The sequence below is a fragment of the Alosa alosa genome, chromosome 2, assembly GCF_017589495.1.
Source record: "Alosa alosa isolate M-15738 ecotype Scorff River chromosome 2, AALO_Geno_1.1, whole genome shotgun sequence".
NCBI lineage: Eukaryota > Metazoa > Chordata > Actinopteri > Clupeiformes > Clupeidae > Alosa > Alosa alosa.
Window position 1 is genome coordinate 32708112 of NC_063190.1, and position 55000 is coordinate 32763111.

Sequence of the window (55000 nt, forward strand, 5' to 3'; positions counted from 1 at the left end):
GTAGTCACTATAGGTTGTCTAGGCTATAAGTAATCACCATATGTTGTCTATAGGCTATAAGTAATCACGATAGGTTGTCTAGGCTATAAGTAATCACTATAGGTTGTCTATAAGTTGTCTATAGGCTATAAGTAATCACTATAGGTTGTCGGCTATAAGTAATCACTATAGGTCGTCTATAGGTTATCTAGGCTATAAGTAATCCCTACAGGTTGTCTAGGCTATAAGTAATTACTATAGGTTGTCTAGGCTATAAGTAATCACTATAGGTTGTGTATAGGCTATAAGGTTCAGGATCACAATCAGGTTCAGGTTCATTTGTACCTATGGCTGTTATATAACCGGGAAATCTATGCAACAAAGGGTGGAATTTTCAGCAACACACACACACACACACACACACACACACACACACACATAGTGTAAGGTTGGACGTACACATGTTGAGTTGTCTCACAAAGCTGGTCATGTTGCTGTGCTTGAAGTAGAGAGGCAGAACCTCCTTACTGAAGCGCGGCTCATCCAGCACCAGGAAACTACAGCCATCCTGTGCAACAAGACAAGGGCTCGGGTCAAACACACAATCATGTAACACACACACACACCTGCATCATGTGGCTAGCCTTGGAATCACATTAACCGGATTATGGGCGGGTTCTAAATATAACTCAACATGCCATAGGACAGGAGTCCTCCAATAGCAGACCATTTAAACGTGAATGAGTGTGTGTGTGTGTGTGTGTGTGTGAGAGAGAGAGAGAGAGAGAGAGAGAGAGAGAGAGAGAGTGAGTGATGCACATGTGTGTTTGAACTGGCCAGAGGCTGTTCATTCAGAGTGCTCTTCATATTAACACTTTGGGAGACAAAGACAAGTCTCAATATTAACTTGCAAACGTTAATATTAGATGAGAATAGCAGGTGGTGATTTATTTAAGGGAGGACTAGAACAAAGTCCATTTTCCAGTCCATTAGCTTCTTGTGCTGCACTCTAAAAATTAAAGGTGCTTTATAATGCTACTTTTCATCACTATATGGTTTTATAAAGAACAATACCTTTTTGTTGAACCTTTAGCCTATATGAAGTGAAATGTTCTAGAAAGTCTATTTTCATACCTTGTCTTAAATTAAAGGAACTGTATGTAAGATTGTGGTCAAAACTGGTACTACAATCACTTTCAAATTACTGTAGAGTGGTCCCCCTCCCCCCTGACTGGCAGAGCTGGCAACCCAAATGCCGAAACACTACTGACTTTGTGATTAGTAGATAGGTGGAGGGTGCATCAGGCCAAAACACAACATGACAACATCAACAGTTGAGGGCTGCAACTTCACTTTTTATAGTTTGTATATAAAATGAACATGATTTCTTAATGTATAGTGACATATCAGGGCCATTTTATGATTAATTGAAATACATTTCTTACATACGGTTCCTTTAAAGTACGTTTACTGTTTCTTCAAAGAACTATTGCCTTGAGGGTTTTTTGAAGCACTACAAAAGGTTCTACTATGACATTCTGAAGAACCGATTGGCCAATCTAACATGTTGATGCGTTTATAGCTGTGTCAGCAGCCTTGTAAATTCTAATTCTCCAACTAAATGGAGCTGATATATGGTTGAGCCAAGTGAACTCTTCAGAAAACTCATGCGTAACCTGATGCTCCGGTCAGTGGGTTATAGATAGCTTCCCGCATCTCTAGCCGTTCATGACATGACTTAATTTCCCCTCACGTTTTCAAACACAGAAGCATGTGCTTCTTCTAACACCCAGAGAAAGAGCTGTTCGTCTAAACCTGGACTTTTACTGTCTAACGGACTCTCTCCTAGGCCTACTCACTTGACTCCAGCGGATTAAGTCATTCGTTGACTGTTCCTCGAGGAGTGTCCACAGTTTGCTGAGAAACGCTGGGACAGGGCTGTTCTGCTTCATTTGAAAACCACACAATGACAGAAAGAAACAATATATGTCAAAAACTCCACTTTCCTCCGACAATCACGAGTTAGAGGCTATTCTCGAATATTATCGCTCTATCGAGAAAGCTGGATCAGTCTCTTAAAACGCATTCGCTTCGGTCTTGTTTACGTGTGGCCACGCAGTCTCGATTAGACAGCAGTGAAAGGCTTCAGTCCGCATGTGGTCATGCTCGCAGCCTCGCACGTGGAGGCATTCAGTGTTGCACCCTCAACATCTCTCTCTCCTCCAATCACGCGCTGACAGTTACGTGCACGTCCAAGTGTGTTTTCCCTATTGGTCAGTGGACAGCTATGTTGGTTATGCAATGAGATGAAATCGTGTTAATAGGCCACATCGTTAATGTTCTATTATTCTATCAGGGGTTCCCAAACTTTTCCACAACAAGGCCCCCTACAGGTTCTGGCCAAGGACCCCCTTGATGTGTTATTAAACCCATCGACAATACTACGGCAAATGTAAAAATACATTAAGCTAATCCTAATAATTATTTTGTCCACAAGCACTTCAAGATGGAGCATACAGTGTGTAAAAATTGCATTTGGGGCTTTCTGCTATTCTGCAGTCATTATAATGGAAAATATAATGTTCAGATACATAATGGCATTGTATAACAATCCTCATAGTAATAGGTATATTTTACATTTTTCAAATGTATTTATTTGTTGCATTTATTTTTCCTTCCAACTTGCTGAGGCCCCCCTGGCACCCTCTCACGGCCCCCGGCCCTCACTTTGAAAACCACTGTTCTAAATAACTAATCATCTCCGGGATTCTCTCTCACCAGCAACAGCAGATAGGAGAGGTATGCTGTGGGTAATCTGAGTGCAGTGCAAGTGAGCGACGACAGTAGGCAATAGAACACTGTATAGCCTACTGTCTCTATGTACAAACCTTTACACAATTGCGCATGGTGTGGCCTTCTCTGCAACCTCGGCACCATTGCAAATGTGTTTTCGCAGGCTTCAGCAAATAATTTATCAAATGTCTGGAAATTATAAAGGCCAACACTCACACTGAGCCCTAATTTAAATGCTGCAAAGTGCACAGTCTAAAGTCTACAGACAGCTTGCTTATTAACTATGCAAAGTCTATTGTTAATTTAATACTATGAATCCTAGTGGCAACCGGGTGATAAGCGGGATACTTGACCTTGGTGTCAGTTATCACGGAATTAATGGACTCGGGCGGAGGCAACGGAGGTTTTTTGCCCCTCGCCCTCATCCATTAATTCCGTATAACAGGACACCTCGGCGGCCATTATCCCTTACTTACAACACGCTATGATATACATGCTATGTATTATAATAGCATTGCAACTTGCATTAAGGAAAGTGCTAAATGCATTTTCTAACTAGGCGTAATTATTATTTCCTTACAGAGTGTGGTTATTGTAAATGATTCTGTTAAATTCTATGTTGGTATTCTTTTTACTATTGGTTATATATTATATATATATAATAGTATTTGTTTTACTATTGGTTGTCATTTGTAGTGTTAATGTAGCCTATAATGTTTAATATAGGCTTTTTCATCAATGTTTATTGATGTTTTCCAATGACTATGCCAATTGGACAACTTCAATTGTGAGTGGCTATGGACAAAAGCGTCTGCCAAATAGCATTAACATAGGCCTAAACATAAGTCTTACTATTATTATGCCTATACAAACTTTGGTGAACCATATCATTTTGCCACCTTACAGAATCTGGGCAGACCCAATCGCGCATGGAGCGGTAGCGTATAAATCATCACCATGATCAACAACAACAAAAACTTTATTGCCAGACTTAGACTTAGAGTCCATACAGAAGACACAGGCATTACATACACCATACATAAAAGAGACAAAAAATAATGAGAGGGGTATTTCACAAAACCTAGATAAGGGATTAAGCTGGGATTTTTATGTTATCCTGGATGAATTTAGCCTTGACTTGGTTTCACAAAAGAGATGGCACATAAGTTACCATGGGGATTTACTCTCTGCACCTAGCCTGGTCCCGACCAGGCTAACAGCCAAGCTAAGTTAATTCTAATGGTAATCATGTGGTCTTATTGGTTCAGCTAGCTGTCATTCACATCAGACCTCCGTGCTAATTTTAAGGAGCTTTATTCCATTTATAAACTATTTGCTAAATGTATTTGCTCGCAAAACAAAACAGATTGTCTGCCTACTACCATATGGATATTATTTTAATTGTGATCACCTTATAATTATTAACATAGGCCTAGGTACTCATTGTTTGCTTATTTTATTGATAGACGTTTGATGAATAGCCTACTGTAGTTGATTGGAAGTGGAGGGGCAAGTTTTCGAAGGTATTTTCAACTATAATATTAAGGTATCACATAGTATATCATACTATGTGCATTCTTTGCAGTGGCAAGCGCTTTCTTAATGATGTTACGTGCCGAGACAAGGAAGCACTCACGTGGGTGCATACGTAAATTTGCATTCAGCTGGTCTACCACGCCTACTTCTGTTGTTTTACAGAAATAGCCATGATTCCCCATTCCAAAAAGGATAACTTTACTTCATTGTTAGTCTATATCAAAAGCGGTTGTTCACTTTGTGTGAATGACGCTATTTTCCGCATCTTTTTTATTCCAACCGTGGGCACTTTGGAGCAGAAACGAGAACGCGCACACATCCTGAATTACATACACCTGGCTTGACATAGTCGCTCCTACTCATCCTGGATTGGCATTAGTGAAACGAGTTGAGCTAGGATGACCAGACAACGCTATGTCAAACCTCGCTTTATCACTTATCTTGGATGTCTTAATTCTGCCTTTGTGAAATACCCCTCTGGTATCGTATTGCACTAATAGGATTTGCCAGCAGCCTGACACTGTTCTGGGAGACGTTCAGGCGACAAATTAAGTTTTAGGCCTACAGACTTATCAATAATGACTGGAAGGTGCTGACCCCTGCATTACAAAGCAGGTAATTTGCACTAGACTAGAGCGACGTCTGGGAAATATTAAAACTGTTAAATTGTTTGTAGCGACTCGCGCAACTCTTATTTTCTATCAGGCGCATATATAGACAGCTCCGGATCTGGGGCTGATGGAGACGCAGGCGCCTTGCGCGCAGCTGACAAGCAGACCGCAGCTAACAGAGTGACTGAATGGAAACATGCGGTGGTTAATGTTTACTACTCTGAGTACGAGGCACCTGTGGCCAAATCTTCTCTCGAAATCGGTCGACAGAACGCCGCTGCAGCGCATATTTTCTGCTAAAATGGTAAGAATGTTTTTTGCAAAGACGATATCTCTTCCAGGGCTAAATAAAGTTTGCTAACTTAACCTCCTGCAGCCAGAACCGAACGTCTAAACGAGTGGCCGACTAGTCTCGTCAGGTTATCTGACAGTCTGACTACCAAATGCATGGATCGACATTCAGCTGGAAACGGCAGCCCTGTCCTTTTAGCTTACGTTTGACGTCCACGATTGCGATTATCAACATCAAAACTCGTCTACAAATGAGAACGTTAAGCCCTTAGCCTGGGTAGACTGGTATAAACTTAGCGACACATTTGGATGACTAAACTAACACTAGCTCTCTCATTCTGTTCTCCATACGCTTGTCTACTGTGCAGTCACGTGAATGACAGAACGTTCATCCGAAATCGAGTAAAATGAAGGGGTGGTGCTTTTGCGTTAGTTTAGTGCCATCTAGTGGAGTCTTTGTGTATGTGGGTTATATTTATCTTCCTCGTTATTGTGTGTGTGTGTGTGTGTGTGTGTGTGTGTGTGTGTGTGTGTGTGAGACCATGGACACCCACTGGCTGACCCCAGCAGAGCGAGAGCAGCAGCTGCTGGAGCTAAAGGCCACAGGTTGGGTGGAGATGGAGGAGAGAGACGCCATCTACAAGGAGCTCACCTTCAAGACCTTTAACCAGGTCACACGCGCGCACACACACACACACACAGTGCACTCACCTTCAAGACCTTTAACCAGGTCAGACACACACACACACACACACACACACACACACACAGTGCGCTCACCTTTAACATGTTTTATCAGGTCAGACACACACAAACACACACCTAGAGTGCAGTCACCTCCAAGACCTTTAACCAGGTCAGACACACACACACACACACACACACACACACACACACCTACACCTACACCTAGAGTGCAGACCTTCAAAACTTTTAACCAAGTCACAAGCACACTTCCCACTTCCCAAGGAATATGGGGAGTACATGGTCTGGCATGTTTATTATGAGCACATCACATCTCTTAAAACAGCCTAACCCTAGTGTCGTCAATAGTCTCTTGCAGCATGCCAGAACCGGCATGTTTGCAGGGTTGCAGTGGCACTGGCTTACGAGTCTCTACGCTCTGGACGTATAGCCTATTGAATAAACTGAGCATTTCTCATAGAGTCACACAAAATTAATTTCTATTAATTAAACCTTGCTACTATTTTCTTATCAGTGCAAAATTATTGATGGGTAGCCTCATTTATTGTGATGTCCAAGTCGTTACTGTTTCTTTCACGCAATGAGTGATTTGTATGAGTCAGACAACAGGTAGCTTGCCTATCTTCAGCTTAAAGTTAAAGAAGCACTATGCAGGTCTGGTTATTCCTTCGCTGTTTCTGGGTTTTCGCCGGAATTGGGCTCACATTTTTCACTACACAGCTCCCCCTGCAGCTTCGGTAGCAAGTGACTGCTATGCTAAACCAAAGTCCTTTTAGGCAAGTCCCTCCACTCGGCGGCCATTTGACAACGCTTTTTGGGCACTCGTCGGGCATCCATTTCGGCAGAAATCTTGGCGTCGCATAAGGCTTCCACGACACAAATCTTGCTCCAGAGGTGAGATCACAACACATGATTGGCACAATGTCTTCACAACACACCATATGATTGGCTCAATTTATTCACATGTCGACGTTTTGCCGAGGAAGGGGTGGGATATGTGTAGACAACGGCCATATTGGCGTGACAAACTAGCCCCATGCATTTCTATGGAGTATTTTTTGAGTGCTGTGTCTCCACATTAGAAAGTCTCTGGATAAACCCCCACTAGCTAGTGAGCTAGCCATCAAGAAACCAAGCCAAACACATACAGGGCTCACAATAAAACGGTCGAGCAAACACATTGTTCAAGAGACTATCAAACCACATTACAAAGACGAAGTTCACCCAAAGGGTAGGCTACTTACAATTTCAACAGCAACAAAGCCAAGTCGGTGTCCGTTTTGCAGTCTTCTTCGAAACCACAATCTGACTACATTTTCGAGGCGCGATTGGATACTTCCACTGAGTCGCACCTGGATTTCCCCAGGCCAGGTCCAGAAAGTTGAATATTCGTTTTTTCCGCGGAGATGCGATAGGGGGAGACGAAGCACCCACCAAACGACCCAGAAAGTGTAGAACCATCAGAACGACTCTCAACCTGCATCATTAAGGTCATTTTTGCTAAAATGGTTGCATAGTGCCTCTTTAAATGAATACCATTAAAATTCTAATCAGTAAAAGCCTATTTTTACCGGACATTTGTTCATCCAGTGTTTGCTACCTCAACTCAACAAGCTAACAGCCTAACTTGTAATCCGTTTAGCTGTATCTGATGTCTGCCTTGCTGGGTTTTAAAAAATGTGCTTGCCATCTTCCACTACCACACCTCGTTCACACCTCATTTACCTCTCGTTCTTTCAGGGCCGCACAAAAAGGCAGGTACCTACCCCTGTAGGCAGGTGCGGTAATGGAAACCGTCAGGCGTAACCACCACACAAATCAGGCTCTAGCCTCCTACTGAATCCCAGGCTTTGTACTGTGTTGCTGACAAATGCAATAACACATTTGCACAATTATATGTTTAATGAAAATGATTCTTATAAGACTATCAAGGCCTGTATCCCTACATCTGCCAATAGTTCACACACACACACACACACACACACACACTCTCTCTCTCTCACTGTTGTGGAAACTGGAATGGGACTATAGTCTACCAAACTCAGACGTAACCACCACTCACCTGCTTTGCCATCACAGTGTACCAAGCTCATAGACATAACCACCACACACCTGTTATACCATCACAGTCTACCAAGCTCATAGACATAACCACCACACACCTGTTATACCATCACAGTGTACCAAGCTCATAGACATAACCACCACACACCTGTTATACCATCACAGTCTACCAAGCTCATAGACCTAACCACCACACACCTGTTATACCATCACAGTCTACCAAGCTCATAGACATAACCACCACACACCTGTTATACCATCACAGTCTACCAAGCTCATAGACATAACCATCACAGTGGCTCTACTCCAACTGAATAGTCATGGTCATAGCCACCATACCATATTGTATCACTATACCATCAGTATACCATCACTGTACTTCCACGTCAGATGTCACCACCACAATAAGCATTTGTAACATGTTCAGCCGTTCCTCACCCATATGCACTGTCTATCCCATTAAACACTGAAACAATCAGATTTTTAACCTCAACACATGCAGCCAATCAGCATTCTGTCCTTAACCCTTCAGCTCTCTGTCATCAGCATCAGTAGTTTTATGATTTTCATTCATGCTAGATTTGTAATCTCTCCTGTTGGCTTTGTGAGGTTCTGTAGATTTTTAATCTCTCCTGTTGGCTGTGTGAGGTTCTGTAGATGTTTAATCCCTCTTGTTGGCTGTGGTCCTTGATCCTTTAAAGTAGACTCTTCGCCTGTGATCTTAAAAACTCCTGAAGACCCAGCTCTTCAGAGAATATCTCCTCTCATAGCACTACTTACAACTAGCCTTGCTAATTCTAGCACTTACCACCTGACTAGATCTGACACTTGACTGTATGGAAATATCACTCACTGATGCACTAACTTGTACTTATCGTACTCTACCTTAATTGTTTACCATGTTGGGAGTCGATTTGGTTAAAATGCGTCAGTCAAATGCAATGTAATCTAACACTGGGAAACAAGCTGAAAGTTTTTAAGGGCTTACACCTCAAGAGGTGAGGTTTTGTTTTTGGCCACATGATGGCGCTGTTGCTCCATGCTTAAAGAGCGGGACGCCCATGCAACATCTATGGCGCTCCGTCTCAGAGCTGGTAAGAATGCAGGATGCCGATTTAAAACTGTAAAATCCTCTCAGAAAAAAACTCCCGCCCAAGCAGGATAACGAAGACACTCGGATCCGTTAAATCCAGAGTGTGTGTGTGTTTTCTCTGTCTCTCATGAGTATTGTCTGTGTAGGTGCTTCACAGAGAGGGGATGTGCAGATAACAATGTGGAGGAGAGACTCCCTTTTATCTGCTTTATCTCCTTCTCCTAATAGTATCTTTAATTTTGATATGTCATTAAGTTCATTAAAATTAGGAATTTCTGAGTTAAATTTGTTGAAGAAAAGTTTTCTTGTTTGATTGAAGGATGTACATTGTAGGAGGAAGTGCATCTCTCTCTCTCTCTCTCTCTCTCTCTCTCTCTCTCTCTCTCTCTCTCTCTCTCTCTCTCTCTCTCTCTCTCTCTCTCTCTCTCTCTCTCTCTCTCTCTCTCTCTCTCTCTCTCAGTGATGTGCAGATAACAATGTGGAGGAGAGACTCCCTTTTATCAGGAAGAGCCCTTGAGCTAAACCTTAACTTCCTGTGTCAGTATACTCAAAGTTATCTAGTCCCTGTCTGCCACACTGTCACCGATGCATACGGCCATACAAATCAGGCTCTCGCCTCCTACTGAATCTGGCCAGGCTTTGTACTGTGTTGCTGACAAATGCAATAACACATTTGCACACAATTATATGTTTAATGAAAATGATTCTTATAAGACTATCAAGGCCTGTATCCCTACATCTGCCAATAGTGTACACACACACACACACACACACACTCTCTCTCTCACTCGTGTGTGTGTTGGTATGGACTAGCTGGGAAAGAGCTAGCTGGGAAAGAGAAGAGGGAGAGAGATTTTCAAGAGAAAAATCTTCTGTAGAGGAGAGCTCTCTCTCTCTCTCTCTCTCTCTCTCTCTCTCTCTCTCTCTCTCTCTCTCTCTCTCTCTCTCTCTCTCTCTCTCTCTCTCTCTCTCTCTCTCTCTCTCTCTCTCAATTCAAGAATGCTTTATTGGCATGACAAGCTCACTTATATTGTCAAAGCAGTTATACAATAAATCTGAACACATACATGTCAGTAGATTTTCATAAGAATAAAATAAATAGGTAAAAGTAAAATAAAATGCTGTGTGTGTGTTTATGTGTCGATATAGGTCACTCATTGTCCCTCAGATTGTGGTATGTTGATACATACTGTGCAGCAAGATCTGCTTTATCTCCTTCTCCTAATAGTATCTTTAATTTTGATATGTCATTAAGTTCATTAAAATTAGGAATTTCTGAGTTAAATTTGTTGAAGAAAAGTTTTCTTGTTTGATTGAAGGATGTACATTGTAGGAGGAAGTGCATCTCTCTCTCTCTCTCTCTCTCTCTCTCTCTCTCTCTCTCTCTCTCTCTCTCTCTCTCTCTCTCTCTCTCTCTCTCTCTCTCTCTCTCTCTCTCTCTCTCAGTGATGTGCAGATAACAATGTGGAGGAGAGACTCCCTTTTATCAGGAAGAGCCCTTGAGCTAAACCTTAACTTCCTGTGTCAGTATACTCAAAGTTATCTAGTCCCTGTCTGCCACACTGTCACCGATGCATACGGCCATACAAATCAGGCTCTCGCCTCCTACTGAATCTGGCCAGGCTTTGTACTGTGTTGCTGACAAATGCAATAACACATTTGCACACAATTATATGTTTAATGAAAATGATTCGTATAAGACTATCAAGGCCTGTATCCCTACATCTGCCAATAGTGTACACACACACACACACACTCTCTCTCTCACTCACTCGTGTGTGTGTTGGTATGGACTAGCTGGGAAAGAGCTAGCTGGGAAAGAGAAGAGGGAGAGAGGATTTTCAAGAGAAAATCTTCTGTAGAGCACTACCTCTCTCTCTCTCTCTCTCTCTCTCTCTCTCTCTCTCTCTCTCTCTCTCTCTCTCTCTCTCTCTCTCTCTCTCTCTCTCTCTCTCTCTCTCTCTCTCTCTCTCTCTCTCTCTCTCATAAGATTATCAAGGCCTGTATCCCTACATCTGCCGATAGTAAGCACACACACACTTATGAGACTATCAAGGCCTGTATTCCTACATCTGCCAATAGTAAGCCATACGAAGCTGAGTCAGGAGTACACGTCAAACAATCATTTGATCTGATTTGACTGATGTGTTGTAACTCAGAGAAACTCAGGTCTGTGTTGACACTTGTGTGGAATGCTTTGGAAATGGTTTAGCTTTACAAGACAACAGTAACCACGGAGACCATATCTTACACCGGGCCTGATCTGGCTCTGATCGGGTGTGAATATGGGGCCAGAGTGCTCTGCGACAAATGAAATGGTGCCATTTTGTGTGAACAGTTTAATGTCAAAATCTGAGACGACGTCTTCAAAGCACATCCTGTGTCTCCAGGACTGTATGCACATCTATCATGCAAAAAGCTACAAATTGGCCATTTCACTGTATCAAAAACACCAATATTTATTACCACCCAAAATCACTTCCAATGGAGAAATATTCACATCATCAACAGAAGAATGCTTACTCCATGAGTCTCGTTTTGGAGAGCATGGAAACAGATTAACTGTGGTATGGTGGCGCCAACCAACAGAGGACTGAATGATAGTATATTATGGTCTGTCTGGTTTAGTCTGGTTGACATTCACACATATTTTGCAGCCCATGCCCCGAGCATCTCAGCTGTAATGGAGATATGGTTGGCTTGGAGTGTGTGAACTTCACTGGGCCCCCACATAGACAAGCAGTTAGCTCCTGCTGTAACGCCATGGCATTGTGGAGTGGCCAAGCCTAAGTAAGTGCTATTTACACATGTATGCTCAGCAAAGCCTTTTGTGGGACAGATAAAACGTCTTTTCAATTTGTCCTCTGAGTCACAAAAAGTCTGAGCAGTCTTCCTTCATTCATTTCCCCATTATTTTGCGCTTCAAAGTGGTAACTTAAAAAAATGATTGACAGGGTAGGAAATGTGTCATCTACCTCAGGTCATCATTCTCTAGTTTTTGTGATGCATTCTAAATTTGACGTTCTGCTTTACAGAGTGTAATCAGAGAGATTTGACTGTTTGACAAAATACAGGAAGTTCCGACTGAGCCTCGGACCAGCCTCTCACTGTTACAATGACTGTAGTTGCATCTGAAGAGTTCAGGAGCAAAAGTCCATCTGCCCACTTTGTTATCAGGCTCCTCTAGGTTTTTGCCTACAAACGAGATTTCAGACCAGGAAAAGAGTAGTATTTAGCGGGTTTTTTAAAGTGTATTTTTTTGGCCTTTTTATGCCTTTAATGATGGTGAGAGTGACAGGAAGTGAATGGGAGAGAGAGCAGGGGTGGGATCCGGAAAGGACCACGGGGCGGGAATCGAACCCGGGTCGCCGGCGTACGGTGCAGGTGCCCCACCCATTCACTCACCATTGTTATCTAATTTTTGACGGAGGTGGCGTTTAGAGGCTTTTGCATCTGAACTCTTTATTTACACTGATGTTTATCATTGCTAGCAACCAGGCTTGGAATTTCACTATTCTGGGGGCAAGGCCACTTGGCCTTCAGTTGGGCATATTTGGTGGGGGGCACAAAGGCCACATGTCAGGGCACCAAGGCCAAAGTTAACTATACAGTAGTAGGCTAGGCTATGTAAGTTTAGCCTATGCAGTAGACCTGCATCACTGTATGAAACATTACAAAAACATGAAATAAAAACATGACATATTACATAGAACTGTAAATCATCTGACTATCTAGGCTATATATAACATTTATTTTATATTTGGCCTGTTATGAAATCATGTATTGAACAATTTAATCACAGCTCAGCTTTAAGAAACTCAAATAGCTTAGATGCATGCTTAGCATTTTGTGATCATTAAGGCTACTTTCACAAATTCTTAGTCAGCTGTACTCTGATTTACCAATATCTAGGCGATATTTGTAACATTTATTTTGTATTTGGCCCGTTATGAAATCATGTGGAACAATTTAAACACATTGTAAAACTTAAAGCCCAAATTTGGAGACATCCATGTGTGTCGAACTTTACTGCAAATTCAAAACTGGATTACTCTGGAACGGCTAACTGTACAGGGGACTGCTTTACACCTTTGTGTTCGGTAAGGTCTCCTGTTTATTCTGATATATGGTTTGTCATGTGTTAAAAGAAGGGTTCGTAAAGTATTCCACCGAGATGAATGGGTAGGGAGATCATGGGGCCATAAAACCTTCAGTAGAATGTATGATTAAATTTAATTATATTATTTACTTTTCTCGCGAACCGTTCAACACAGCAATTATCGGCTAACATCGTTTAAAAGCTGAGAAAAAGCTCTTTCATGTGATACTTGTGATGTCTGTGTGATGAACAGGCTACTTCGCGAGTAGTTCAACTGAGAATGGGTGAATTTGGACGCAATTTCTTTCTTGAGCTGTCACTTTCTCCACTGCGTAAAAGACTAAATAAATTTATGCTGTAAATGCTAAGATTATTTTGACAGGCCACAGGCTAAATAAAATTGCTATTAGTAGGGCGCTTAAAGCAGAATATTGAAAGAAGGGGGCACCAAGGCCACCGTGGCCTGTAAACCTCTGATTTTCAAAGGGGCCTCACGGCCAACGCAAGGGGCTACGACGGCCATGGCCGTCGTGACCTCCGTGAAATTCCTACCCTGCTAGCAACATTAATAAACTAGGAAAGCCTTGTACCTGTTTGCATCCCTGTGTATAAATAGACAGGGTCAATGCTATGCTGTTAAACTGCGTAGAGCTCAGATCGGAGGTGTCTGTCGGCCGTTGAATTCCAGGAGATGGAGAGTGACGCCTAACTCCAAACCACTGAATGACGAAAACAACACAACGCCCACGTTTTTGATCAAACACACGCTAATGTGGTGCCAACCTGTCCCAGTAGTCACTCATGTTTTTGTGGATGTTGTGAAATGACCAAACTAATGTAATCACCATAGCTTTAATGTGAGCTAGTAATCACCATAGCTTTATGCCCTTTGTTGGCTGTTCCATTCCACAGCGTTTGTTTGTTGGATTAGGTGTGTGTGGGGGGGGGGGTTTGTGAGTCACCAGAACTGGACATTCTCATCATGGGTGTTAGGCACACTGTGTAGGCTATCTCGTGTGTGTTTTAATTAAATTAATCACTAACTGATATAGTCTTATGTCTAAACACAGTAGATTCAAAACATTTATTTTTCCAGAATATGTGTTAAGATGCCAAAAGTGAGATATTTCAGTACTGGAGGGTCTCTTTCATTATGCACTACTGTAAAAGCAGTGAAAATCAGACCATGTTAAATATTTAATTCAATTGTTGATCTAAGACAGTATGTACATTGTTAATTATGAAAACACATTTGTTTACATTTAATTTAATTGGAGATTTGTGTGATTGCATATGAGAGTACCTTTGGGCTAGACGTAAGCTGGATGCATTACGGGATGTTTGGGGTCGGGGCGTGTGTGTGTGTCTGTCTATGGGGCTTCCATTAGGTAGGAGTAGGGGAGCCTTTACGCAGTACTGCTCTGTGTGTGTGTGTGTGTGTGTGTGTGTGTGTGTGTCAGGGGATTTGTTCAGGAAGGATCAGCAGGGACATAGGCTGCTCTGTTACGGCCCAGAAACACACAGATTTGTGTTTGTGTGTGTATGCTGATGGGATACAGGTGCAAAGCCTTCTAACTACCCTGTGTGCGTGCGTGCGCTTGTGTGTGAGAGAGTGTGTGTGTGTGTCTGCGTACCCATATATGCAATCCTGTTTGAGGGTATTTGTCTATGTTTTTGTGTATGTAACATATAACATATGTAAATCTGAGCATGTGAATTTTTGCATAGTATTTGTGTTGTCTGTTTACATGTGTATAATGGTGTGTGTGTGTGTGTGTGGCTATGAAGGTCCCTTGAGTTTTTCTCCAGACTTCAGAGTCTTGCTTGTGGGAGATTGAAGGTGAAAAGCACTGGTCCCTACAGAGTAGAGTTCAGCGGTTACACTCACGCCACACACACACACACACACACACACACACACACACACACACACACACACACACACACACACACACACACACACACACACAGAGAGAAAGACAGCAGTTAGACACACACACACACACACACACATAGAGACAAGATAATGCTCATAGTAGTGACAGCATCCAGATGAACAATGTTTCATATAAAACACACACACACACACGTCCTTCTGAGGGCTGTTAGCAGACTTGTTTCTCTCTACTGATTGGCTAATGTGTACGTTGAGACTCAAAGGGTAATGCAGATGCACTAATCTTGTGTGTGTGTGAGAGAGAGAGAAAGTGTGTGTGTGTGAAAGAGAGACTGACGTGCAACCTCTTTACACCTCTTTGTGTGTGTGTCCCCCTCCACACACACGTGCAGGCTCTCTCTCTCACTCACTCACTCTCTCTCTCTCTCTCTCTCACTCACACTCTCACTCTCTCTCTCTCTCTCTCTCTCTTCCCCAGCTGTCGGGCCCTATTAGGGTGATGCGGAGCAGAGCCCTGTTTGGCAGGCTGGGGGGCTTTCGATCAGAATGATTTCTTTCACAAACAATCAAATTGGTTAAAATGTTTCATGTGCCACAGAAACCACTAATTATCCCATCATTCCAGACCAGCCCTCTCTTCTCTTCTCTTCCTCTCTTTTCTTTTCTCCTCTTCTCTTCCTCTCCTCTCTTCCTCCTCTCTTCTTTTCTCTTCTCTTCTCCTCCTCTCCTCTCCTCTTTTCTCTTCTCTTCTCCTCTTCTCTTTTCCTCTCTTTTCTTCTCATCCTCTCCTCTCTTCTCCTCTCCTCTCTTCTCCTCTTCTCTTCTCTTCCACTCTTCTCTTCTCTTCCTCTCCCCTCCACTCTTCTCTTCTCCTCCTCTCCCCTCCTCTCTTCTCCTCTCTTCTCCTCTTCTCTTCTCCTCTCTTCTCCTCTTCTCTTCTCTTCCACTCTTCTCTTCTCTTCCTCTCCCCTCCACTCTTCTCTTCTCTTCCTCTCCCCTCCTCTCCCCTCCTCTCTTCTCCTCTCTTCTCTTTCTCTTCTCTTCTCTTCTCTTCTTTTCTCTTCCTCTCCCCTCCACTCTTCTCTTCTCTTCTTTTCTCTTCCTCTCCCCTCCACTCTTCTCTTCTCTTCTTTTCTCTTCCTCTCCCCTCCACTCTTCTCTTCTCTTCTTTTCTCTTCCTCTCCCCTCCTCTTCTCTTCTCTTCTTTTCTCTTCCTCTCCTCTCCTCTCTTCTCTTCTCTTCTTTTCTCTTCCTCTCCCCTCCTCTCTTCTCTTTCTCTTCTCTTCTCTTCTCTGCTCTGCTCCTTCTCTCTCTGTCTCTTTCGTGCTCTGTGTTTGTGTGTCATTTGGAGCTGGGGGGTCCTGATTTTTCAATTTCATATCTCAAGCTCCCCCATGCTCCCCCACCCCACCCCACCCCACCCCACCCTGGCCCGCCCCCTGAGTTTGGGGTTTGGCTGTGTTCTCCACTGATCCAGCCCCCGCCTTGCAGGGATTTGACCAGCCTGCAGATGTCTATAAGCTCTTGGTACAGGATGTAGTTAAAAGGATCCAAAGCTAACCTGACTGTAAGAGGTGCAGGTCATCATGACTGACCAAAGAGGCCTGTGCTGTTACCCCTGTGCTGTGCATGGCCAGGGCACCATCAGTGCAGCCACAGATCAACCCCCCAAACACACACACACACACACACACACACACACACACACACAGCATGTTTAGATGCTAGCTGTATGTGTTTGGTTGTGTTTGCTTAGTGCGTTTCAGGTCGTGCGTGATTGGCTGTGTGTGTGTTTGGCTGTGTGTGTTAGACTGTGTTTAGCTGTGCTTGGCTGTAATTGGCTGAGTGTGTTTGACTGTGTTTAGCTGTGCTTGGCTGTAATTGGCTGAGTGTGTTTGACTGTGTTTAGCTGTGCTTGGCTGTAATTGGCTGTGTGTGTTTGACTGTGTTTAGCTGTGCTTGGCTGTAATTGGCTGAGTGTGTTAGACTGTTTAGCTGTGCTTGGCTGTAATTGGCTGTGTGTGTTTGGCTGCGTGTGCTTGGCTGTGCTTGGCTGTGTTTAGCTGTGTGTTAGTAGCCTGGCGAGCCAGACCCACATTAAAATGTAGGGTCTGGGCACTCACCGTTCGCAGTGCTCAGTCCGAGGGGCGGGATAATCAGTTGTCTTTCAAATTCCCTCTGCACGCAATAGGACTCAATAGGATATTTGTTTTCAAGTAGCAGGGAATTCAAGCCAAACCGTTGCAACTCTGCCATCAATCATTATGTTAAGCCCACCTAACGACTCTATACACGATTTCATTGGCCTGATTAAGTTTCGATTTCTGGAGCTCACAAGCCAACGGAGAGTGGCTAGACTAGCCCTGGCAGCAAATGTAATTTGCTGCCGCTAGGGGCGCGTCTAGATTTCTAGGCTAGTGTGTTAGCTGTGTTTAGCTGTGCTTGGCTGTGTGTGTTTGGCGCTGTGTGTTTAGCTGTGCTTGGCTGTGCTTGGCTGTGTTTAGCTGTGCTTGGCTGTGTGTGTTTGGCGCTGTGTGTTTAGCTGTGCTTGGCTGTGCTTGGCTGTGTTTAGCTGTGCTTGGCTGTGTGTGTTTGACGCTGTGTGTTTAGCTGTGCTTGGCTGTGCTTGGCTGTGCTTGGCTGTGCCGAGCCAAGTCCGGCAGGTCCCTCTTTTGGAGCCTCTGCTGGATGGAGTTTCAGCTCTGAGGCTTTTTGGGTAATTGAGGAGTGGAATGCACACACACACACACACACACACACACACACACACACACAAACTTTCTCTCTGATTCTCTCCCTTTTCATTGCTCTTCCCTCTCATCTGTTATTATCCTCTTTTCTCTCCTCTCTTCTCTTCTCTTCTCTTCTCCTCTCCTCCTCTCTCCACACCCCTCCACTCCTGTCTCTCCTCCACTTCTCCTCTCTTCTCTTCTCCTCTCTTTTCTCCTCTCCTCTCCTCTCCTCTCCTCTCTTCTTTCCCCTTCTCCTGTCCCCCAGTGCTAATGGGCATGTTTGGAACGTAGAGGAAGCTGCTCTATTGGCATCAGTATTGTAGATGGCATATCACATTATGTCAGTCTTTCACTATTCATATTTCAACTCTGTGTGTGCGTGTGCTGTGTATGTGCTGTGTGTGCGTGGTGTAATATTGATACAGGCTGAACAGAGGATATGAGTGATTCTGTATGATGTGTGTGGGGTTCTTGGCATAGTTGTGCATACCTAAGCTCCTCTCAATTGCTTGGCCAAACCAATCTGAAAATAAGAGGTGTGTGTGTGTGTGTGTGCATGTGTGCGCCTATGTGTGTTAGCGTGTGTGTGTGTGTGTGTGTGTGTGCATGTGTGTGCGCGTGCGTGTAACTTCACTCCGATGTCTCATCCAGCATTTTATGACAATCACGCGGTAATCACCCATAATGCTCCACAAGGATGGGGTAGGGTTGTGTGCGTGTGTGTGTGGGATGGGGTGTGTGTGTGTGTGTGTGAGGGCGGGGCACTCCACCGGGTGGTTCTGATTAGTTCAACACCGAGTCTGCGGAGTGTCACAGTAAATTACCAGAGACTGACAGGACAGCATGCATGTGTGTCTGTGTGTGTATGAGAGAGAGACAGACAGACAGACAGACAGAGAGTAGGGCATGTATGGCGATGTGATTGTGTGATGGATTGGGCAGAGAGTGGGAGTTCTGCAGTTCTCCCGGTTCCATGTCACCTGTGTGGGTTCCATGTTTGATCTCAGTGTAGAACCCCCTCGTGCCATCACATTCACCTCCCCATTGTCATCAGAGTCAACAAATAGTCACTCGTCTGACACAGAGAATTAAGATCTAACAAAACTTTGATTGTGCCAAACTGTTATGTATCTAAGCATAACCCTCATACACACACAGGTCATATTTGGTAACTCCAGCCCTTCACTGTGTTATTTATTGACATTTCTCCATGTTTAAGAAATTAGTTTGAGCGACAAAAAGGCTGCTAATGAACACTCCCAAAAGACAACTCTCAGTAGAAAGTGTAGGCTGTCTGTCAGCCGAGCCACTCTCCGTGTCTGTCTGTGTGTGTGTGTGTGTGTGTGTGTGTGTGTGTCTGCCTGCCGATTGGCCAGCCATTTAATAATGGCCTGCGCTTCTAATGAGAGTTGAGGAGAAGCAGGCTGCCGTCTCTAATTGGCGGCAGGGTCAAGTTGCAGGAATATGTCAATTACTTCAATTGATCAGGAGATTGTTTCCTTGATAGCCAATTTGATCGGGACGCTGATCGTGTTGCATTAGGCTGAGTGTGAGAGTGGCGTGTGTGTGTGTGTGTGTGTGTGTGTGTGTTGGGGGTGGGGAGGTGGACTTGTCCAAATTGGCTTGGAACGCGGCACTGCTGAAGCGTGATTTCCGCTGCGCTGTAATTGGTTGTAAGGCTCAGGCTAGGCACAGGAGTGTGTGGGTGTGTGTGTGTGTGTGTGTGTGCATGTGGGTGCGTGTGTGTGCGCGTGTGTGCGTGTGTGTGTGTGTGTGTGTGTGTGTGTGTGTGTGTGTGTGTGTGTGTGTGTGTGTGTGTGTGTGTGTGTGTGTGTGTCTGCGGAGCGGAGGGGCAAGTAAAGATGGCGGGTGGGGGAACAAGGGCAGTTCAGTGGAGGTAATTAGTGAAGGAAGCGTTTAGGGGCTTAATTGAGATTGCCCAGGGAAATTGCTAAGGATTGACTGACTGGCCAGCCTGCCGTCCAATTGGTCGCTCGCTCGCTCAGCCTGCGCCAGGGGTTCCCCCGGCTCTTTACCGATAATTAGAATTCCCCCGAATCACAGCCGAGCCGCTCGGGATCTGTGCTGATTGGAAGACACACGAGACCCCAAATACAGGGTTAGGCACCGCATGTGTGTTGTCGGTGTGTGTGCGTGTGTGTCAATGCGTGTGTGTCTGTGTGTTTATTCTCATTCCATCACTCTGAGGGTGCACATCCAAATCAGCCAGCAAACTCTGCCTGACACATTTATTGGCATGACTGTTCATGTACAAAGCTGCCAAAACAGAAGGGTTATATTCCACAAAAACAAACTAAGTAAAAAACATCAACATTCTCTCTCTCTCTCTCTCTCTCTCTCTCTCTCTCTCTCTCTCTCTCTCTCTCTCTCTCTCTCTCTCATGAAGGTAAGGTATAAGGTACTAATGCCCAAAGTCATGTTTCTCTGCCCCTCCCCCAGCCTTTGTCTCTACCAGACCTTTCTTTATCCCTCTACACACACACCCCACACACATCTCTCGTTTCCTGTTCTGCACTCCTAATGCTCTCATTTTTTTCTCCCACTCTCTCCTTCCTTCTGTCGGTCTCCCTCCATCCCTCTCTTCTCTCTTTCTCTCCATCCCTCCTTTCCCTCTCTTTCTCCCTCTCTCCCTCTCTCCCTCTTCTCTCTCTCCCTCCATCCTTTCCTCCCTCTCTTCTGTCCATCCCTCTCTTTATCACTCTTTAGGCATTTGGCTTCATGTCACGAGTAGCCCTACAAGCAGAGAGGATGAACCATCACCCTGAGTGGTTCAATGTTTATAACAAGGTGTGTGTATACTTTTGTGTGTCATATATTTGTGTGTGTGTGTGTGTGTGTCATGAGATTGTGTGTGTGTCTTGTGAGATTGTGTATGGTATGGCACAAGAGTAAAGGTACATTTGTGTGTGTATGAAGGATATGTTTTGTATGTGAGTGTGAGGAGCTGTGTGTGTGTGTGTGTGTTCCTGAGTGTGTGTGAGTGTGTTAAACTATGTCTGTTTGCATTGGACTATGTGGTTGGGGCTGTGGGTGTACGCAGAAGTGTCTAAGTGCGTAAACTAGTTTGCAACTGTGCGTGCATAGATAGAAATTGTGAGAAGAGAAAACATAAATAGAAATTGTGTGTACTGTCTTTGACACAGATTTGTGTGGTGTTGTCATGATGTCTATACAGGTGTGTGCCTGTGTCTGTGTGTGTGTCTGTGTCTGTGTGTTTGTGTGTGCAAGAGGGAGATTAGGGGGGGGCGGTTGCTAAGGAACATTGCAGGCTTTACTGGATCTTTTGTGGATTAGAGTCCTACTGGAAACACTGCTGGGAAAGATGGGAAAAGGATTGTGTGTGTGTGTGTGTGTGTGTGTGTGTGTGTGTGTGTGTGTGTGTGTGTGTGTGTGTGTGTGTGTGTGTGTGTGTGTGTGTGTGTGTGTGTGTGTGTGTGTGTGTGTGTGTGTGTGTGTGTGTTGGTATGGACTAGCTGGGAGAGAGGATTGAGAAAGTAATCCAGATATTTTCAAGAGAAAATCTTCTGTAGAGCACTACCTCTCTCTCTCTCTCTCTCTCTCTCTCTCTCTCTCTCTCTCTCTCTCTCTCTCTCTCTCTCTCTCTCTCTCTCTCCCATCTTTCTCTCTCTCTCTCTCTCTCTCTCTCTCTCTCTCTCTCTCTCTCTCTCTCTCTCTCTCTCTCTTTCTTTCTCTCTCTCTCTCTCTCTCTCTCTCCCTGTCACTATTTATCACATTCTGTTTCTTTGTTTAGTCTTTTTTCTTGTTTAATCTGCTGCTACTTCTTACATTATTCATTCATTCTTTCTTTCTTTCTGTGTTGGTGAAAGTGCCAGTAGCTATAACATAATAAAGTCGGTGAGTGCAAATCTATTTAGTCTCTGTGTGTGTGTGTGTGTGTGTGTGTGTGTGTGTGTGTGTGTGTAAGGAAAGGAATTTACCCTGTAATCCACTCTTTATGAAAACCACCGCAGGACGGGGCAGGTTCTATGATCTCAAGCCTCTCTCTCTCACACACTCAGACACACACACACACACACACACACACACACACACAGAAGTCAGCTTGTGAGTGGACTGTGAGGTCTGTAGTGGGTGTAGGAAGGGAAATTCAGCTTTTATTGACGGGATTTTCTGCTTTTGCCCGCAGGTCCAGATCACATTAACTACACACGCATGTGGAGGCCTCTCCAAGAGGGACATCAAACTCGCCAAGTTCATCGATAAAGTAGCCCTAACCATGTAGAGTGTGTGTGTGTGTGTGTGTGTGTGTGTGTGTGTGTGTGTGTGTGTGTGTGTGTGTGTGTGCGTGTGCGCGCGCGTGCGTGTGTGCGCGCGTGCGTGTGTGTGAGTGTTTGTTTCTAAATTGTGATCCATGTAGAGAGGCATGGTGATTTGGACATTCCTGAATGCTGCTTTCCTTTGACTGGCGCTGTCAGCTGTTTCTGGTGTACTTAATTAAAAATGGGAGATCATGCTAGCCTACTGTGTTTTGATTCAGTTTGGGTGAAATATTAATGTCGTCATTTCAATATTCATAGCTTGTTAGAAGGCTACAACAATCACTTTGTGATGTTTGGCGAGGACTGAGAATGCTATTGGGTAAGTGGCGTCTGCCCTGGAGTTCCACCTGGGTCACAACTCTGTGATTGGTCCAGTTCTACAGCGGAATTTTCCATGACCACTGAAGACAGAGTTGAAGGAGTAACTCAGAGATTGAGAGTAGTCCCAGAGTGGTACACAGAAATGTGCCATATTTTCATGAAACGGTATTGTACAGTCAGACATAGACATAAGGGTTAAGAGCCACTTGCCTGCCCGACACTAAGGGCCCTGTGAAGTATATCTGTGGCTCTTTCTATTGGGACTCTGTCTGCAGAGTATCTGCTGTTCGCTCAGAGGTTTTTTTTATTATTCCCATCACTGTTACTATATATTTTCAAACAGGTTATGGGAGGTGTCATTGTGAGATCCATCCATCCATCAACTCATTTGAATGTCACTCAGCAACTATGACATCAGAAAAATGTGCAGTTGTCTCTTGATTTTTTTCCAGAGCTGGGAATATATTATTTATATATATATATTTATATATTTTTTTTTACTTTACAAGAGTTTTACCAAAATGGGCGGTCGTTTCACTAAACCGTGTTACGTTGCTGGTGTGATGGCAAACTCATAGTTTGATAAGTCCATAATGTTCGCCATCTCATGAACACGCTCTTCGGAGACTGACTGCAAATTGAATTACAATTTTTTGAGGAAGGCTAGCTTATCTTAAGCTTCTCAAGGTCACCAAACTTGTGATCCAAACCTCATTCCAGCATTATCCAGATCTCGGACATGGCGATCTATACCATGCAGTTTGTCATTAAGGAGCGCTTGGAGCCATGGGATCATTGAAGGAGCGTATATACCATCTTTGATATCTCGTTTTTTTATATATCGTATATATATATATCTTCGTGATTTTGATATATCGTTTTCGTTATACTTCCTATGCGTTCTTCTCCTCATGTCATCCACGCGCTTGGACACGTAGGATGGGGTCACGAGCTCCCTGGCCAGTGGCCACCGTGAGCGTCCTCCACATGCGTCACGCTCTCCGCTTGCTGAAAACCGTGTCTCTCATCAGTGGTCTGCATGTGAGATTTTAAAGCTGTTAGTCACTGTGTGAGTTCGCCTCTACCATCTCCCTGTGTTAAAAGTAGGCCTATTCAAAGATGTGTGATTAAGTTGTCAGTGTTAATAATTCTTGTTGGTGGTTGTGAGGTTAATTGAGTGAGGATGTTCTAGTAACTGCTAATTCACTCGGTTCTATGTGTGTGTGTGTGTGTGTGGACGGACGGACAGGCCCTGATAGCTGCAGTCAGTCTTGGGGCAATCGTGGCCCATTGTTTAGGGCAGTGGTCCCCAAACTTTTTCTTCCGAGGGCCAGCTCACTATGCCTGGCTCTAAGAGAGGGCCAGAGACTCGGAGTATATCAGTAACCATAAATAGCTTAGCGCTGTGAACAAAGGCAGTCTACCTTAGTTGAATATTCCATTACATTTAATCTATAGGCTATTGCAATTTAATACCATTGTTATCTGTGTTTATATTGCCATCTTGCCATATCAGTGTAAAATGTAGCTCAAATGAAATAATACTAATAATAGCATTCTCAAAACTATAAGCAGGGAGTCCCAAAAGTATATTTTGAACTCTGAACTTTGCATACACAGCTCAAGTTGCGAACAAGCAATATCCTACAAATTTAAAGTTCTCAAACTATGAGTTTTATGAAGTGGTGGCAGAAACATCTGAAATGACCACCATTCTAACTTTCACTCACCTGATGAGAACTTTGTGAACTCTGTATGAAAATTTGAACGAGTGAATAAAAAAATATAAATAATTATACCAGAAAGTTCCAGAATTATGACTTGAATAGAAGTTAGTTACTTATTAACAATTAATTTATCAACTTTTAGAATACTTTGAGCACTGATGCAGTCAGCAGAGGCCTCTTACATTGTTTGGAGGTACAGTAGGCCTACTATACATTTCATTCCGTTTTCAATGGCAAACGCGAAACAGCGCCAAAACAACTACCAGTGGACAAAAAGAGTATTACATGTGTACTGTTAAGACCCGCCATAGAGAATGAATGGGGGAAATTATGGAGGTTATAGTTTGACGATGTCTTACTCCCGTGCGGGCCGGATCCTATATACCACGGACATGTTTTGGGGGGCCACCTAAAATGAGGTGGCGGGCCGTAGTTTGGGGACCACTGGTTTAGGGGTTCGGCTTGGTACCGAAGGGTTGCCGGTTCGATCCCCGACCAGTAGGAATGGCTGAAGTGCCCTTGAGCAAGGCACCTAACCCCTCACTGCTCCCCGAGCACCACTGTAGCAGGCAGCTCACTGCTCCGGGTTAGTGTGTGCTTCACCTCACTGTGTGTTCACTATGTGCTCTGTGTGTTCACTAATTCACGGATGGGATACATGCAAAGAGTCCCAAATTCCTTGTATACACAAGTATACTTGGCCTAGCTGGGCATCGTGGAGACTCATGTGGGCCTCCTCAGGTCCGCTCACTGCCCTCCTAGCGCTCCAGCAGTCCTACCTCTACCACACACTCACTTTCCTCCTGCCAGTGTCCTCTACCACACACTCACTTTCCTCCTGCCAGTGTCCTCTACCACACACACACTCTCCTCCTGCCAGTGTCCTCTACCACACACTCACTTTCCTCCTGCCAGTGTCCTCTACCACACACACACTCTCCTCCTGCCAGTGTCCTCTACCACACACTCACTTTCCTCCTGCCAGTGTCCTCTACCACACACACACTCTCCTCCTGCCAGTGTCCTCTACCACACACTCACTTTCCTCCTGCCAGTGTCCTCTACCACACACTCACTTTCCTCCTGCCAGTGTCCTCTACCACACACTCTCTTCCTCCCTCACCACCTCTTGCACTCTCTCTCTCTCTCTCTCATTTTCTGTCTCTCTCTCCCTCCCTCGGCACCTCTTGCACTCTCTCTCTCTTGCTCTCTCTTTAAATACTCAGTTCCTCCTCTGTTCAATTGACTCCCTTAAGCAAAGCTTCCAATTCCTCCCTCTGACTGTGTGTGTGGTTGTGTGTGTGTTTGTGCGTGTGTAACTGTGTTTGTGTTACTGTGTGTGTGTCTGTGTGTGGTTGGGGGAGGGGGGTATGCATCTCTTGGATGGAAAAATAATAAGTCTTTGAAACATAAATGTCAGACCTTAGACAGGAGAACAGCTGGCCTCTCAGTAGCTAAAGAGAGTGTGGGGGGAGTAGGTGTTTGGTTAGATATAAGTGTGTGTGTTGGGGAGAGAGAAATGAAATAAGGATACATGTTATTATAATATCATGTCTTCAATATTAATAATTTATGCATTTGTATGTTAGGGCTGTTTTTATTTATTGGTCATTCATAAGTGTGTGTGTGTGTGATGGGGATTTTTTTTTTAGATATTTGATCTCTGGCATAGAGATAACAAGGTCACAGAGAGCATAGTTAATACTATACACACAGAGACAGATTCTCTCTCTCCCTCTCTCTCTCTCTCTCTCTCTCTCAAAGTTGTTCACACACACACACACACACACACACACACACACACACACCACTCCTCCTAGTTTTACGGACTATGATGAAGAGGGCACTTAGTAAGAGTGTGGGTGAACAGCTCTGTCAGGTGTGTGTGTGAGCGAGTGAGTGTGTGTAAGTGTGAGCGTGCATATGCCTATGTGTGTGTGAGTGTGTGTGTGTATATGTTTGTCCATATGCTTGTGTGTGTGTGAGTGACTGATTGCTGTGTTCTCCCTGTAGTATGAGACTGAGCCTTTTAAGAGTCTGGAGGTCTGGAGTGAGAGGGAGACGTCTCTGGGCCAGAACACACAGGGGAGTCCTCCAGATGTGTGTGTGTGTGTGTGTATGTGTGTGTGTATGTGTGTCTCTGGGCCAGAACACACAGGGGAGTCCTCCAGATGTGTGTGTGTGTGTGTGTGTGTGTATGTGTGTGTGCATGAGCTCAGACAACTGCTGTCGACTCAGGTGAACCGCACACACACACACACAAAACACAACACACTCCACACACACACACAAAAACAACACACACACACACACACACATCCAACACGTCCACACACACACACACACAGCATTAATGATTGTCCTGGCCTGACTAAATCTGGAGCTGCGGGGTCTTTTGAGGCGTCTCATCAGGTCAGCGCCAGTCAATGATTACTGCTGGCCACACACACACACACACACACACACACACACACACACACACACACACACACACACACACACACACAAACTCTCTGGAGGCCCTGCATTTACTGCTATATTGTCCAGTGATTGGTATGTGTGTGCACTGAAAAGTGTAAGTCTAAGTGACTGGAGTGCGCGTGTGTGTGTGTGTGTGTGTGTGTGTGTGTGTGTGTGTGTGTGTGTGTGTGTGTGTGCGAGCGTGCGTGCGCGTGCGTGTATGCAGTGTCTTGTAAAAAAAAAAAGTGTCTTATGGCGCTGTGTGTGTGTGTGTGCGCGCGCGTGTGTGTGTGTGTGTGTGCATGTGTGCGTGTGTGCGCGCGTCTGTGTCTGTGTCTGTGTCTGTGTCTGTCTGTGTGTGTGTGTGTGCAGACTGAGAAGTGTGCCTCTGATAGCTCTGTCTTAGTGATGTTCCAGAGGGGTTGGCGTGCTCTGTGTGAGATGTCAGACGGACAGAGAGAAACCACAGGCGCTGCAGCCGGGGTGATGAAGCACAGCTGACACCCAGGGCTCCAGTGCTAAAGTCACTCCCAAATCAACTCCTGGGGACAGAGGGGTATGTTTTAAGCACTTCTGTAACATTGTTGAGTGAATTGTAAAGGCAAATATCAGCATGCCTCGTATGTCCCATTCGTACGCCTCTTCACACCGCGAGTTTACCTCAGATAAGAAGTGGGGAGAGTGATGAGTCACTGCTGACGCCTCGGCCTCAGGCTCCATCCCTCCACTCCCCAGGTGTCTGTGTCATTCTTATCTCTCCATCTGAATGGTTATATGGTGCTATTGCACTCCAGCCACCCTCACGGTTTAGTGTGTGTGTCTGTGTGTGTGTGCGTGCGCGTGTGTGTGTGAGAGTCTTGAGTTGCGCAGCAGGGAATCCCAACTATGCTATGGGTTTATGATTCTCTGATGTTTATGAAACAGAGCAATTGTCTGAATGTTAAACACACTGTTGGTTTTGGTGGGGTAAATGACACATCTGATGGAGGTGCTAGAGAGAGGAATGGACATCGGTTTGATGGACACAGGGGGAAATCGGATTCGTTCCTGAAATCAGACCTTTAGAACTGTTACTTCCACACTGTTACTTCCAAGTGATCAGATCACATTTGCATATCCAGACACCACCAACCAACCTATGTGCTTTAGTTGCTATGGTAGCAATGGAGGCCTCGGTAGAATCACAGTTTCAGAATCACAGTGTGTCTCTGTATCAGTCCCAAATCAATCAATCAATCAATCAATAAGGGGGTCAATTTCTTGGTCCTCTGCTATGCTTTGCTGATAGGAACATAAATATATTTGCATTTTTAAACCACCTCCAAATGCAGTGTGAGTCTGATTTGCAATAATTAGATTTTAGGTGATTTGTTGCTATCCAGACTTTCAGAAGTGAATCTGAATGCAATCTAGACTCCTGTTGGTGTGAATTGCTGCTGTCTGTGGCATGGGCGGATTATGAACTTTCGGGCCCCTGGGCCCAGATGTATTAAGGGCCCCCCATTTATTGTCGTATATGGGGGGCTTGGGGGAAATTTTTTAATTTGTTTGATGTGATTTCCTGTATTCTGGTGCATTTTGGGGATGGCCAATACTAAATTCAATCAGATTCATAGCCTACATCCTGATTTGTTGATATTGAGGCAATGATTCCATGCAAAGGCTTGGGCTTCAGGGCCCCCTGACCCCTTGGGCCCGTGCAGTAATCCATCCCTGGTCTGTGGAACACTGAGGATCTGTGTGAACCAGTGAAAATGACTACACTGGAGATGTTAGTTCTGCGATAGTCGAGGTATAGGTGTTCCCTTCGCACACCAGCAGTTGGCGCTGTTGCTACCACCTGATAATAATGAGAGAGGGTTAATTAAGTAACCTAATAATGCTACTTACAGGACAATTATACATTTCCTGCTACTGTTTCCACAGTTGGAGAAGTCGATGTCCAGCACGTTGGGATAAAGTTCACTTTACTAATATTTAAGTAAAGGGATTTTTTATTCTTTCTTTCACTTGGAATGATACCAACAGAAATGTGAAAATGAAACCACTGCTAAATTACCAGTCAAGATGAGCTTGATTATTGCAAGCTGACCACCAAATAAATCTGATACTTTGTGTAGTGAGAAGTACGTCACTCTGTCTGGTGTTAAATACTGCAGCACAACATGGCACTTGCGTGGTCTAAAAGCAGATGACTTGACAGCCACACATTTCAAACCCCTCTGCGAGAAATCATGAGTGCCCCTACATAGGTGATGACTGGACCAACGCATGGCGGAAGACTCGCAAGGAATTGGATGAGGAATATATATCATTTGCGTTGATTTAGCCATTACTATAAGGAAGAACGATACTCAGATCTGCCGGGCCGCTGATAGTAGAGCATGGGATAGGCCTATAAGTGCTTCCTAATGGCGAGGAGAAATGTGTCGGGTTTAACACTGTCATTTGATAGAGTACCGCAAGGTGAGGCTATGTACTGGTATTTTGAGGGCATCCCTGCACCGCGTTATATGATCAGCAATAGTTATATGTGTTGGAGTTTGGTATTCTTAAGGATGTATCAAACTGTCGGCCGCTGGTTTTCATTTCCATGTGTTCGGTCAGTGGATGGAACCAAGTAAACATAGGCTATGCAGAAGCCTCCAGGTTGGCAGTAACACGTAGTGTTCCTTGCAGAGCTATAACTTCCAGAGAAACTCGGTTTTCATTTTTTTAAGGCCACATCAAGACAAGAAAAAAAAATGTAGATATAACCCAGTTAATCAATGCTTTTTTTGTTTATCCAATTTAATATTCGGTAATTACGTTATGTTGAAATGCACTATACTTGGAAACTCTTCTAAACCGTTATCTGTTTTTGAAATAGGTCACTGACGTCTTTGATTTTCCCCCCTTTTGCATCCTCTGCTTTAATCGACGTCTGAAATGTTCGGCGTTTGTTGGCGTATTGTTGGATAAGATGAGGATCCCCCACTTCACTGGCCACACTAAGTAGGCCTAGTTTCCTTATACGCTTGAATCGGAGGCAGTAAGCTATAGAGGAAATGTTGAGGAGTTCAGAGCACACTCTCCAGACTTCTCCGCCAACTGAAGTGGATCATTATGCGTCCTTGAAAGATCATAAACACAGGACGTATTGTTTTCTTATCCTAAGTGATTTGAATGTCAAATACCATATATCAGTTTTTGAAAAATGTTTGACCTAACTTGCAGGATATTTTGCCGTTAAGTCTGTGAACGGGTCTTTGACAAAAGCACACAAAGAGAACAGCCCACTTCAAATATTTACAGACAATAAAACGGCAATATGAACTTTGGCCCATGGGTCACGATCCGAGCAGTCTTCTGCAGATTGGCAACATCTACTCGAGGCCGTGTCTGTTTTTCTTAGAAATCCCTGGGAGCTTTGAATTCATTTTATTAGCCTGTGAAATTGCTTTACGACACTACATTGCAATTTTCTTAACATAACATGGGGAAACCATGCTGACTTTTGGAGAATTTTGCTTTACCATAAAGTAACAAACGAAACACAGATCACCAGGACTATGTATTAATAACCTATGAACATTATTCATTATTATTATTAGTAGTAGTAGTAGTAGTAGGATTGTTGTTGTTATCGTTATTGGCTGGAAATGTGTTTGTGGTATAAATATAATACTTTCATGCGAATTAATGATAGCCTATATGATTATTAATTGTCATAGACAATTTTCTTCTGCAAAACGGAAACATATATGTATTATGCTTAACGTCCTTGCTTATTCTAAAATACAAAAAAAGATAGGCTGTCCTTCCCAGTTCTCTGATTTGATTTGGAAGGCTATAGGGTTAGACTTGTTCCTGTGACATAACAATTACGCCTAGCCTACTGTTCAGAAAAGTTTCCTAATAAATAACTAGATTTATGAAATATACTTTACCATAGCCTACCAACAGGGAGCAAATAGAAAGGTCAAAAGAGACTACCTCCTCTAACAGCGCGGGCGGAAATGTCAGAGGCTATCGGCTGCAATAGGTGAGAAGAACCAAGTATATAAAAAGTTAAATTGCCGCGGGCTCTGCCCTTAATCTGGCCTTAATGTCGCTTAATGACTGTTTGACTGATATGAGGTTTGTGGACCAGGGGAAACCAGATCGATTGTTGGAGTTTGCGTTAGATAACTCATTTAGTTGTTTCCCTTAACATGAGCATACATCAGTTCCTGGTATGGCTTTGAGTATTTGCACGTAGGCTACGCAAAGAATTGTGTGTGTGTAATTGTGTGTTGCTGCGCATGTATGTGTTTTTTGAAACAAAAACAGCGATGAAGAAGTAGAGCAGATGGTATGTGCCCCCGGTCGGCGGTTGTGTTTGCGCGCGCGCGCGCGTGCTTGTGTACATAGGCTATGCGGTTTATGATTGAGAGTGAATGGCGCAGTCAAAAAGAGACCAAAAAGAGACCATAGGCATAGTATATAAATCCTGCTGCCACAGGAAACGAGACCTCTCCCATGATATGTGCTAGCTAGATGCGTTCCTTTGGCAGCTGTCATTGCAGCCTATGGCCCGACTCACGGCAAACCGCAACGACTCAGCTGCGGAGTCGAGAGTACACACACACACACACACACACACTCACACACACGACCAAAAGTGCCAACTGCTGTGTGACGTGTGGGGTGCGTGTGCATAAGAGAAAAAACAGGGATAGAATTACTCTTAATGAATCTCGCCCTTGCATCTTTTCGCCCCTCTGGTCGCTACATATTTGAAAGCCACAAGAAATCATTTTAATTGTATCGTACTGGAGTTTGTAATGCTTGGAAGGATAGCAGCATCAATTAGCGGTCGATGCCGTGAAAGGGTTCCTGTGTAAAAGTGCCTGCACTCAGCATATCTCATGATATACAGTACAAATCTAACATATGTATTGATGATTGCAGTTTGAATCTAAATCGTCTGAGAATATGGCTACTTTTCATTTTTCATATTTTATAAATAAGTGCAATTAGATAAAAAACGAGTTCCCACACTGCAGGATCTTAATAGGTCTTTCTTTTATAGCCAACCTCAACTAGCCTATTACTTTGAAGAAATATAAACATGGAAAATAAACCTGAACGCCTTCTGTCGTACTTTATTCAAACATATTACCATAAACACTTGAGTATGTTTCAATCACCTTTAGTTACAGTATAAAGGACGTGCTTGGTTCTGGTTTTACACATATTATAATGTCAATTTACAAAAGACTGCACTCAAGATAAGCATGCAATTTATCTACGGAAGCAAATAAACAACAACTGCAATGACAAGTACAACAGCATCGTGAACAATAACATCACCGACACAGAAAAAATCCAGAAGACCAAGCAGGTAAAAATATTGTGAACCATAGGCCTACCGTTTGCCTACGGAACAACTGCCATTTACGCCGAACTGTTGTACCCTTTTTAGGTCAGGACAACACATGAGCAATTTACACAGGCTTCATCTACCGTCGCTCCAACTCCGAAAAAAAAAGTAAATCTCCTATTCGACAATTTGTTTCCAACAAAAAAGATTTAAATACGATATTTTTTTTTATCTTCAACTTGAGCAACAAATGCTCAGAAGTTCTTTTGTTTAATATAGTATGTACAAAGTTGCAATGTAACACGTCTTCACTTTGAAATCCAAATTATGGATATTTAAATTGCTGTGCAAGTTCATTTGGTAAACACATACAACCCGCATAATCCATCTGAAAGAAAAGAAACGACTGCATCCAGTTTAGTTGTCTTTTCGCCCAATGCGCAGGTGCTGGTCTCCGAGGTTATTTTTTTTTGCGACGTTTAATTTGTCAGCTGTTATATTGACACGCGTTGAGGCTCGACCCTGGACTCTGCAGTCCACTGTATCCAAACGTTGGGTGCTGTTTGGACTTAAGTCTCAGGGTTGCGAGACTGGAGTTGCACGTGTCTCTGTAGACACTGTACGGGGAGGCCTGCGGGCCATACGGACAGGTGGATGACGTCATGGCCGAATTGATGGAGGAGCCCCCGATGCCGTTAAGGTTGCTGATGTTGTTGAGTCCAGCCGCGGACATGCCAGGCACACCCGAGTGTCCCATACTGGAGGCCATAGTCATGGACGAGATGGAGTTGGGGGCGGAGAACATGGACTGAGAGGTAAGCGGACTCATGGAGTTGAAGAAGGTGAAGTTCTTGGTGGCGAGCGGCGCTGGCGCCAGGCCTTTGTTCGTCCAGTTATTGTAGGTGTAGGCCGGGTACATGTCATCATACGGCTGCATGAGGCCGCTGAACTGCGGCAGGTAGCTGTTCTTACACAGGTCCATCTGCTGGTTCCGCTCCCGCTTTCGCCACTTAGCCCTGCGATTTTTGAACCACACCTGGAAAAAGGAAATTCATGATTTAGGCTACTATGTTATCATTATCGTCACTTACTATTTTTACTATTATTGTTGTTATGTTATTATTGGTATTGCTACCATTATTATTATTATCGTTGTTGTTGTTGTTATTGTTATTGCTATTGTTATTATTATTATTATTATTATTATTATTATTATTATTATTATTCTATCTTGTTGTTTTATCTGAACAATATTGAATCATCTTGTCAGTAGACCTGCTGGTTGACTAATAATGCAAAAGTGCATTCAATGCAAAAGTGCCTCTATAGTGTAAATGGCATCGGTAGGTTAATTGAATAGGCTACTCTATTGTAGGTTCTTGTAGGTGTGGATGTAGAGAGAGCGTTTGGTGCAGTTGGCGTCGGTCAGTGTAAAGAAACCCTTATTAAGGATACCGTGACATTTTATTATTGCTACTGAGTTATTTTAGACAACGCGTGAAGTCTATTTATAGGTTCGTGGAGTACATGGCTGCTTTGACGAATTGTCCACAATGACTTTAGGGATATGACGCCATATGCTTTGAACAGGGTCGGCTATTTTTAGCAACCTTCTTCTCCCCACTCGGTGTGCGCATGCCTGTCCGTTATTTAATGCACACTCCCGTGCTGTGTCCGTGCACGAGAGCGAAAGGAGATAACGTTAAGTGGAGAGTGTGATAATCACCGAATTCATCACTTAACATCCACTGACTTCTGCTGCGTGATGAAATGCCAACGGAGATGTAGGCTAGTCCGTTATCTATTCATTTCTCTATTTCCTAATCGGCCTAATTTTACTTAAACTCAAACTATCGATCGAAGACCTCCTACAACAATATCTACAGCCTTTTTTGAGAGTCTGACCATTAGCCGTGTCATTTTATCTCTTAGGCTAATGGTGATAAGCCAAGATAAAATGAACTTAAAAATTATTTGTTGCCAAGATTAGTTGGCTGAACAATTTTAAGGAAATTATTTAAAAAAGAGGAGCATAGATCTACGAAAATAATGCATTTGCGTACCTAAATATTATTTGTGGGCTTTTTAGAAATTAATTAAAACAGCGTATAGAGGACCTTGCATGAGCCTAATAATCTCTATCTTCTTTTTCAAAGAAACAAATAATTTCTGGACATTCATATTGTTGAATGTTTGTGATATGTGATTATCTTGCTTGATGGGGAATAATTTATTAATTTATCTGTGAATTTTATTCCATAAGAAATATTTTTAATAGCACTGTTATTACAAAATATTTCATTGTAAAAATACAGGTATTAAATGCAAATAATAAATATCTAAATCAGTCACCCAACTGGATTTTTCCGTATGAAAATATTCCGAATAGATTAAAAAAACAGCACTGTTTTACGCCTTCAGCGCTTGTTGAGATAATAACCAAGTCTATCCCTACCATCCATAATTAGCGCAGAAACATATTTGGATTTTTCAAAATTCCGGACTTTAGAAATGATCAATTTCATGAAACAATTTCAAACGGAGAAATGAACAATGTCTCAGTCTTACTCGCACTCGTGCCTCCGTGAGATTTGTCCACACTGCGATCTCCTCCCGCGTACTCATGTCCGGGTAGCGGTTCCGCTGGAAGGTGGCCTCGAGCTCCTGCAGCTGCTGGCTCGTGAAGTGCGTCCGCTGCCGCCTCTGCTTTTTCTTCTTCGGGTCGTCCGCCTGTCCATCATCACTGCGGTGCTCTACGTTCCGCTCCTTTTCTGTAAGAATCAGCGAGAGGAGATTATTTTTCCGAACACTTATTTGCATTTTAGAACCGACAGACACAGAGGCCTAAAAACACACCAGCATATGCATGTGTTGGCTTAGCAAATGGTCCGCGAACAGTTCGAGGTTTTTGACAGGCCTTTTGGTGATTTTGTTCTAGCTTGGCAACAGCGAGAGCCCTGGGATGTGTACCAGGCCCTAAATCTGATACCTTAAGTAGCCCAAAGGCCACATCTGGGCCTCTTCACGTTCTGGGAAGAGGCGAAATACATCGTTGAGCTGACATGCAGGTTTTAAAGGTGCTTCTGGACTGTATATCTGCTAGGCTGTAACTGTGAGCAAGCCTAATCTATAGTTTCATATAAGCGCTGATAACTCTACAAAAGCGCAGCTGTCGATGAAACGGCACAACAAAAAACATTGTAAATTAGGACATTGAAGTTAGCTCCGTGAGAGAGTGTGTGTGTGTGTGTGAGCGCGCGCGCGCTCATGTAACATTTGGAGCACATTAAATAGCTTAGCCCTCATCACAAACATCTGTAGGCCTCTGCCTACCCTGGAGTTTCATGAAACGATCTCATAAAACAACCTATCCTTAATCGTCAAGGAAATGCACATAAGATACCTACTTGCAAATATTGAACATAAGTACATAAAAAGTGAACCTGTGACAACGTTAGCTTTGTTTTACAAAGCGTCCATTGTAACATTCACTACTAGATAAAATAAGTATGTCTTGGAAATAACCTTTTTGGAGCTATTCCACATCAGGACAAAAACACAGCCGTAAAGTGCTCGCCTGATTACTGTTACAAGTTTGAACACAGATAACCAGCTCTGGTACGGCGGTGTAAGCAGGCCGAGGCGTGTAGCCGGATTAAGGTGCATAAGTGACAGGGAGGTTCCTGTCAGTGAGAGAGAGAGAGAGAGAGAGAGACGCTGGAATAGTCGAATGTGTGTACCTGCGATCTCTGCATCCGATGATTCGCAGCTCGAATTCTCTAACGCTTCCCGCGTGCTGGTCGTTCTCGGCAAGTGAAATGTAGAGGCCATGTCGCGCGGTCTCACTGGCTTGGCAATTCGATCCAAATTCATTCCACCTTGGAAAAAAATGATTAAAGCGTTAAACTATTTCATCCCTCAGTCTTTACCAGTCTCTTCGAGTCTAGTCTACAATCCACTCGACAGCTGCCTCCATCGCGCGATAAAAAACAATAGTGGTGTCCCAGGTAGGCTGGTCGCCACGAGCCAAAGAGAAAAAAGGACAGGAGCAAGCGCTTTCGATTTCCCGTTGGAGTGTCTGTGGATGGAGGCCGCTAGCGCAGCTGAGCCGAGCTCGAGGTTCCTCCCCTGCTCTCCTCCCCGTCTCACGCGGGTCCCTCCCACCGCACACGGGTGCCATCCCCGGACCCCGAAGCCCGTGGGGGGAGCACGTAAGACTAGCGCGCTTCAGGCAAGATTGAAAAGCTGGCAAGAAAAAAGGGGCCCCTTTCCTCCAGCCTGTGTGAGCTTGAGAAGAGCAGTCGGTGGCTCTTATAAGCACAGCGCAAAGGCTGCCTCTTCAATACGGGCTCAACAAAGTCAACATAACCCAGGCCCACGGTTGAGTTTCAAAAGAACTACAAAAGCCAACGAGAAGAGGGACAAAAACAACACCAGATGCGCATTCTCTGGACATGCATTGTGGTTACGCGTATTTAATTAATGCATACAAATATAACACATTTTTATGAAACATCATGGCGCAGTCCTTTTCCAATCACTGTATGGAAGGGTACTAAGACATGTCACCATATTACATCACACACATGCAACAATCCCTCTTTAATCTTCATAATATTTATCTTAAACGGCCTTACAAGATCCATAACTGACAATCATACCTTACCATAGCCTATCATACATCACCATTTCTAATAGGCTATTTTATCGCATTCAATAACAACAAATATAATATACTACTACTACTACTACTACTAATAATAATAATAATAATAATTCAAATTGTAATTACTAATTACTTTTAATGAATTACTTTTATTACTGACATATTAGCAATGTTATAACTTCTAGTACCGGTAGTTAGTCTACTTTGCCTTACATCAACATGACGAGTATTGTTGGTTTTCGATTAACATAATATTTTCTTTAACCCGGTCGTGGCCTCCACCTTAGCCACAGGAGGTGTAGCGGCGCCTGCTGGTGAGTGCACCACGGAAGGTTCCTCCCCAGAGAGGAACTACTGATTCCGGATCACAGACACAAACCCAACGGAATTATTGAATTTGCAGTCTTTCTTGTTGGATCGGTCGTATTCGTTGATGTCAGTAGCGATGTAGGCTACTGGATTTGTCAACAGGTAGCCTATTATTTGACCTAGGCCTAATTACATTTAAGAGAAAATCAAACACGCTTCCATATCTACACAGACCTGTATTTTATTTGCTTTTTTGGATGTCACAATTTGCTGGTTTGGTTTGCAAGAGAAACACATGAAAATATTCACACTGCCCCTTTCTCCCTGCTTCATAACCCGCTGCGGGCCGTTGCATAGGCGAATCCATTATTATGTGTGGGACATTCGATCGAGTAGAAAAAGCCTATTCTGAAATGTAACCGCGACGCAACTGTTGAGGGTGTCATGGAATAAACTCGATGACACCAGAGAGCACCTCATCCCCGAGTCGCAGGCTCCTCGGCCTCAGCTGATAATGATGTTACATGAGCCGCTTATGTCGTCGGCGATATTTATCACGCACTATGTGGAGCAGCGTTCGCGCTCTTTCATAAAAACACAGGAGAAGGGTGTTCAGGTGAGACGGGGCCGTCAGCTTTCGCTGTCAGCGGCGCCAGATCAGCGCTCATCGGCTCGGTTGTGACAGCGGCGTTTGACATAAGAGCCCGTCTGGCGAGAAGCCTTCCTCTAGGGGCTGTTTTAAGGGCGTTTGTGCGCCCTCTTGACTATCACTTAGTTCCCATTCATTTGTTTCGGATGCCTTCCCAGTGTAATGCAATATTATTTCTGAGTCTCTTCTCCAACACAATGGGGAGGACGCACGCAATTCTCACATATTCCGTCATGCCATCTAACACTGGGATTATTTGCCTTGGAAAATGAATTAACTCTGAACGTCTGGGAAGCAGAGTTGTCGTTGAAAAACGTATAGGCCTAGGGCCTTAAACGCACGCATTGAGCAGAGAAAAGCAGCTCTATTTAAATGTTGCATCTAGTGTAAGTTAAGCGTAGCCTGAGCCTGCAGCCTGTAGAACGGCTATTCAGCTTCACATGCAGTGGGTGCAGGGCTATTTTTTTTTTTTAAAGAAAAGGTGATTGATTTAATCAAAGCAATATTCCACTGAATATTTGCAATCGACTCATCTTAAGGTTTTTGCTTTTTGTTTGCTAATTTGGAAGATATTAAAATAATCAGCTGGTCTTGGCGCTGGAACAAGACATTACGCGTTCCTGCTGAAGGGTTTAATTTTGATACTTTGTAGCAGCACATTCCAATAAACCAGTGCACAGAAAGCCACGGAGCGGTGTTGCCATGAGACAGACTAATAGCTTAAACCATGATCCCCCTACTCGGCCAACACATGGTTTTGACTCTTTAAAGCATATAGCCCAGCAAGAGCAGAGTGAGAGCAGCTCTTCTCCAAAACCTCAATCTGTGACACGGCTTTGGCCTCTTCCGGAAAGGGACGCAGTGCGGCTGCAGTGGTGCGCTCATTAGGATAGGACGGCGTGTGTGGAACTCGCCAATCAGTGACGTAACCAGATGTGTACAAACTTGTTAGACCAAAATGACTCTGCAAATAATAGCCCTTCGGAGTTAATTAAGTGACCACGACTAGGCTACTGGAAGTTCAGGTTCATTCTGAAAGAACAACTTCAAAGGTGCGTCACTGCGAGCAGTCGGGCCAGTAGAGTGAGCGCGCCTTACTGGACACCCTACAGTTAAGGGTCTACTGGTCCTGACCACATGGTGGCGGAGGACCGACAGATCCCGGAGACATTGTTAACATCTTTTTTTTTTCGATGAAGAGGAGGCGCGAGGGAGGAACGGCTAGGGAATATTGATCACAGAGAGAGCGTGAATCAAAATAAACGACGCACGCGCGTCGCCGACTTCAAACCATATTCCGAACAGCGAAGAAGTAGAATTACCTTAAGCTTGGCGGTTCACATGGGTTTTATTTGACAATCGAATCAAACCCTTCTAACTAGCAAAACAAACAACAGAACAGCCGCGCCCCGGAGCCCGGTTCTGGGCGGGGGCCGAGAGACCATGCTAGGGCCTGCGTGACTGCTGCTTCTCACTGGAGCGGCTCGGATATGCTTAGGTGATGTGCAGGCTCTGCCGCAAACAGTATCAGATATTTACATGTGCACAATGCACCTATAACTAGACAATAGAAAGCCTAAACGCAGGGGTTGTCTTGTCTCTAGGGGAATTTACATGCGTGTTACATGCGGGTTGGCCGTGTTTTCGGTAGTCACTTTGTCCCTCTACACTTTGCAAAGATAATTGGACGCAGCTTTGTTTGGAACAACAATGTAGTGTATTGTTTCATGTTACTTTTACTTGTGTTTTCATTTCAGATATTGTATTGAATTAAATTAGCATTTTCAGGCAAATATTCCCTGTTAACAATATCCATATAGTCACAGTGAATAGCTACAGACGTAGAGTAATTGTTTTTAGATAACCCAGGTTTGATTAAGGTGATATTTTGTTTATTTTCTCTGACTTTCAATTAGGTTTTAACGCATATCAGCATTCCGAGCAGGCCATTTCGAATATTCACTTGTATACATTGAGGCTTAATACATTTTCAATAATTCATATTAGTCAAGACACAACTGACAATTATAATCTAACACTCATCGCTATTCCCGTCCCACATCAATCTTGCTCTGGGTCTTGAACTGACACTATTTACATATTAAAGCAGCTAGGCTGTCATTTCGTGATTTAATGGCAAGCCTCTGGGAAAAGAAGAAGCAACGATGAGAGCCTGTGAGGCTGACACGGAGGAGCGATCTGACAGCACAAACACAGGCTACAGCTTGCTTTTAAGAAGCAATTATGGGATAGAAACGGCGGAATCGGTGGGAAGCGGGATCATCCGCTGTAACAGTCTAGCCCACTGACCGCTGAGGGATTCAACAATAACATTACAGGTGTGTGTGTGTGTGTGAGAGAGAGAGAGAGGGGGATTTACCTTGATCGCCGCAAGAGATTACATTCTTGGACAAATTAAGTTCCATTCCAAATACCTGTGGAAAGAGGGGAAAACAAACAACAAAACACACGTTTATTTTTTATCTTTAACAAATGGCAAATAAACGACAGCATACAAACTACTAATAGGCATACATTTCCACATAGCAAATAATTACAAATTAATTTAAAGTAGGCTTTTTTAATGGGAAGATTTTTCTAATTGAATGTAAAGGGCTCAAACGTAGTTAGCCTAGTGGTTTTCATGCAGATAAAAGTCTTGATTTTTACATGCATTTTAATTCCCACATAGGCCTTATAGGTGAACATAGCATACAGTAATAGTAAATAAATACATACTATATAACAGTAAATCCCTCCTCCATTAGATATAAACATGTAAGCTAGCCATCTTAATATTTTACATAATAGGAGTTTGGGTACATATCAAGCTTTTAGTTGTACTTGAACTACTGTGTGTGTGTGTGTGTGTGTGTGTGTGTGATAGACATGAATGATCAGTGTGCATAAGGTGATCTTAGTGTGATGGATTCCTATGGTCTCTTTCTCTCTCATCTGCTGAGGACCCTTCATAAATCATGAGGGGCAGTGAGCTACCCCGTACCCTTTAGCCGCCTCTAACCCACAAATACGCAAACACACACTAGCACCGAGGACGTGGGCCTACACGTTATTTACACACTTGTGCATGTCTAGAACCGCTTTGCCTTTCAGATCAAGTGGATCAAAAAATATCCCGTTTCCTATTTCTGTCCGGGTTATGACCAGACATGCATCGGTGAACACATATGGTCTGACCCTTCTTTATTGAATACATCTTAAGTAGACTATGAAATAATAATAATAAAAAATCAATCACACCAGACTGTACTGTGTTACTGGTTCACGCAATACATGTTTTATATGTGCAGTTAATTGAGTACATATTTGTTATTCCGCTTTGGTATTCTAGCCCGTTTCCAACACCAGTACAATTATAAAGCGCTTGTGATTGTTGGACTGTAAAGAGGGTATCCTGATCTGGTGTTTCTCTTCGTGTTAAACTTGGACGAAAATAACCGTTGATAGCAAATGACTCATCCATCGACTACCTGACGTATTATTCTTTGTTTTCTGTGTTTAGTTTTTAAACTTCGTGTTTGACTAGACCGCGGAGACAGGCCCTGTGCTGTCTTGCGTTTGCCTCGCCCTGCTTTGACAAAGCGCGCACCGAGCTTCTTTCAGGAGAGCTGCCGTGACGGACAACATTGAACACAAATGTCAACACGGGTGGTATAGTGACTCATCTGCTAAAGGACCGGAGTTTCCTCGTACTCTCTCTCTCTCTCGCTCTCTCTCCTTCTCTCTCTCTGTGTGTGTGTGTGTGTGTGTGTGTGTGTGTCCGTCCACCCGCACTCGCTTGTATAGTGCGTCTTAGCTAACAATTGATTACTTAAGTAAAATTAACATTCCACCGCTTTTTCCACTCACCGGGTATAAGCTACTGTATTTTATAGGCTATAGACACATCCGGCTGCGCTACTAGATCAATATAAAACTACAAACATGAAGCTTTCTGTTGCATACCGGCATAAACGATGTCTGGTCGTTTAAAAGGCTATGGCTTATTGCATATTCCACACTCCGACAATGAATACACGCTCACTCACTGGCTGGGTCGGAACTAGGTGATGTCTCCTTTTTTCCTCTCAAAATTTCTCCATGCAGGTGAAAAATAAATCCACGTACGCGCGGGAGTCCAAAATCTATGCTCTGACGGCCTCTCTGTCTCGCGCTCGGTTTTCTCCGGGCGTTTTCTCTCGCGCTTGAATGACGTCATGGCTGCAAGCTCCATGGTGGGAACTCGATCCAGGATGCGAAGAGGGAATCAGCGCTGGCGAAATAATTGGTCTTCCAGAGCTTTAAGAACTTATAAATAAATAGAGTTGTAGAGAATGCCATCTTCCATAAGGTCAGCTCAACTCAAATTATGCCTTGTCGAAATTTGCGAATGTGTTTGAATGTGCTTGTTTGACTAGTTTCTTTTCAGAGCACGACTATTTAAAACATGTTAAAGCACAATTCTAACGTCCCCCTCTGCTTGTAAACCTAAATAAGTAGCATTTTACACAAAATTAAATTGTATCACTCTGCAAATATCCGGCTATTATTGGGTCCCAATGCTATCCATTCTATTCTTGGATTGGCAATGGGGATCCCACCAAGATTTCATCAGCCTTTAATAGACAGATTTTGTTAAATCCAGTATTGGAAAGGGGCTTATGCGAGATTTGTGGATCAACATCAATACAGCAAACAACATGTATGTGAACTTGTCCCTTTTAACCTTTTATAATTAGTCCTATATATTTTTGTATTATTTTGTAAGTTCCAGACTCGTGCATAGTGCCTATTCCTTAGCCTGTATCAGTTGGTGTCGGTTAAATTTGTGGGATGGCGGTCTATTAGTGTTTGTGTTATTAATGCACAGATGAAAACGTCTCTCCTCTCCTTCTCTCCCAGAGTGTCTCCCTGGCGCGCAGTCCCTCGGCCTGACTGAAAATCCGTCCTCATAAAAGTCTTTTTACGAGTTTATTGTAGGCTTATGTTTAATCCACGCCATGGCTTAAATGCCTTTTAGTTTACATAATTGAATAGTAGCCTATTTGGGATCCCTCGGATCCTAGGTCCTTAAGTAAGAAATAGTAGATAGCCAAAGCTGGACAGGACTACATACTTAACCCGATTTGTGAACATTAAAAGACTGTTCCTCAATTCCAACACGTATCTTAAAGACGCGCCATGACACCCTGCAACCACGGTTGTCAAAATAAAAACATAAGGATTTAATTGTTTCTGTTTCAATTTAAAGTATTCCTCTTAGTTTGCATTTTTTATACTGGTCTATATATTTTTAGGTTGAGGCTATTTATTAGAGTGTCATATGACTAGGCTAATCTTTAAACTACAATTCGCAATTCGCAAATGTAAGCTATTTTAATTGCGACAAAATAAGAATAATTCTGTCTTTAGAAAAGCACTGCGAATTCACTGAAATTGTTTGCAAGTTATGAATTACAATTATCTTAATTGTGGAGGAAATTGATTTAATTTCTAAAAAAAAACCCCGCCCATCTACACAAATGTAATTCGTTTCAGCTTTTCGTAAATTTAAAATAAATATAATTGTTCAGCAATGTGATTTTCGTAATTTTCTAATTTTACCAATTTCCCCTGCAGTCCACAGACGCCTGGTATAAAGAGTAGTAGGACATCCTGTTGTAGGCCTAATCAAAAGGTGAGTTCAACTATTTCCAATTATAGCTCCATCCGAGTGAATTAAAGTGTTAGCTTCCTTGTTTCGTTTCAGTCATTTACAATTTAATAGGCATATGGGACCTAGGCTACTGCCAATTCCAAAACGAAAATTATTTGAAATGGGCCAACTGACATAGGTAATTTCAGACATTCTGCTCTACACATATTCCAACACAATTGTCAAAACACTGAGGCTTCCTAGGATAGTGGCAACACGTGAACACATATAGGCTATTTATCCAGGGCAATGGGCTAAAATGTGTCATTTTGTGCTCATCTGTAGCCCTGTGCGTCGTCGGAAGCTCTCCTGAAAACAAACTTGCTTAAATGACGGTCGGCTATAGGAAGCCATTCAGACAAAATCCCCATTTAAGCGCCTAAATGCGCTCCGTAAAGCAGCCTCTGCGGGTTTGCAGAGCTCACAGTGCACCTTTATTTTCATAGGAAAGATACATATGAATACAATACTAATAGGCCTACGCATGTTGTCGTTTTCTATGTCGTTTAATAACAACATTGAAGTTCAAATGTTGGCATAGATTAGGTGTACGATATTCTTGAAGGATAATACGCTACCGGTCGGGTAAAAATATTTTTTTCTGGGTCAGCCGGTGCGCCCGCGCTCCCTAAAGCACGAGCTCCCGGGTAAAGCCCTCAGCTGCCCTCGTGGCCTTTTCTCCCCCGCGTTCTCTTCGTTGTCAGCCCATCGCGATGCTTAAAGACCAGCTACCGAGTGTGAAATTCGGCCTTGTGTTCCTCTTAAACTTTGCCAAGAGCGACGCAGGCATTAGCAGTAGGCCAGTGGCCTCTCCGCGCGGGATTAAGCTCAGAGCCCTCTTCTGAACACGGTCCCTGCGGAGTTAGACTGCACAGCCAGGTTTCCCAGGCTTCCTTGCGAGGCCAGCTTGCTTGTGAAGGACATCTCTCTCACACCTCTTCCAGCGGGAACTTTTGCTGGATAAAGTTTCTGGCAGGTTGCGGCTGGCGACAAATGCTTGGTTGCACCCAGGTAGCCTACATTTTTCTACGATCTGTAGGCACCAAACGTTGTTCGCCTCAAAGATAATTTTATTTATTTTCATTAGCCTACCTTATAATCATAATCAAAATGAAATAGTTTACACTGCACTGCCTGTCCTGCAATAGACAAAACATGGCCTCTAAAGAAATCATTCCGGTCATCAGATCAAGTAGCCTTACTGAAAACATTCATCATAATTGTTTACACTAGTCTTTGAAATAATATCTTTAAATATGACTGAGGCCAATTTTGTTTCTTTGCAATTATAGCCTACCTAGCCTACTTGCAGGGGCCTAATTTTGAGCCTAGACGGATACAGTACTTCTCGTCTCCATGGCGACGTGCGCGAATCGTCTGACCCGTAGCCCTACTCACTGATGAGCTTTAAACCCGTCCCCTACATCACAGATGAGCGCAAGCCGGGCCGGTCGCGGAGCGGAGGAGTAATTGCCCGGTGACTGGCGTAATCGCGTGATGAGTCTGGAGTTAAGTGCCGCGCCGTGACCGAGCTCATGTCATCTCCTCTGCGCGAGCGAGGCCGCGGGCTCACATGTGCGCGAGGACAAATTTGAGCTTCTTCACTCAAGAAAATATGTAATCCAGCTGTGAACTAAAGATGTGTTTTATAGACTCACCAGAAGTAATACTGGGCAAGTGTATTTATGTATTTATTCCGGTGTGTGTATGTGTGTGTGTGCGTGTGTGTTGAGCTTATGAATTGGACAGTGAAGCTTGCTTAAGAGACTGGAAGGGTTTCCTGCTCTTTGCATTTCCCTCTCCCACTGCTGTCTGGTGCTGATGGTGATCAGGAGGCCGGTCATGTGTGTGTGTGTGTGTGCGTGTGCGCATGTGCGCGTATGTGTGTGTGTGCGCGCGTGCGTGCCTGCCTGCATGCCTGCCTGTCGGAAAGATCAGGCAACTCCGCTCTAGACGGCACCCGGACCCAGCTGGGCCTGGTTTAGGTCAGATGGCAGTGCAAACTCCAACACACACACACACACACGCGCACACACACACACACACACACACACACAGGTCAGGTCAGGGTATAGAGGGTCTGACTGAGGATATTCTGCACAAAGGGCAAAAGAACCCAGCACCTCTCCACGGCTGATCTCAACCCTAAACTTGACTAATGAGCTGAGCTGCATCTCTTATTGGCTGCAGGTCCAGAGCTCAGGGCCCTGATTGGTTCCAGACCCAACGCCTAGCGGGGCATTTCCCCAAGCTCCACCATGTAGAAGGCACCTGATCCAATATCCCTGATCCAATCTCTGATATGTGCCCCCTTAGATCCCCCTGATCTCTCTGTCCTGCGCTGACCACTGGAATCTCCCCTCTGCCACCCTGAAAGCAGCAATGTCAGAGTTTCCTATGGTCTCTGAAATCAGGGCTGTTATGCCTACGCAGGCCAAAGGGGTTTACACGTGTAAACATCTCCGAGAGAGAGAGAGAGAGAGGGAGAGAGAGGGAGAGAGAGAAGGAGAGAGGGAGAGAGAGAAGGAGAGAGAGAGAAGGAGAGAGGAGAGAGAGAAGGAGAGAGGGAGAGGGAGAGGGAGAGGGAGAGAGAGAAGGAGAGAGGGAGAGAGAGAGGGAGAGAGAGAAGGAGAGAAGGAGGGAGAGAGAGAGAGAGATGATCTCTGGGGTCGGTTCCTCCACGTGATTCCCTCGAACCCTCGAGGCTCCACCCTGCTCTGCTCGCCAATCCTCTCTGACCTTGAGTACCCCACACCACCCCACACCCCACCACACCACACCACACCACACCACACCACCCCACCCCACACCACACCCCACCCCACCCCCACCCCACCCCACACCCCAACACACCCCAACACACCCCACCACACCCCACCACCATACCACTCTCACACTTGTTGTCTGACCACTTGATTGCCCTGGACTCTCCTCTCCTTAATTTGCCTTCCCCAATCACTTTTGCACTGTATGAGTGTGTGTGTGTGTGTGTGTGTGTGTGTGTGTGCGCGTGTGTGCATGTGGTGCTTGTGTCCTCATGTGTGTGCATATATGCATTGCATACATGAACAGTGTATGTTTTTGGAAAGTGAGCATGTGTGTGTGTGCTCACGTGTGTGTCTGTGTGAGTGCATGCAAGTGTTTGTGTGTTACGGCAGGGTGAACAGCATTGGCTGCTACTACTGATTGTGTGTGTGTGTGTGTGTGTGTTTGGATGCTGGTCCGTGAGAGAGACATACACACTGACCCAGTCCAGGGGTAGGCCACTGAGTGCTCCAAACAAGCCTGGCCATAGCTTTGATGGATAGTTATGTTTACCAGTTCCCTCTTTCTTTTCCTCTCTGTCTCTGTCCCTCCCCCCCCCTCTCTCTCTCTTCATCTCTCTCTCCATCCCTCTCTTTCTTGTAGACATCTGGTTTGTAGGTTGGGAGAGTCCAGTGCTGGTCTGCGCTGCGCTGTGTTGGATTTATGAGTTGGACTTATGGCTGAGCTCAAGTCTGTCCCTCTCTCCTCCGCCCGCCTCCGCCACACTCCAACCAAGCGTCTCTCCCGCTCTCTCTCCACCCTTCCCCCTGTCTCTCTCTTCATCCCTCTCTCCTTCTTCCTCCCTCTCTCCCTGTCTCTCTTTCTCTCTCTTCTTCTCTCTTCTCCTCTCTTCTCCCTCTCTCTCATTCCAATTCCAATCTTACAGGGTCTTTATTAGCATGACCTTAACATACACAAACACTTTTTTTCCCATAATGCAGTGCATGAAATCTCCCTCGCAGTCACCACCTCCCCCTTCTCCAACTTTCTTTCTTTCTTTCTTTCTTTCTTTCTTTCTTGCTCTCTCTCAGTCTCTAGCATTTATTCTTTCTCATTACCTGCCCTAACATCCCCCCACCCCTTTCTCTCTCTCTCTCTCTCTCTCTCTCTCTCTCTCTCTCTCTGTCTGGTTAGAGGTGTAACTCACGCTTTCTCTCCTGTGTCACTCAGTCTAGGACAGTTTTCTCTGTTTCTCAGAGACTTGTCCCTTTGTCTTCCTCTCTCTTCCTCTCTCTCCCTCCTTCTCTCCCTCTCTCTCCTCTCTCTCTCTCTCTGCTCTCTCAATTCAATTCAAAGATGCTTTATTGGCGTGACAAAAAAAGGGCATTTGCATTGCCAAAGCAATCATAAAAAACAGTGCATAGACGCATACACAGATCTAAACCTATATGAAATATCCATAGGTAATATAAAACAGTGCATAGACGCATACACAGATCTAAACCTGTATGAAATATCCATAGGCAATATAAAACAGTGCATAGACGCATACACAGATCTAAACCTATATGAAATATCCATAGGCAATATAAAACAGTGCATAGACGCATACACAGATCTAAACCTATATGAAATATCCATAGGCAATATAAAACAGTGCATAGACGCATACACAGATCTAAACCTATATGAAATATCCATAGGCAATATAAAACAGTGCATAGACGCATACACAGATCTAAACCTATATGAAATATCCATAGGCAATATAAAACAGTGCATAGACGCATACACAGATCTAAACCTATATGAAATATCCATAGGCAATATAAAACAGTGCATAGACGCATACACAGATCTAAACCTATATGAAATATCCATAGGCAATATAAAACAGTGCATAGACGCAATCACAGATCTAAACCTATATGAAATATCCATAGGTAATAGAGGGTGAAAGAAGAAGGATGGAGGAAGCTTTCTCTCTCTCTCTCTCTCTCTCTCTCTCTCTCTCTGTACTCCCACCCTCTCTCTCTCTCTCTCTCTGTCTCTCTCCCTCTCTATCTCCCCCTCTCTCTCTCACCCTCTCTCTCTCCCTCTCTCTCTCTCTCTCCCTGTACTCCCCCTCTCTATCTCTCCCTGTACCCCCTCTCTCTCCCTCTCTCTTTCTCCCTCTCTCTCTCCCTCTCTCTCTCTCCATCTCTCTCTCCCTCTCTCCATCTGATTTCTGCCTCTCCTGTGACCCTCTCCCTCCCTGGCCTCTCCCTCTCTCCCCCTATCCCCCTCTCTCCCTTCCTCTCTCTCTCTCCCTCTCTCCATCTCTCTCTCCCTCTCTCCCTCGCTGGCGTTTATGTGTTTGGCCCCTGGTTCCTCCGTGCCTCTGCACTCTGACACTGCAGCCAGCAACACTGCCTCCCCACTGCCCTGCTCAGTCTCAGCAGCTTTAGTGTGTGTGTGTGTGTGTGTGTGTGTGTGTGTGTGTCTGTGTGTGTTGTTGTGTGTGTGTGTGTGTGTCTCTGTGTGTGTGTGTGTGTGTGTTGTGTGTGTGTGTCTCTGTGTGTGTTGTGTGTGTGTGTGTCTCTGTGTGTGTCTCTGTGTGTGTTGTGTGTGTGTGTGTGTCTCTGTGTGTGTCTCTGTGTGTGTGTGTGTGTGTGTGTGTGTGTGTGTGTCTGCACACACGTTTGTGTGCCTGTGGGAATGTGTGGGAAATTTGTGTGTAAATGTGTATGTGGTCATCCACGCACATAGGGAATATGTCATTGTGTGTGTGTGTGTGTGTGCACATGTTTGTGTGCCTGAGGGATTTTTTTGTTTGTATGTAGGTGAATATGTGTATGTGGTCATGCATGCACATAGGGAATATGTCACAGTGTGTGTGTGTGTGTGTGTGTGTGTGTGTGTGTGTGTGTGTGTGTGTGTATACATGCATATGCTTGTGTGAATGTGTGGGAATGTTTGTTGTGTATGTAGGTAAGTATGTGTATGTGGTTGTGCACACATATATGGAATATATCTGTGTGTGTGTGTGTCCGTGTGTGTACGTCAGCGCGGGGCTCTGAAGGAGGCCTGTGTGGAGAGCAGTGGCTCTGCCCAGTTCTTTGTGCGCTCTGACATCAAGATTTATTATGTAAACATTACCGTTTGGAAAAATACATATTGAAACAATTTTTGGACAAACAAAGAGACAAAGTGAGCAGAGAGTGGAGCAACAGGCATCTGCATTCATAAAAAGAGAGAGAGAGAGAGAGGGAGGGGGGAGAGGGAGGGAGAGAGAAGGGGATGGAGAAAGAGAGAGAGAGAGAGAGAGAGAGAGAGGGAGAAAAGAAAAGGAAATGGAAAGATTGATAGAGTGAGAGAGAGAAAAGAAAAGAGAGAGAGATGGGGAAATCTAACAGGACATCTGAAAGGGGGAAGTGGAAACAGAGAAGAACAGCGATGGAGAGAGAGAAACGAGAGAATATCTGAGCGGAGAGAGGGAGAGAGAGAAAAGAGAGAATATCTGAGAGAAGGAGAGAGAGAGAGAGAAAAGAGAGAATATCTGAGAGAAGGAGAGAGAGAGAGAGAAAAGAGAGAATGACTGAGAGATGGAAAGGGTGTGTGTGTGTGTGTTTGTGTCTGCGTGGAGCAGTTTTGCTTGAGAACTCCTGAAAGGGAGTGTGTGGTGCTGTCTGGGCACTGGTGCATGGAGCAGAACACACACACACACACACACACACACACACACACACACAGATGTAGAGGAAAGGGACAAAGACTGTCAGCACAGGGACACAAAGCAGGTGGAGACGATGGACACACACAAACACACACACGTCTGAGTAAAGTGACTGATCTCTTCCATGGGTATACATACACACAGTCCACACTGAGTCCCACAGCAGACCCTGTTAGCCCAGGCCAAAGATGTGTCTGTGGAGAGCTGTGCTTTTGATTGTTGCCTGTTTTTTATTGGCCATGTTCGTCATGTTCATCTTGTTTGTTGCCGTTTTTCTATCGCCTCACATTTCTCTCTCAAAGTAGCCGAGCAACGCGAGCGACAGAGAGAAAACAGAGACAGAGCGTCCGACAAAGCTTCCGCTCTAAATGTAGCGCTGCATCGCGCTGCACAGCACTGCTTTGCATTGGGTACAGTTAGGACATTCCAATTGAAAACAATGTGATTAAACTGATTTCATCGCTAACGCTCGCTGTAGCGAAGGTAGAGAGCAGTGACCCCACCCGGTCTTGAACCCAGGTCTCCAGGGCTCTAATCCTCCAGCTTGACCGCAACGCCAAAGAGCCAGGCTCGTTGGTATGGCAGTCAGAGCGCATACTCAACTGTAGTGACGGTTTTCCGGCACACTCACTCACATTGCATGTAGTTTGGATATGGTGTTAGCTGTGTTTGGTAGCTGTGTGTGGCTGCCTGTTGGACCCCCATCTTGGCATTGTAGTTGCTGTGCAAGCAGAACGGAGACGTGTGCAGAGGTACTTTTACTTTCTGCAGGTGGGTTTTTCCATCACTGGAGACGGGCGACTAGTGCCACGTGATTGGAGGGGAGGTGGTGTTCTCCCCCGTCTGTGTAAGCACTGATGTCATGCTCACCTTTGCTTCTACTAGTCCTATTCAGCCAGCGCACAGGTAACGTTGTGTCATCGCATCGTCAGGCGCTTAACAGCAGCGTTCCCCAATCCACTGCATGGCAACCCCTTTGGATCTCTCCATATTTGACAAACAGGCATGAATCAGGACGTGTCAAGTCAAGCCACCCCACTGTAAATGTGCTGTGGGAGAGGTTTCAGTGTGCAAAGAGTGTGTGTGTGTGTGTGTGTGTGTGAGAGAAAGAGAGAGCGCTTTACACGGTCTCACATGTAGTATGTGAGACATGAGAAGGGCCTGTATCATGGCTGGAGTAACTCTGAAGCCCACAGTAGCCGGGCACAGCTTACTGCATGTCCTCGTTTGCCACCTGTAGCATTCTTATGGCCTACAGCCATCCAGTTGTGCTCATCAGGTTTCTGTGTGTACAGTATAATCAGAGGTGGACAGAGATTATTACTATACTGCTGGGTTATCGGGCCCGGATGAGACCCGTCACACAAGATGAGTGGGAGTAAAGGTTCATTTGGACTAACAGATGACCTGTCTGTCTCTCTGTCTGTCTGTCTGTCTGTCTGTCTGTCTCACTGACCCCTCACCCCTGGTGCACTCTCTCCACCCTGTGTTGATATAATAAGAAGGAAGAGATGGAGACGGAGTATTTGGACCTGGGGGGAATAGCCACGACCATCAAGACCTGAGTGCTAGTTCGGTTAGACTACAGGTCTGCCTGCCTGCCTGTCCTCAGTGTGTAACTCACTGTTTGGCCTCTCTTCCCCCTGCTCTCTCTCTTTCTCTCTCTCTCTCTCTCTCTCTCTCTCTCTCTCTCTGTAATTTATAGAAAAGAACAGAGCGCTTGTGTTTCCCTGGGAAAAAAAGAAAGAGAGGAGCGCTGAGGTAGAACGAGCATTCCATCGGCAGTCCAAACGCAAGGCGAGGAGGAAAGGCCGTCGGCCGGAAGAGGATTTACTGCCGGGTCTGGGAATTCCACATGCACTGCGCCGGGGCCAGCATTTGGGAATGGGAAAGGACCGGGCTGCCAGTGGGATTGGGAAAGTATTGGACTGTGCCGGGCTGCCAGTGGGATTGGGAAAAGACTGGACTGTGCCGTGCTGTGTCGGCAGTAGGAATGGGAAAGATCTGGGCTGAAGGAGCGGACTCTGGCATCTTCATCAGATAAAGGGGATCTGCTCCCATAAAACAGCCAGGCTCAGGATCCTGATAAAACTCTCACACACATGGCCTCGTTAGTCTGCACATAAACACACACACACACACACACACACACACACACACACACACACACACACACACACAGTGCCTGGCTATGAATTCTCTCTTAATGGCTCTTGTCCCGTCTCTTGTGTTATCTCTCCCTCTGACTCTGTCTGTTTCTTTCTCACCTTCTCTCCTTTTCCTTTAAGCTCCCTCCCTCTCTTCCTTATCTGTTTCTTTTTCTCTCTCTCCTTCTCTCTCTCCATCTATCTCTCTCCCTCTCTCCCTTATCTTTTTCTTTTTCTCTCTCTCCCTCTCTCTCTCCATCTCTCTCTCTCCCTCTCTCCCTTATCTGTTTCTGTTTCCCCCTCTCTCTCCATCTCTCTCTCTCCCTTATCTGTTTCTGTTTCCCTCTCTCTCCCTCTCTTCCAGAGGCTTTACCTTTCATTTTGTCTGCTTGTCTGTCTCTGCCTCTTTTCTCTCTCTCTCTCTCTCTCTCTCTCTCTCTCTCTCTCTCTCTCTCCCTCTCTCCCTTATCTGTTTCTGTTTCCCTCTCTCTCCATCTCTCTCTCTTTCTCTCTCTTTCTCTCCATATCTTCCAGGAGCTCTATCTTTCATTCTGCCTGTCTGCCTCCTTTAATCTCTCTAATTCCTACCTTCTGACCACCATCCTCTTTTCCTCTCTTTCTGCTTCTCTTTCTGCTGCTCACAACTCCTCTTCCACTCCCTCTCTTTCTTCCTCTGTATATTTCTTTCTGTTTTAAAACTCCTTTCTCTCTCCCTCCCTTTTGGCCACTCTCCCCTCCTCCTCTCCTCTCCTCTCCTCTCCTCTCTTCTCTCTCTCTCTCTCTGGTTCCCAGGTAAGCAGGCCAGAGGGTATGTGGGGAGGAGATCTCTGGTTAACCTCAGCCAGTGCAGTTTCCCACCGCAACACACGCACAAGGAGAGAGAGCGAGAGCAAGAGAGAGAGAGAGAGCAAGAGAGAGAGAGAGAGCAAGAGAGAGAGAGAGAGCAAGAGAGAGAGAGAAGGAGAAAGGGGGAGAGAAGGAAAGGGTAAATATATGTTTAAATGTTCTGCTTTGGCAATGCAAAAATAGTTGTCATGGTAATAAAGCTCACTTGAAATTAATTGAGAAGGAAAGGGTGAGAGAGAATGGGAAAGAGAGAGAGAGAGAGAAGGAGAAAGAGGGAGAGAGAGAGAGATAGAAGGAGAAATAAGGACAGAGAGAAAATAAATGGACACATTGACGACATCTGCTCATGCCTCTCATCTTCTGCAGTATGGGTCAGAATGCCTCACTATTAGTCTGAGATATGTGTGTGTGTGTGTGTGTGTGTGTGTGTGTGTGTGTGTGTGTGTGTGTGTGTGTGTGTGTGTGTGTGTGTAACCCTGAGGCACTGAGGCTTGTGTTCTTAAGAGCACACTCTCAATCACGACAGTGTGTTTACCTGGTGCTGCCCCACCCTCTCTCACTCACACAAAAGAATGATCCTCTCTCAGGACCACCAGTGGAGACGGCATGTGTGTCTGGCTCTCTCTCTGTTGTGTGTGTGTGTGTGTGTGTGTGTGTGTGTGTGTGTGTGTGTGTGTGTGTGTGTGTGTGCAGGTATATGGTGAATAGACTTTAGAGCTCTTTTTGCTCCTCCAGCGCTTTACAGTTTCATGCCTCACACTCACCTATTCTGTCTCTCTCTCTCACACACACACACACACACACACATTCACATACACACATTCACATACTGATGCCAGGGGCTGGCCTGTAAGGCACCCACCATGTAGCACAGCGAATATGTAGATGCTTTTGTGTTTCCATTCTTGTATGTATGTTTGTCATTATTGTGTGTTTAAGTGTTCTTGCAAGTGTGTGTGTGTGTGCCTGTCTGTGTTTGTCTGTGTGAGTGTGTTGTTGTATTTGTTGCTGGGTGTGTTTCAGTGCCTATGCAAACATTTGTGACAGAAATGTTTTCAGGAGATGTCCGGGTAGACAATAGCTGAGACTGTGTGTGTGTGTGTGTGTGTGTGTGTGTGTGGTGGTGGTGGGATCACTGGGTGGGTGTGGAAACCCGATTGCTGTCACTTAAAGAATACACCCCAGCCCATGTCCTGAACACACACACATAAATACTCTGCATACATCAACAAAAACAACAACACATTGCATTTATTTAGCACATTTCAAGCATGAAGAGCCAAACCCCACCACTCAAAAGACTCAAAAGACAAAAGACCACCCCACCACGCACAACAAAAAAGATGCCCACACTACAACAGCAACTGTGACGTGTAGGCCTACGCCTAATGACACATCTATTTTATATAGTCTAAATAGCTATTCTCTTTTTCATTTAAAGTGAGACACTTGGCAGATGCTACAAACGATCATTTTCAGGAATGGGTAACAAGCAACAAAGGTATCTGACACGCACCACATTTTCTCCCTCACTGAATGACCTGTTAGCAGGAGCAATGCTCGAATGGAACAACTGATATGATGCCAAGGTGGCCGTCAAATGCTCTGTCAAGTGTTCAGTTCATATTTTAAAAGAAAATGAACAAAAAGAAGACGAGTCTGCTTCTCTGAATGACGTCTATATAGCCTACCTTTACCTTGTACTTGTTCTCTGAATGACGTCTATATAGCCTACCTTTACCTTGTACTTGTTCTCTGACTGACGTCTATATAGCCTACCTTTACCTTGTCCTTGCAAATGCCAGTGCCTTTGGGGAAACTCTTGGGAAATGTTCAGATTTGAATGCATCAGTTAAGTCTGGCATTCAAAGTAGCCTACCAATCTAACGTGTAGAACACGTTTTTTGCCGGTGTTATTTTGGTTCTGTGGACATATCAACCAGAAAGGTTATGCTACAACAATATGAATCCTTCTTTTGAATGTCCTGCTTTCCTCCTTCTGTCTGCGCTTAGTATCAGGGCTTTCCTGATTGCAATAGTACCTGGCTAAAGAAACAAACGCATCTGCTTCTTTTTGGGCTAGATTCCTACCCATTACATGACGGTAGTACTATTTTAATTTAAACATTGTAGCCCAACTATTGGCAGTACTGTCAAATAATGAAATGCATTAAAAAGTCCAAGGAGAAGTGAGAACATCAGTTGAGCAGTCGTGACCCGCACAAGAGGAGGCAAATAGCCGCAGGTTTGCCACCCCTGCACTAACTCATGGAGA

At 44.5% G+C, this 55000-nt stretch overlaps 2 protein-coding genes across 5 annotated transcripts; one reads left to right on the forward strand and one right to left on the reverse strand.

Moving 5' to 3' along the window:
• The first annotated feature begins 4774 nt into the window (after positions 1–4774).
• Positions 4775–22293, forward strand: LOC125291273 (pterin-4-alpha-carbinolamine dehydratase 2-like). Of its 3 annotated transcripts, none has more exons than XM_048237956.1 (4): positions 4783–5223; positions 5778–5881; positions 20528–20608; positions 21969–22293. In XM_048237956.1, the coding sequence occupies exons 2-4, from the start codon at positions 5828–5830 to the stop codon at positions 22062–22064; spliced, it is 231 nt and encodes a 76-aa protein (XP_048093913.1). In that variant the 5' UTR covers positions 4783–5223; positions 5778–5827; the 3' UTR covers positions 22065–22293. The 3 variants fall into 3 exon arrangements, with proteins under 3 accessions (XP_048093912.1, XP_048093913.1, XP_048093911.1); XM_048237954.1 differs by having other exon boundaries at positions 4785–5223; positions 5750–5881; XM_048237955.1 differs by lacking the exon at positions 5778–5881 and having other exon boundaries at positions 4775–5223.
• A 9422-nt stretch (positions 22294–31715) lies between these two features.
• pitx1 (paired-like homeodomain 1) lies at positions 31716–41719 on the reverse strand. Of its 2 annotated transcripts, none has more exons than XM_048236613.1 (5): positions 41627–41719; positions 39958–40012; positions 35694–35831; positions 34522–34724; positions 31716–32989 (listed from the first exon to the last, which is right to left on the reverse strand). In XM_048236613.1, exons 2-5 carry the CDS (start codon positions 40001–40003, stop codon positions 32441–32443), a joined length of 936 nt encoding a protein of 311 aa, XP_048092570.1. In that variant the 5' UTR covers positions 40004–40012; positions 41627–41719; the 3' UTR covers positions 31716–32440. The 2 variants fall into 2 exon arrangements, with proteins under 2 accessions (XP_048092570.1, XP_048092562.1); XM_048236605.1 differs by lacking the exon at positions 41627–41719 and adding an exon at positions 41544–41601.
• Positions 41720–55000: the final 13281 nt, after the last annotated feature.

Coding starts and splice junctions, on each gene's coding strand:
- LOC125291273 (XM_048237954.1), top strand. CDS start 5,116: ATGCGGTGGTTAATGTTTACTACTCTGAGTACGAGGCACCTGTGGCCA. Junction 5,224..5,749: donor GCATATTTTCTGCTAAAATG/GTAAGAATGTTT, acceptor TGTGTGTGTGAG/ACCATGGACACCCACTGGCT. Junction 20,609..21,968: donor GGTTCAATGTTTATAACAAG/GTGTGTGTATAC, acceptor TTTTGCCCGCAG/GTCCAGATCACATTAACTAC.
- pitx1 (XM_048236605.1), bottom strand. Junction 35,832..39,957: donor AATCTCTTGCGGCGATCAAG/GTAAATCCCCCT, acceptor TTTTTTTCCAAG/GTGGAATGAATTTGGATCGA. Junction 32,990..34,521: donor TCACGGAGGCACGAGTGCGA/GTAAGACTGAGA, acceptor TCCTTTTTCCAG/GTGTGGTTCAAAAATCGCAG.